This window comes from Phoenix dactylifera, chromosome 1 (genome assembly GCF_051530095.1).
Source record: "Phoenix dactylifera cultivar Ajwa chromosome 1, Ajwa_hap1_PhDact_Kaust_v1.1, whole genome shotgun sequence".
Lineage (NCBI taxonomy): Eukaryota > Viridiplantae > Streptophyta > Magnoliopsida > Arecales > Arecaceae > Phoenix > Phoenix dactylifera.
Window position 1 is genome coordinate 54,936,148 of NC_143190.1, and position 72,089 is coordinate 55,008,236.

The window sequence follows — 72,089 nt, forward strand, 5'->3', positions numbered from 1 at the left end:
AAAACAAAAGCAATATATGACCAAGAGTAAAACCAAATTTTCAAACTTGGGAAATGGTAAATGAAAAGCAATACAGGACAGATATTGAAAATGCAAAATCCAAAATGAACATGAGAGCAGATAGACTCATGAAATACATGTAGGCAACCAAAATTTTTAATTGTCCTGTGGGAGCCATCATTATTTCTTTGATGGATAAAATCAATTCAGTCTCATGTTCTAATTATCCTACGTGGTCTGTTATTATTTTTTTGTTGAAAACTCAATTATCCTGAGATGTTTGTTATGTGAAGCTGTATTTAGTGTTCTCGCTTCATATTAATCTTTGGAGTGGATATGTTCTCGACTTTGTTAATCGATCATTATTTTAAATTTGTCACTGCAATGAAAGTAAATTTATTTATCGCATGTATCCAGGTTCATGCTATATTGAAGGAGCTCGTCCACAAGGCTATCAAGGAGACTCTGGTAGGCATATCTCCATGCTCAGCTATCAGAATATTTTCTGCTATTGCTTTGTCAATTATTTGCTTTCATATGCTGCCACGTAGTCTTTGTCCCCAGAGTTCTTCTGTAAAGCATTCTACGTAGGTCTTATAGTGAAGGAGGAATGTTTCAATGGCATTAACAATTACCGGAAGGGCATTATCACTGAAAAGACACTTCTATGTCACTTTCAAAAGAGGCAATTCCCAAATAGTTTATCTGATCATATCAACATTACCATGATTACTCCATGAAGGCAGTCTCTCTAATATTAAATTATAAAATTCTTTTCTTATCCCTTTAGCTCAGTGGTGTGTAAATGTTTATTAGTTGAAGACAAATAGGCTGCATGAGCTTATAATTGTCTAGCCAAGAGGGTGGGTACCTACTTGCCAACTAGACCTACTTATCGGACGGCCTGGGTTGGGTTCGGACCGGGCTCAGCCCTATACATAACCAAAATTAGCCAGGCTCGGCCAAGCCTGGCCTAGGCTTCAGGCTTACTTCCCAGGCCCGAGCCCAGTAGCTTCGGGCGTTAGGCTGGTCCTCAGGCTTTTTGGATCGTGGCGGCAGCTAGAGAGGGAGGGGACGATGCGGCAATGGCTAGAGGTTGAGCAGACGAGGACAACACGGCAGCAGCAAAGTTGTGGATGTCCACTGCCTTGTCGAGGGGCGGGTTGAGGCAAGCACGGTAGTCAGTGAGGAAGATGAAGGTGGGGCCCCCATCGTCGTTGGTGAGGTGCTTGGCGCAGGTGAGGCAGAGTTGAGCATGTTCGGCGAGGGCCATGAAGGTGGAAGGCATCAGGATGGGAGCATGGTTTGTGCTTTGGTGGATGCCTCGTTGCTTCAGGGAGAGGGAGAGCGATGACAGCGAGAGGGGGAGCGAACGACGCAGTGAGGTGCGGTGTGGCGAGGAGGCGACGGGATTAGAAATTTTAAGGTTAGGTTAGGGATGTAATATCACACACACACACATATATATATATATATATAATAATAATAATATATATATTAATTTAAATAACCAGACTTGGGTTGGGTCAATGCAAATCCGACCCCAGCTTGTTTAAAGGACATGCTCAAATTTCTAGCCTGGTTTGGCCCGCTGGGCTGAAAAACCAGGCCCATGCCTGTCCAATACACGTCGGGCTCAAGTAGGCCGGGCGGGCTGCCCAGGTTTGAGCAAGTCTACTGCCAACTGGTCTTTCAGGTGTGGAAGATTCTTCAATCGGAATGAGTATCTACTTGAAAGTCTGTCAAAAAGCCTCGTGAAACTTTGATGGGTCAAAATTTGATCTTAGAGGTTTGTTGGCTGAAGTAGTGAGACAGACAGGTTACTTAGGAGGGATCGCAAATGGTACGGGAACCAGGTTATTACTCCTGTGTCTTATTTGGTGATCGGATCTTTCATTTGAGAAGATGATTTGCTAGTATTTTCTAATTTTAACAAAAAGAAAGTCTATGAATTGGTTATGATTGTAGTGCGAAGTAAGGATAGTGTGGGGTCTAGATTCCAAAAAGCTGTTGGACTTGCAGGATGCAAAAAGATGGATTCAGAGTCAGATGTTACTTGGGTGCTGCTTTATACACAAGGTCCTTGATGTTATCTGCAACATCCTTTTCTATGTTCACCCATCCCCTTCCTCTAGAAGAAAGGATATTAAGTGATATCTTCCTTATTACCTATGAGATATTTCTTCCAGCATTTGCCTTACTAATTTGTTTTTGGTATTTTTTAGAGACACAGAAAATCTTAGATTGTTTTGTTTTTCACATCTAATATGGAAATGAGTTATACGTTTTAAAAATATATATATCTTGACAATACTTTTCCATAAAGTACTCTAAGATAATGGAAAGATCGTTTGGGAATTATGACAGTCAAAATGATGCCACTGCTTGACGTATTGTTGAATGATGGATGTTTTGTTCCATTTTTTCTATTTTTTAAAAAATCTTATAAATTTTATTACTTGAATTGTCTTCTATTTTTGCTTGTTTGCCTTCATTTCTTGCCCTCCATAGTATTTTAGATTTAAATTCATAACCAGTAAGAGGATTTTGTTTTGCCTGTTGTTCTGCAGGAGCTGAAGCAGTATCCCACTCTTCGAGTTGAGGTTGGAAATGCGGCTTTTGATTCATTGGACCGAATGAGAGAAGAAAGCAAGAAAGCAACACTGAAGCTAGTTGACATGGAATGCAGTTATCTGACTGTAGATTTCTTCCGAAAACTTCCTCAAGATATTGAGAAAGGGGGAAATCCAACACATTCCATTTTTGATAGATACAATGATTCATACCTCAGACGAATAGGTAAATTACTTTAACTAATGATTTGTGTGAGCCCTTCTATGCTTTAATAACAAACATCCCCAATTGCATCTGGGGTGATTGTCTGTGTCTCATATTCTGTCAATATGATGTGGTTAAAACCTTCCTGGGTCTAATTTAGTCCCTTTTTTCGCTCCCTGATTCTTGTGGCTTAGAAAGTTGATTGTTTCATCTGACAAGTATACGGAAATGCTCAATAATTGGACAGTTGACTCATCCGTTAATGAACAGGAACTACTGTTTTAGCATATGTCAATATGGTTTGTGCAAGCTTGCGAAACTCCATCCCAAAGTCTATTGTTTATTGTCAAGTACGCGAGGCAAAACGCTCCTTGCTTGATCATTTCTTTACTGAGTTGGGAAAGAAAGAGGTGAGATTGTTCTTACTCAGCTTTTAGATTATTTAAGCTTGAGCTCTTACTAATAGCTGTCTGCTTGTGAATTTTAAAAATATATATTTTGAAAGTTAATTTCATTGGTGATCAAACTACAATTTTTTTATAGAATGACATTTCTTTTAAAACTAGATTGTAATTTGAGTTATGCTTACTGAACTGTTGATTGAATTAATTCTGCTCTTATTTTTCGTCGTCTACTTGTTAATTAAAAGTAACCTAACATTGTTTCAAAGTTAATTTCATTATGGATCAGACTAGATATTTTAAGTGTTTTGCATTGACTTTTTCAGATACAATTGTAATTTGAGATAGTGCTTCTATCTGACTCATTCAAATTAAGCTAGATCAGTTATCTTAGCATTCATGTTCATATTGCATGATGGATTTGCCTTCTATACCACAAATCATGCATAGATTCCTTAATCGTGGAACTACTTCTATCTTTTGCAAGGACACTTTCTCTATGGTTTTTTTTTTTTTTTTTGATTCAGCTGTACATCTAATCTAACCCTGCGGTAGACTTGATAATATGGAAGTACTTTTCCAATGTGGTCCATTGCTAGATGAGATTATGGTTTATTATTAGTGGAGAATTTAAGAGTGACGCATGCATGTACTGTCCGGTTGCTTGGTCCACTGGTAGAGAAACACCTCCTGTTTAGCGGGTTGGATCGAATCCCATGGGTGTGCATGCGTCTTTGAGCTGAGGATACTGTATGTCAGTTGTTTCTCTGTCCTATCAATGACGATCATATGGAGTACTGGATTCTATTAAAATATAAGTTTTCACTTTTAAGTGTTTTTCTTTCCTTTTGTCTTTTGTCAAAGTGGTTAGGTAATTTCACTTGAAGTGCTTGAGTTCACATGCAAATGTCCAACTATACTGGTTGTTTATGAATGTATAATGGAGATGATTAGGTGGGAAACACTACTAGAAAATTTTCATTTCATGCTATTACAATTGCATGCTCTTACAGTGGATGAGAACGTGGGACCTGCATAGAAATGCATTGAGGGGAGGGGGTGACACTATTCATAGGACCTCTTCCAGCCAAATCATCTTGCACCAGGATGTTTCTTCAAGGCACTAGTTTCATTGTTGTTTCCTAAAACTAATTTAGCTAGAGCTTAGAAAGCTAGTCTGCTGTTTAATTGAAATTGGGGGTGACACTATTCATAGGACCTCTTCCAGCCAAATCATTTTGCACCAGGATGTTTCTTCAAGACACTAGTGTCATTGTTGTTTCCTAAAACTAATTTAACTAGAGCTTAGAAAGCTAGTTGTCTGCTGTTTTATTGAAATTGAGTCTTCTATGAGCATGTTGTGATGCTCCATGCTATCAAATCGTGGTTTCTCTTATTATAAGTAAAATGGCTATCTGCTTTATGTGAAAGTGGATTGGTGCTGACGAGACTTGCAAACCATTATTCCAAGCAAATGCTAATTATTATTAAGTCATTTTGTCTTAATTCAAAAGCAAGATAGGAAGATCAAAGGAACTTATAGCAGTGATTGTTTTCAGCTGTGCTTATGCTTGTTGAAAAGCGGTCAAACAAAATTTTCTCTTCTTTTTTGGATAATGATCGGTTGGTTTAATGTTGTTGAAATTTATGAATAAATTGCATAATAATTTCCAGCTACCATCATTAAATAAGCGACCGTTGGGCTGTGCACGGTGTAATTTCTATTTACTAAATATATCTGGACGAGTGTCTGATGATGTTTTAAAACTTTAAAAATGTGCAGAACAAGCAGTTGTCGTCATTGTTGGATGAGGACCCAGCAATTATGGAACGAAGATCTGCCCTTGCAAAGAGGCTTGAGCTGTATAGAAATGCTCAAGGTGAGATTGATGCAGTAGCGTGGGCCAAGTAGAAAACAGCAGGGGCTTTGCATTCGTTCGTCTTAGAGTGTGTTTTCCTTTCCTCACTGCGTATATATAGGAGATGATGTCGTAATTCATTTATTGTTGACGACAGCCTTTAGAGTGAGCGTTGATTTATATTCATATGCCTTCTGTTTGGGGGGCCAAAGCTGAGCTGCTGCCTTCTGTTTTCTCATTGAACTGTTATAATATGTCACGGATTTATGTTTACTGAAACGTTATACCCCTTGACTAGCAGTACCCATCGCTGTGGAAAAATGATATCATTAGGGCTGCAAATGGATAAGGTCAGCTTGGGGTATGCTTGTCCCTGATCCCCTACCCCTTTTATCTTCGGGTCATTTATTTTGGATGTATCCAACTTAATGGCTGTTCAGTTTAAGTTAGGTTCATGGGAAATAACCTGCAACATTCCGATTTCATGCCAGATTGGGTTGAGCTGTGTTTGCAGTTTGAGCCAACTATTTAGTTATTATTTTTTTAGTAAAAATATAATAATCAATAATTAAGTATACATTTGTTGAAAATTGAATAAAATTTGAAAAGATATTTTGAGGGGGCAAAAAAAAGGAGATTTATAGGATCTGAATTTGAATTTTTGGATTGGGTCTTATCAGCGTTGGCTCTTTTTTTTTTTTTTTTTTTGTCCAAAAATACGGGCCATGCTGGGTCGAGTGGGTTTAGATCACTCTAATTTGTTAACCTAACCTAAACTTCAGGTTTTCAAATACGAATTTGGTTTGGTCTGCTTGGGAAGGGAGCAGGTTAGGTCAGGGCTTGCAGGCTGCAGCCCTAGTTAGCGCTGCATCTACCGTGTAAAGTTGGGCATAACATTAGCTTTGGTTCTGATGATTCACGTGGCCTCTAAAATGTTCCGGTCGTGCTGGGCCTCCATATGATGTCAAAAGCCGCACATGCAATTTAAGGTTCTCAAGTAGCTCATTTTCCGCTCTGTGGCCTAGATGGTTGCTCTAGCTATTTTTTGGTACAATAGAGGAATAGAGAAGGAAGACTTGGACTCAAAAACGAAGAAAAGAAGGCCTATATGATTTCTGGGCAGATGGGCTGGGGATTTGATCACCCTTTTCCTAGGATAAACTTTAATGGATGCTGAGGCTAGTTAGTCTGCTACTTGGTTACCCTCTCTATAAATGCGAGTAGCTTTAAAAACCCAAGCAGTTGCCTTCATAAGTAGGATGTCTCTCGATAGTGGATTAACATGCTATGTTGGATCACCTGCCAACCAAATCTGAGGAGCCTTCAACTTAAAAACAGCTACATATAAGCCCTCCCAGGCTGCAGCTAATTTTGCATAAGGCTCCGAACGCATTGGTAATGGTAATTTCTTACCACCAACATGAATCAAGTCTCTCCTGGTTATTCCTGAGGTCATAGCCAGCACCTGCAGCATTGTCTTTGATAGATCCATCAAATTTTACCTTCGACACTCCAATGGGAGGGGCTAGCTAAGTTGCAATCATTTCAGAAGATCCTGGTTGCTCCAGTGCCTTGAAAAGGAGTTGAAGGACATCAATGAATGGTCCTGTAAAAGGTCAGCAAACCATTAGTAGGCTCGCCTAATTACATCATCCGGTGGCCTGCATGAACCTTGGAAAATCCTTTCATTTCTTATTGTCACGCCCCGAATTCGGATCATGACACGAATATGTTATTGCAAACTTAAGCATACAATAACACACAACCACTTCAAAACTTCAGGATCAATTATGAACAATTTTACTTATGAATGTCATCAAATGTTTCATCAGTAAGGGTTGATACAAAGCTTCTAAAAATATCAGCATTTAATATTTCATTTTTCTCATAACCCTGAAGCATGTCACGCTTGTTGCTCTTAGCAATCCTATTTATCTGTAAGAACATAAATGAATTAGTGTGAGATATAAAAGCTCAGTAAATACCTATGCATAATCTTATTAGATCAAGCTTAATATTTTGCATACCGGTGTACTATTTTAAGAAACTAACAGCTGTAACAAACTACGCATTTCATACAACATATAATCAAACCAGTCATAAAACAATGCATGTCTAATCATGCAAGTTCACAAATATAATTTCGCATCATAAAATCTTTGCCATTATTTCATACTTTGAAAGCTTTACTCTCAGATGCTAGTGTAGCTATGGCCGCTCTTATTCCCAAGGCAAGGCCTTTACCACTACAGGATCATCTTCCAGTTACTATTACCTACTGGCGGGGGTCGTAAAGCCAAGTTACTTTTACCCACTAGTGGAGGTCGTATGCCGAGTTACTGTTACCCACTAGCGGGGATCGTACATAGCAATCTGAGAGTTCTTAAAACATATCATCTTTTTATAAATCTTATTTCATAGATACATTGGAAAGTGAATAATGGCATCATGATGAATAAAATTCATGATCATACTGAAAATTTTAATTTTCGTGCAACTTCTATATCATCATAAATTTATATACATAGCATGATAATCATGATGAATGCCATCTATTTAAAATCTTGCAACATTTGCTAACACATGCTTGATCCTAATTTTGTGAAAATATAAATAATTATATACAATTTCATAATCAACTAGTCACATATATTTGATAAAACATAAGATTATGTCAGGGTCACTTACCTTAATTTGCTCACCAAATGCCAATTCTCTAATATCTAGCAAGATTATTACATCACATGTTACTTGTACATTTAATTTACATTTATTTATAATCTTAAAGTCATTTATAGCCCATCCATAGGACTCAATTTCATCTTCGGGTCCATAGCCTAATTCAATTTCTGGTTCAGACCCATGGCCCAATTCAATTTATGGATCCGATCTAATCTACTTTTTGGTTTGGATTTGATTCAATTATGGGTTCAGGTTTGATCCAGCTTCTAGTTTAGACCTGATTCAACCTCTGATTCAAGTCCGATCTAGTTTCTGGTTCAGGTCCGAGCCAATTCCAACTTCTGGTTTAGACCCAATTGCCCTCTAGTTTAGGTCTGGGCCTATTTGCATGCAGGCTCGAAGTTTAATTAGATTCTGGATTAGGCCCTTGGCCGAGTTCAGTTACTGAGCCCATTTGTATTCAACCCAGAAACACAATTAGTTAATTTATAATTAAACCTTATGAATTCTAATTAATTTAAAGGGAACCTAGCCTCAAACAATATTCAATTTAGTTCTTCGTGCTCTTCAGCCCAGTTGATTTTGGGTTTAAAAACACTCAGCTCGGATCAGGGCCCACAACATTTTTTTTTCTTTTTCTCTTTCTTCTTTTCTTTTCCTTCTTTTCTCGTTTTTCTCTTCTTCCTTCTTCTTCCTTCCCAAACCTTCTTTTCTCTTCTTCCTTTTCCTCTTCTCTTCTCCTTCTTTCTTCTTCCCTTTCCGATCTCCTCATCCTCTTCTCCTCTTCTCCCATGAAGCAAGGAGACTCAATGGAGCACTCGGGAGGGAGCTGGGTCCGAGGTTGGCGGTGCCGGTGGCTGGCCAATGCCACCCGCGGCTCGGCCTATAGCGGCCGACCTCCCTTCCTCTTCATCTTCCCCCCCTTCTACCCCGATCCTTTTTCCTTATCCCTCTCTAGTGAAGGGGGGTTTCCCTTCCCCATGGAGAACGAGAAGCCGGCCGAAGCCGGTGGTGCACGCCGGTGTGCGGCCAAGCTAGCGACGCCTGCACGGCGCACGGCCGGCCTCGCGGTCGACCCGATGACGCTCGCGGTCGACCCGATGACGCTCGTAGTGCCCCAAACTAGCGGCGTCCATGGCCGGAAGATAGAGATCCTCTTCTCCTCCTTCTCCGATCACCTCCGGCTGAGATCAAGCCGGTTCCACCCATGGGAACCGGATTTCGCTCGAGATGAGGACCTTTCCATGAATTGGAAGGTAGGGTATAGCATGCAGTTTGGGTTTTAGATCCAAAGTTTTGATTGAAGAGGAAGCCATGATCGGGTGAAGGGAAAAGATCTTCGACATAGGCCGGCCATAATCTTCGATCGACCCAGCCAATGTTAGATCACGACCGATCACTAGTTAGACCTTTCCCCTTCCTCCTCTTCATCTCCTTCCTGCCTTCCTTCTTCTATTTTGATTATTATATTAGATCGACCGAATGTAATTCATGAACAAGGGTTATAAGAAATTTACCTAGCTCTGAAGAGCTGTAAAGATTTTCTGGCGACCTACTATGCCTGCTCCGGCAGCTTAGTTGCGGTGACGAGATGGGGGTGTCTCCTCCTTCGTTGCTCCCAATCCGGCTCCTTTGCAAAGAAGGAAGAGAGGGTAAGAGGCAGTGAGAGGGTGTCGATGGAGTCCCTCACTGAGGACTCCATAGGCTTTTATAGCCCTCGATCAAGCTCGGAGGGGAGGTGATCGTGGCTGTTAGGCGGTTATAACTGCCTCAACAGCTGCCAATCTCCATTGCCATTCCTCCCAAAGTTTTCAGATGAGCCGCCAACTATGGTCCAGGTCGGCCCATCTCGCCTGGTATTTACATTCTTCCTCCCTTAAAAAAAAATTCATCCTCAAAATTTACGTACCTTAATTTCTAAACAAATAAAGGTATTTAGTCTTTTATCTAACATTCCACCAGGTTTCCGCTGCATAACTTTGATCAAGCCTGATATATCTAAGGCTTAAAAACTCAATCTCAATTAGTATTAACTCTAACTTTCTCATTTAAGTGATAAATTTTTAAACATAACATCTATAAGAATAATAGCTTTCTTAAGACATATGACATCACATAATGGCGGGTTCAATTCTTATAGTGTGCATTAGATAGATAGAAACCCAGAAGATACAAAGGGATCGGAAGAGTTATAATCAATTGACACATGGCATTTATGGAGTTACCTAGAATGATACTTGTCACTATTTGGTCATTTGTAGGAGCATTCAACTGAATCAATGCAAAAGCCGAGCACCAGATTAAGTAGGTTCCGAGTCGTTCTTCTTTTTATTTGGACAATCCCCTGCTAAATGCCCATGTCATCCATAAGTGAATCAGACTCCCATCTTCTTAAAACAAGGCCCCCCATGAGTCTTGCCACAGTAGGTACATGCCTCAAATCTCTTCTTCTTATTTGTATTACCTCCAGCATTCTATGCTCTGTCACTCAGACTTCCTGTTATCTCGGGTCTCTTCTGATCACCCCTTTCTTATTCTGATCTCCTCAATTTGGCTTCCAACTTTGGATTTAGATGCCATAATTCTTTGCCCAATAAATTAATTGCTCATGATTAATTCCACACAAAAATCATAATTGCCTTAATGAAAATAGGTGAGAGCATTAGCATCAACTACTTTTCATAATCTATAATCCTTTTTCTTCTCTTAACTTTGCCCATGATTTAATGATCAACCTTTATCTTAGGAATATCTTCCATCGTAACCACGTAGGTCTCTAAAATTCAAATTCTTCATGCAAATTTAGGTTTCAACAATAACCTCAACAAAATTGACAAAAGACCTTAGATTAACTTATAATTCCAAACTTTGAATTGAAATTTCATATACATCATATAGTCCCCGATAAACATGAATAAGATCTATTATTTGGATCCAAAGGCGATAATTAAAATTTATTGATGATTTCATCAAGACCTTACAATCTCCAAAATCGAAGTCTCCACTCAATAACAAGGATCCCTTGTCAAATTATAAACCTAGACTTGAAGTTAAACTAACACATCCAATAGTATCCAATAATTATGAGAAAGATCTAATAGCCTAATCCAACATGGAAATTCAAACTAACTAGAATTTCCCCATCAATATGCATACTCTATGGCCTTAAGATTTTAATCTACAAATAGAAATACAATTATTTGCAATATCCAAGTATGCCAATACCAATTATAATCCACATACGGATTTAATCTCGAAGAACAATCCTTTATAATACCATAAAAAAAAAAAATCTTTCTTGGCTCATTCAAATACTATGACCAATTCATATACAAATCACACTATAATAATCACATCCAAATCCATATCAATTTTAAACTTTCGAGTCATTTAAACAACATCCAAACATGGTATAACAACTATGCCATGGCTAACCTTACAACACTTATCTTAGGTCAAACATCTCTCATCATGAACAAAAACATCTTATCCAGTCCTTCCGTACCCATCGAATACCAAATCCAGTACTTATATTTTATCACAATGCTTAGTGACCTTTCACCTAAGTACTGAATTTCATTTTACTACTTTTGTCATGTCCCAAGTGATCATAACCTTGAGCTATGATACATTTCTGTTGCAAACCCTAGTGATCTTAAACTATTTTTTGGTTCTAATTTTATCACAATCTCCTGTGATCTTAACCTAAGCTCTGATAGTTTTTTTTTCCAATCACAATTCACAATGATCTTAACCTAAGCTCTGATGGTTTTTGTGTCACATTCACGTCCCTAGAATGGCTTGTATTAGCCCTACCTTCTTTTTTTTTGTTGCTCATTGTCACCTAAGACAATATAAATCAGAATTATTATTTTATTTTTTATTATTATTTTATTTTTATTTATTTATTTATTTTTACCAATTATTACTATCACTTTTTTCTTGTCATTAGTTAAAGTCTAGGTAAATGTGACTTAACTACCCCTTCCCCTTATTAACAATTACAGTTTTTTTTATGGATGATTAAACTTATTGATCTGATACCATTAAATGTCACGCTCCAAATTCGGATCATGACACAGCCATGCTATTGCAAACTTAAGCATACAATAATACGCAGCCACTTCAAAACTTCAGGATCAATTATGAACAATTTTACTCATGAATGTCATCAAATGTTTCATCAGTAAGGATTGATATAGAACTTCTAAAAATATCAGCATTTAATATTCCATTTTTTCCATAACCCTGAAGCATATCACGCTCCTTGCTCCTAGCAATCTATTTGTGAGAACAAAAATAAATTGGTGTAAGGTATAAAAGCTTAGTAAGTAACCATGCATAATCTTATCAGATCAAGCATAATATTTTGTATGCCAGTGCACTATTTTAAGAAACTAACAGTTGTAACAAATTAAGCATTTCATACAACATATAATCAAACCAGTCATAAAATAATGCATGTCCAATCATGCAAGTTCACAAATATGATTTCACATCATAAAACCTTTGCCATTATTCCATACTTTGAAATCTATACTCTCAGATGGTATTGTAGCTATGGCCGCTCTTATTTCTATGGCAAGGCTTTTACCACTGCAGGTTCATCTTCTAGTTATTATTATCCACTGGCGGGGGTCATAAAGCCAAGTTACTTTTATTCACTGGCGGAGGTCGTATGCCGAGTTACTGTTACCCACTGGCGGGGGTCGTACATAGCAATTTGAAAGTTCTTAAAACATATCATGCTTTTCATAAATCTTATCTCATATATACATTGGAAAGTGAATAATGGCATCATGATAAATAAAATTCATGATCATGCTGAAAACTTTAATTTTCGTGCAACTTCTATATCATCATAAATTTATGTACATAGCATGATAATCATGATGAATGCCATCTATTTAAAAACTTGCAACATTTGCTAACACATGCTTGATCCTAATTTTGTGAAAACATAAATAATCATATACAATTTCATAATCAACTAGTCAGATGTATTTGATAAAATATAAGATTATATCAGGGTCACTTACCTTAAGTTGCTTACCAAATGCCAATTCTTCAATACCTAGCAAGATCATTAAATCACATATCACTTGCACATTTAATTTCTATTTATTTATAATCTTAAAGTCATTTACAACTCATCCATAGGACTCAATTTCATCTTTGGGTCCATAGCCTAATTCAATTTCTGGTTCAGGCCCATGGCCTAATTCAATTTCTGGATCCGGTCTAATCTACTTTTTGGTTCAGATTTGATTCAATTATGGGTTTAGGTCTGATCTAGCTTCTAGTTTAGACCCGATTCAACCTCTGATTCAAGTCTGATCCAATTTTGGTTCAGGTCTGAGCCAATTCCAACTTCTGGTTTAGACTCAATTGCCCTCTGGTTTAGGTCTAAGCCCATTTGCATGCAGGCCCAAAGTTTAATTAAATTCTAAATCAAGCCCTTGGCCGGGTTTAGTTTCTGGGTCCATTTGTATTTAGGCCCAGAAACATAATTAGTTAATTTATAATTAAATCTTATCAGTTCTAATTAATTTAAAGGGAAACTAGCCTCAAACAATATTTAATTTAATCCCTCTATTAAAATCCGTGCTTTTCAGGCCCAGTTGATTTTGGGTTTAAGAACATTGGGCTCGGACCAGGGCCCACAGCATTTTTTTTCTTCTTTTCCTTCTTTTCTTCTTTTTCTCTTCTTCCTTTTTCTTCACGAACCTTCTTCTCTCTTCTTCCTTTTCTTCTTCTCTTCTCCTTCTTTCTTCTTCCCTTCTCGATCTCCTCATCCTCTTCCCCTTTTCTCCCATGAAGCAAGGAGACTCGATGGAGCGTCCGGGAGGGAGCCGGGTCCAAGGTCGGCGGTGTCGGTGGCCGGCCAACGCCTCCCGTGGCTTGGTCTGCAGCGGCCGACCTCCCTTCCTCTTCATCTTCCCCCTTTCTACCCTAATCCTTTTTTCTTATCTCTCTCTAGTGAAGGGGGGGTTTCCCTTCCCCATGGACAAGTAGAAGCTGGCTGAAGCTGGTGGTGCACGCCGGTGCGCGGCTAAGATAGTGGCGCCCACGTGGCGCATGGATGGCTTTGTGGCCGACGCCCGCGGTCAACCCGACGATGCTCGCAGTGCCCCAAACCGACAACGTCCACGGCTGGAGGATAGAGATCCTCTTCTCCTCTTTCTTCGATCACCTCCGGCCGAGATCAAGCCGGTTCCACCCATGGGAATCAGATTTCGCTCGAGCTGAGGTCCCTTCCATGAATTGAAAGATAGGGTGTAGTATGCGGTTTGGCATTTTAGATCCAAAGTTTTGATTGAAGAGGAAGCAATGATCGGGTGAAGGAGAAAGATCTTCGGCATAGGCTGGCCATAATCTTCGATCGACCGAGCCAATGTCAGATCATGGCCGATCACTAGTTGGACCTTTTCCCTCCCTCCTTATCATCTTCTTCCTACCCTTATTCTTCATCTTCTATGTTGATTATTACACTAGATCGATCGAACGAAATTCGTGAATAAGGGTGATAGGAAATTTACCTACCTCCGAGGAGCTATGAAGCTTTTCCGGCTCCTTTGCAAAGAAGGAAAAGAGGGTAAGAGGCAGTGAGAGGGTATCGATGGAGTCCTTCATTGAGGACTCCATGGGCTTTTATAGCCCTCGATTAAGCTCGGATGGGTGGTGATCGTGGCTGTTAGGCGGTTATAACCACCTCAATAGCTGCCGGTCTCTACCGCCATTCCTCCCTAAGTTTTCAGATGGGCCACCGACTATGGTCTAGGTCGGCCCATTTGGCCTGGTATATACACTTATTTTCCATATGAGCTAGTCTATGCATGACATAATTGCTTTGATTCCTTTCTCTACCTGGGCGTGATTCAAGAATTGAATCGATGCCAGCATAAGATCAAGGAACGAAGCACCTGGGCATGATCATTTTTCTTGAGGTTATTTTTTTTTTTTGTTTCTTTTAAAGTTGTCTCACCCTAGCATCATGGCTTGGTAGAAATAGATCAGCAAAATGGATATCCGAAAGTTGAAAGCAGATTGCAATGTTATGAAAGAAGACATGTTGCTCTTTGATGAGATAGAGTGCCTTGAGAGCCTATTCTCATGCTCTGTGGTATTTCAATCTTGCAATTTTGATGATGTTGGAAATTATTAACCATTGTCGAGACCTTATATATAGCAGTTGTAGGTGGGGCTGAAATCAGATCGGGTATTGAACGGATACTAGTATATCCATATCCATATTTATTTTATTTAACGAATATATATATAGATACAAACATAAATATTAGTCAGATGCAAAAATTTATATCTATAGTTATTTTAAGCAAATATATATATAAATTGAATACTGGAACTATCAATATAGATATGGATATAAGTCGGATAATTAAATTTTATGATCATAAAATTAAATATATTACTAAGTGGATGATAAATCAAGTTAATAGTAGATTGTTGTGGTCATTTATTTTTTTTAAAAGTTCATGGGTACTAGACATAAAGATTTTTCTTAAATATATATAATTTTAATATATTTCTATCTATTTTTCTAGATATAAATTTTTTTATTTATATATAGATAGATTTAGATTAAAAAATAGAACTCGACCCTCACCCGTAATTGTAGTACCAAACACATTTGCAAGGTTCCTCCTGACGCAGAAGGACGTCAGCATTTTTTCCCGAATAGAATAAAATAGGGAGTACCATGTCTGCGTCCCTTTTTCCAAAAACAAAGAAAATGGGCGGTTGTCTTTTTTGAATGGAACAAAGCAGGCGTTTGCTCAATTTGACACCCTTCCTTAATTATCTACAAGAAGAATCTATCCTAGAGGAGGAGACACGTATAAAGTCCGTGGTTGGGGCCAATCTTATCCAATTAAGGCTTTGTTTGCCAGAGTGTTGGGCAGCAAATGAAGTAACCCAGTCAGAGGCGTTGTTTGCCTCTCGGTACACATGCACGGCCTGAAAGACATCTCCCTCACCAGCCATCGGATGTCGCCTAGTAGCTGGTGTTTTGCCCTCCTCTACCCCTCCTTTTGTATCTAACCAATCACCACACCTGAATTTTCCTCAAGAATGATACTCTCGGCCCCTAAGACCCGTCTTGCGTAGGAGATTTCCTCCCACACTATCTTGAGCTCCATCTCAAGAGCTGATGCCTCGAAAGTGTGTCGCCTCCCGCAGCAATCAACATGGAGTTATGGTCTCTGATCACAAAGGCAGCTCCATCTCTATCTCCACCAGCGAACAAACAACCATCAAAGTTCACCTTGAGATGGCTAGGGGATAGGAGCTCCCAAGAAACAAGAACAGATCTGGGCGCTATAACAGCGGAGAGGGGGTCCCAGATGTTCTCTAGCCATCTCAGACGAGGCAACCATGGTAGCCTCAGTGACCTCAACGGCCTAACGAAGTGCCCTTTCCACAACAGTCTTCAGGGGTGCTCTCTTATCCTCGAAGATCCTACTGTTCCTGTCCAGCCAAATGTGGTACGCCAGATAGGCACAAGCGATGCCCCACCCAGTAGTACTTGGTGATCGCATGACAACCCTTATGTAGCGAAGTAGATCCTCTAGTGACTTGGTGGTCCAAGATCTATCCAGCGAATAATCGATATGGGACAAAATACGCGCGCATACGAGTTCTCACATGATGCAACTTCTATTGGCATCTGGTTCGAAGCTGAAAGGCATTCCCGAACTGTTCCCTTCAATAAAAAAGAAAAGCATGGAACCAGCAAGATGAGAAATTTCCTACTGCCCTGGTGCTCGATCCATAGATAACTATATCCTATGCTATCTTCTCGGTCAGCTTTTCGTTCCATTGCTTTATTCCTATTCTGGATCCTTCGCCCTTATCTTCCTAAATTGTGTGTCACGTTTGAAGGCCCCCTGACCTTTATATAAACTCAAAGGACTTTTAAGAAAACCAACCACTGGACCAACTACATAGTAAACGGGAGGCACGTATGTTCTCTCTATATCTCTTCTCCACCGTGATCCTTCTCATTTGAAGCACCTATAACTTTTTTACGATATCTCATTGTTGGAAAGTGATAGGATGCAGCACCCAGTAACTAAATGCACATTTTTATGTTTTTTTTTTTTTCTGGTGAGCCTTGATGCCAGCAAGTTTTTCTATGTGACAAACTGTTTCAATGAGCAAAAAATATAATTTCCTTCAAGAAACAACCAAGAAATATGAATATATAATTGTGGAGTCAAACATATGGATATGTACATATATGTATGAATATATAATTGTGCTCTTTTTTTTTTGTTTGGCAGTAGTAAGTATTACAGAAATTAGAATTTTATGAACCTATCCCTGAGCATGATGCTTCTCTGGTGAAGGCCGAGTCGTGATGATGCACATCAGTGGATGTAGAAGTTTGGGCACCATTTCGTACTTATTATCTTTAAACACATTCCGATCTAATGGGAGCGGGAAAATTCTTTCTGACTATGCTTTCAAGTCTATTTAATGCGTATCTTACCTGATGTAAAAATACAGTCAATGCTTCATCTATGTTTCTTCAAATCAGAATAATTGAAAAATAACAAGCCTATTTTATAAACCTGGTTTTGAAGGAAGGAGGTTTAGCCCATGTAACTGCAAACAAGGAACAAGAAGAAAGGATGATGCTGTGGAATCCAAAGTAATATGGTGTGGTGGGTTTTGGATGGATCAAGAAAACATCGGGTATTAAACCATTGAAGGAGCATTGCTGAAATTTGAAAATGATACCAAAGAGGACGCTGAATCATGTAGCAGACTGCATTAATGGAGTGAGAGACAAGTTTTTAAGCCTACTGGAGGAATGTTGGAGTTCAAGAAGATGTCTTGCTTCATGAAAGATAAACACATTAACATAAACAAGGATTTCGAATCACTTACAGATTTTTCTCTTTAATTCGATTCACTGATCGAGGAGCGGATTTTACCAATGAAAATCTACTGTTTTCCACAACCTAAAATGCCCAAGTCTCTTGCAGAGAATCTCATTAACTACCCACACCTTTTAAATGAAGCCTTATGCATAACTGTCAATAGACAGTTTCAGGGTTGGAGAGATGTCTATGGAAAGACATCTCTTTTGGACATGAGATCATGTCTTTTGGTTACTGGTTTGGTTGAACCATCATGGGTGGACCAAACCATTTTTAACCAAACCATTTTTTCCAACACTTCAAGAAATGGCCTAAAAGATCTTAAGAGATCAGAAGAAGAATGTAATGACAAACTAGACCACCGCGTGTGAGAAAAATCTGAGTAAGATGAGGGGAAGGAAGACAAGAGGTACAGGTCAAATGGGTGCAACAAAAATAAGAATAATGTCATTTTGTTGGAACATAATGAGGTAGAGAAATCGCAGAAAAATAAAAAACACGAGAACTTTCTTGAAAGAGGAGATCCATTTGGAGGAATTTTTTAGCAATTGCAGTACCATCATTGATTTTTGGTGGCCTTTTTGTTACCTTGTGCATAACTAGATCAATAGGGTATTCTGGTTGATCATCGAGAGACCCGGAACAGAGATGATTTGATTAATGAAATGCTAGCTTGATTTTTTATTTATGAGGTGATCAACAATGGTAGATCACCATAATTCATCATGTTTAGGAATTAAATCATGGTCTTTATGCTTTAACTTTCACTTTCAATATAGAAAGTGAAACCAAAGATGATATTAACTCTTAAAACCATGGTTCATCTGCTTCTTTTACTACTCTTGAAATAAATTATATTGAACATTTATTTCATTTTCTTTTGTGCTTCAGCATTGCCTTTTTTTGGAATCGTTAGGGAAAAGGATAATAGGAATTCAAAGCAATGGCCTCCGAAAGGGATCTGTTTAAGGTTTCGGGACCAGTACATCTAACCTCTGTGAACTGGTAAGGTGATATTCATTAGTTTTTAAGTCTTTTCCTACTTCTAGCATTGTCCAAGCATCTTCCATTTTTTTTCAAAAAAATAAAGAAAGTTTCTGGACTTTAGTAAATAATAAAGAGGCTTGCTAACTGATAGAAATTTTGAATATCTACAGTAGTGGCTATAAAAAAATTAATGGATAACTTTTTTTTTACTCTATAAATAAGAGCTGCCCAACCATGTTGATTGAATATTTGAGTACTCAAAACCTCTGGTGAGTCTGGATACAAAGTATCTTCAGTCCTTTCCACAACTTCTAAATTGATTTCCCATCGGTAGCATGTGTAAGCTACTACATCATTGCATGTTTGATGGATGTACTGTTATGAACTAGCATAAGCCTGCAAAATTTCCTCTTTTTCTTCAAGAATTCTTCCAAAGATCTGCTAATGTCATCGCTGATGACCGCTATGCCTATGTATTTTCTAAGCCACATTCCTGTGCATGCTTTGTGCTTATTATCATATTAAGTAGGTGATGGATTCTGATTGGTTTTGGTTCGGTTGTCTTGTGTAGCATAGCAGCTTTGATGATTATTATCTTAACTAACATCTTTTCTCCAATCTATGTTCTGCCTTCTAGAGGTAGTTTGATCTATTGTAGTTTGAAAGTGTTCTAGAACCAGCTCTCAATGTACTGTAAACCCCCTGCGAATTATTGCTGCTGGATTTCTGTCCGAGGTATCTCTGGATACGAGAAGGAACTACTGATGTTAAGATGTAGTTGGTAGGGAGGAAGACATACATATACATATACATACATACATAGATATGTATATTGGATTCCTTAGTCATCATCTATAAATCAGCACATGGATTCCTCTCTTTCTATCTACATAAGTGGATGCTGACTGGTATTGCCCACACTTGAAAGGTAGTGTCGACCCTAAGCTACAGAAGCATTCGTCATTTCCAGCACTGTAGTTTGAAAAAGAGAAACAGTGTTGCCTGAAGCATGCAAGTCTATTTGAATTAGTCATTTTTCACCTTTAAATGAAGCCCAGCATATTCATCCAGCAAAATTGTGAGGATCCATAAGGATGCATCTTTAAATCCACATTGGCTATTTTCCAAAAAAATCTTAAGAATCCAAATAATACCTTTTAGTTAGTCTTTTTGAGCGGAGTCCTAGTTTCTTATAGATGGTATCCAAGTGGACCCAACCTATAACCTTGTGAACTAGAGGATACTTTATGCAAGGACCAAAAATTTCGCACCTTCCGACTAGCTTTTTTGAGTGCGATCCTGAACAATTAGAAAACCCCTGCCGTTGGCTTTATAAAAAGATGTTGATGTAGCACAACTGCAAGGGAAAAGGAGAAGGAGGAAGAACAAGAAAGGGAGAAGGAAAGAAGAGGTTATAGAGACGCATGAAGAAGAGAAGGGGAGAAGGAAGAAGAAAAAGAACAAGAAGGAGGCTAGGGTTTTTTCATTCAATCATCAATTGCCTCATATATTAGAGGGGTGGTCTTTATATAGACCTTACATATTGACCCAATTACATAACCCAATCGATCAGTCTAATAATAAAACAACGGACCAAATTAACTTGACTAAGACAAAAGTAAATAATGCAATAAAAAAAAATGACTCAAAAGTAAATAATGCAATAAAAGAAAATGACTCGGACTCAGATGGACCCAATCCAAGTCTGACTCAATTCGGGGGCTCATGATCATCTGGATGAAGGGCTCTGATGTCCCCATCAACTCCTTTCGGGTGAGAAAAAACTCGACCCCGTCGAGTACAGGTCTGGCCGGCTATCGTACTGCTCCAGAAGATCGGGGTCAAGGCGCTGCAACTGGACTCTGAAAATCCATGTCACGTCAGACTTTGGTCGACCTTTCCATCGAACAAGGTAACGTTGGTAACCACCGTTCCTGGTTGAAACAACCTGCTCATTCAATATATGTTCTATTTGTTCTCTGCGTGCATAAAATTTGGAAAGTGGTGGCTCAACAGAGGTAATAGGTCAGGGTGTCCAACATGGGCAGGTATATCAATAAAGAGGTCAGAAGGCATGAATATTGTCTTTTTGTATGAGAGTAAATCTTCAATATTAAATGTCGCATTAATCCCATAATCATTAGGAAGATCCACAACATATGCATTCGAATTGATTTTCTTTAAGATTTTGAACGGTTCCACACTACAAGTTTGCAATTTCGTAAACGTTTCCGAAGAAAGTCGTTCAAGCCTAATTCTTATCATAACATAATCTTGTTCACTTAACTCTTTATAACGTCTGTGTAAATCAGCAAGGGATTTATATTTTTAGTTATTAAAGTGACTACAATTGCTGATTTCTTGATGCAATGAATGTGGATGTGATGTAATTGATTGTGCAGACTCAAAGACTCTATACTGATGAGACATGAAAAACAGGTCTATGGGTTGCCTAGGTTTGTAATCATGCACCACTTCGAATGGACTCATACCTATGGACTTGTTAACCGAACTATTATATGCAAACTCAACTGTCGGTAACATTAAATTCTAGGTCCTAGCATATGTATTCGGTCTGAGCCTATGATGTGGAAGGTTGGGTAGAGATGCTCTGGAAACTAGATCAATTGCGCGTTGGATATCACGCATTGGAGAAAGTGCATTCGGAAGATCATCAAGGACTACATCATGAAACTCCTCTAGAAGGGAAACTACTATAGGGGAATGTTCAAGATTGGATGCCACATGGGTATCTTTAGCTACAAGTGCCAATTTAGGTGACTAGCTCTCAATATCTGTCACTACCTCTTACACAGTAGTGATGTAAAGTGGCTTGGTTGTACTTAGATCAATAGTCTTCCTTTGGAAATTATTTTGGATAAAGTCTAATTCTGTAGGTTCGTCTTCAAAGTCTTCTTCATAGTCTTTTATATTTGGTTCATAGACTTCTTCGACATATTTGACCTCTTGGCTCCTAACTTCTGGTTCAGTAATCAGGTAGGTCCTAATGGAACATTGGGATGCTATGTGGTCGAATTGTTGACACCTTGAGCATTGGGTTTGGTGCCCAAGAAAATGGAGAAGGATTACAGGTGGTGCAACCAAACCGATTTTAGGTTGGGCTACAATAGGAGTTGGCGGTGTAGGGGTCCTAGAATTTTGCATGAGCTCACGAATCTCTTGTTTAAATTTCTTGTATTCAGCCATCATGGCATCGATCTGTTCTATGAGAGGCCTCAAAATGTCGGAATTCATGGTTGCTACAGGGGTTTTAGGTTGATTGAGATAGTACTCCATATCACTACAAGTTGGCATGCAATGATAACACTAGGTGATGATGTGAAATGCAGTGTCACTAATGAAACCCTAATAGATTTGATGTAGGACTAAATTTGATGCAGAACAACCTATTAATGCAATCTATTATGATTTTAGAGATCAGCAAGTTTTCACAAGAATAACTTAAAGTTAAATGTTGCTGATTTTTACTTCGGTTATTCGGAATTAAGGATTAAGATTATTCAATTTAAGAAATTAGAATCAAGTAGTACAGTTGTTCTGATCCTAAAGTAATCTAATCGAAAAATGTTAAGAAATGTCCAGTTGCTAGGGTGTGCTAATTTAATATCTAGATTTTAAAAGGCGAATAGAATGGGTTTGAAAGTAGGGGTTCTTTATTCTGAATTTTGACAACAAAAATAAGTTTCAAGAATATGGTTATCATGCAAGAGAACTAGAACATAATTATAAACAAGTACAAGAAAGTGGAAACCTATCACCTGTCGTGAAGCAGACGACCAGAGTCGTTCGCTCGTGGGCTGGGGTGACGATCAGGAGCGCAGTTGCAGCTGATGGCCTCTTCAATTGGCTTTAACTTGTGTCGGATCACTGCAATTGGGCGAATCTGACTGTCTTGTAAACTGAGGGGACGGATGTAAACGGCCTGTATGGGATTAAGTCTGATGACGGCAGGGCCTGTTGGGCCTTAAATTGAAGAAGGGGTGGGGAGGTGGTGGATCGGTGGGTGTTGGGCTCGGGTGAGTTGCAGTGGCCGAAGAAAAAAGGGATGAGGGGAGGCGGAAGGTGATGAGGGTTCGGGATGGGGAAGGCCGGCGGCGGAGCAGAGGCAGGGTGATGGATCTTGGCGCCGAGAAGGAAGCACAGGGGTGGGCGGCTCTGTGGTTCGGTGGCGGCGTGCTCGAAGGAGAGCAGCGGCACGACCGGCGCGGCAGCTGGGAAGTGGCGGCAGTGGGGGAGACCGAGGTGGTGGTCCTCGGGTGGCAAAGTTCTAAAGGGGAGATCACGGAGGAGGTGCTCTGGTGGCGACGGCGGCGAGGCGTGCGCAGGCGGTTCAGCTCTGCGGGGAGCTCAGGGCGGGGCGGTACCGGTGGAGACCTAGGCGGAGACGGGAGGCGAGAGGCAGCTCGGGCTTGGGCAGCGCGGCGGGAACCGAGCGGCGGTGGCGCGACGGCGGTGGAGTGACGACGGCCACGGCTCGGGGAAGACGAAGAGATAACCTTGTTTTTTTGTTTACTCTCTTTTTTTTACTCTTTTTTTTCTCTTTTTTTTTTACTTTTTTTTTAGACACGTGAGGTCACGTGCATTCTTTACCTTGGATCCGGTCAGATTCGGGTTGTCGGGCGTGACTTGCTCCGATAACCCGTTAGTCCTTACGTGCAAGGCACGATTTTTTTTTCTTTTTTTTTGGACCCACCGGGTTGTGGGTTAACGGGTTGAGAACTTACCTGTTACTCTGATTTCTTCTTCAACCTTCCGACGGATTCGGGAGGGCGTCGATCTTCGCGGCGGCGACTGCGGGCCGGGGTAAGGATCACGACGGCGGCTCTGCGACCTGTGGCGGCGGCGAGATCACGGCCACGGTTTCGTGGCCTGCGGCGAAGGTTGGAGGCGGTCCCCTCTATGGACTCGATGCCGACGGTTGGTGGCAGATGTGAGACATCGGGGTGGCAGCGCTCTCGTGGGGGCGCGACGATCTCTGGTGCGAGTTGGTGGTGCTGCGAGGTGGGGCGGCAGTTGGCGTAGACACGGCGACGGGCAGAAGGGTAAATCTTCCGGTGGGGCCCTTCCTTTGTTCTCTATGACAACCGATAGGGAGGATGGGGACCTGACCTCACTTTGAGGTGGTGACTGCAGGTGGCCTACGGCAGCGAGCGGGAGTGATGGTGGTCGTGGGTGTGACGGGCGGTGGAGGATCTCGCCGCAGAGGTTTCTTTTTTTTTTTCCGTTCACTGGCGAAACCGAGAGGGAGGAACCCCTTTCTTTTGAGTGAGAATCAAGGGAGAGAAGAATCTGGATCGTGGCTTTGGCAGCAGGGGCAAAGCCGAAGCTCTGATACCAAGTTGATGTGGCACAACTGCAAGGGAAAAGGAAAAGGAGGAAGAACAAGAAAGGGAGAAGGAAGAAGAGGTTATAGAGACGCAGGAAGAAGAGAAGGGAAGAAGGAAGAAGAAGAAGAACAAGAAGGAGGCTAGGGTTTTTTCATTCAATCATCAATTGCCTCATACATTAGCGGGGTGGTCTTTATATAGACCTTATACATTGACCCAATTACATAACCCAATCGATCAATCTAATAATAAAACAACGGACCAAATTAACTTGACTAAGACAAAAGTAAATAATGCAATAAAAAAAATGACTCAAAAGTAAATAATGCAATAAAAGAAAATGACTCGGACTCAGATGGACCCAATCTAAGTTTGACTCAATTCGGAGGCTCAGGATCATCTGGATGAAGGGCTCTGATGTCCCCATCAGATGTTCTCTCAATGGTTTTCTCAGCCTGCGAATAAGATTTGTTGTTATGGTTTGATATCCTTCATTTCTTCTTTTATCTTTTTGATGGAAATCCTTCATTTCTTATTAACCACACCTGTTTCTACTCTAATGAGATGCTGCATGCCTTCATGCCTTCATGCCATCTGATTTTCACTATAGCTTTAAAGCACAATGGCTTGCATTTGCTTTAATGCCATCTGTTTCTTATTATGATTTTCAAACATAATCAAAAATACATGTGATTGATTAAACAAAGATATTAATTACAAAAAGCATATATGGGAGCAAGATATATCCAAAATTTAATATTTTAATAATTAATATGCATGAGGGCCTAATTCAAATTATTCAGTATTTAAACAATAATTAAATGGGTTACTAACTCTTAGCCCAGGCCCAAATTCCATTATGGTCCATTAAATAAAATTGGGCTGGTTTATAAAAGAGCCCAAGTTGCAACCATGGACCCATTCAGGTTGGGCTCAGTAGGCCCAAGCCCATTCAAAAGGGCAAAATCCTAATTTTTTTTTTTTTTTGATCTATCTTCTTTCTGGCGGCCGCTGTTCCCCTTTTTTTGTTTGTTTGTTTGTTTGTTTGGGAAGCAGCCCATGGCTGCCCCATGGTGGCAGCCCGCGGCTGCCACCCATGGCTGCCACCCACGCCGGGAGGCCCCCACGCCGAGAGGTCCCCACGGCTTGCGGCCGGCCGTGGGGTGGCCGGAAGAAAGCCCCCACGGCCTGCGGCCGGCCGCGGGGTGGCCGAAAGAAAGCCCCCACGACCTGCGGCCGGCCGTGGGGTGGCCGGGAGAAGGCCCCCACGCCGAGAGGCCTTGCCTCTCCTTTTTTTTTTTTGTTTCATGGAAGAAGAGCTCACGGTAAAGAAAAGGAAGAAGATGAACCGTGAAAACCCTTTATCCCTTTTTTTTTATTTTAATCTGAAAATCATATACAATCATATTTCATTCAAAACTAAAATAAAATCAAACTAGATATTTGATTATCAATGGAAGATCGATTTATGCAGAAGATCCATTCACCAATGCATAAAAACCATAAATCCAGATAAAATAATAATTATATATGAAGGATTCTAATCCTAGCATGGAGGCTCTGATACCAATTGTAAAATATAAAAATAATAACATGCTAAGATTTAGAATCACATAATTACCGTATTCAAGTTTGAGAGATATACCTGCGGAAGACATATTGAATACGATCTTCAATCACCTGGAATAATAGCGGCTGGATCTTCCCTTCCTTGCTCCCCACAAAAGATAGCCGTCAATGGGGCAAGCTATCAACCATACGGAGAGGAGAGGGGGACCTAGCCTATATATAGGAAACATAGAGGAGCCTTCCCATTAAAGGCTCCAAAACCCTAATTGGGTTTTCTGGCCTACATACCAAAAGTACCATAATAAATAGGACTCAATCCTATACATCCAAGGTGCACCAAAGCCCATAAAACAAAATGATCACATATCATATTGGGCTTAACTATAGTACCATTCTGAGCCATACGTCTAACCCGTTTTATAAAACAAAAATACGCAATCAGTGTAAGCCCATATTTTGAAATTATTCTAACATTCTTCCACTTGGGCGAACACGGATTGTCATATTAATTTAAAAACTTTGTTTTGAAAACGACTCTCGGGTTAGACTATAAAAGTGGCCACACATATAGCTCAAATGATAATCACCTTGGATACGTGATGCGGTCCAACAAGAACATCAACATTGAGCATGGAAGTCGTTACACCATTTAATCGATGTAAGACCATTCCACAGCTACAAATGCTAACATCCTTATCGACATGGATCCCCATTCTCCAACCAATGTGGTAGTATGTAGTATGAACTTAGCACCAAAATGTGATCAAAGGTGTGCTAATTCATATCGGTCCTCATAAATGCTTCAAAAGAAGCCACATGTCTCAAAAGAGACTCACATCATGTCTTTATGCATTATATCTCGAGATCAAAATGATATCATAATAAAAGACATATGTGAAATGCATGCTCAAACATAATTATAATTTCTCTGCACAAAATACAGAATTATAAATAGGGAGATAAATTTTTTTTTTATAATTGGAAGAGGCTGTACCCGAAACATATGGGTTGCTTACGTTCCCCGTAAAGGGGATCAAGCCAAAACGTAGTTCTTTTACATAAATCACTACCACTAACCAAAAATATCAAAGGTTTCCACAATGCCCATATTAGCAATATGTGTCTTAATAACTTTCGGTGCGAGTCCTTTAGTCAATGGGTCCGCAATCATTGCCTCTGTATTTATATGCTCTATTTTTGTCTGCCCTTCTTTAACTTTATCTCTGACTACCAAGTACTTGATGTCTATATGCTTAGAGCCACCAGAACTCTTGTTATTCTTTGAAAAGAACACCGCTGCACTATTATCACAGTAGATGGTAATTGGTCTCGAGATGGAATCAACAACTTTTAGTCCAGAAATAAAATTTCTTAACCAAATGGCTTGGACCGTAGCTCCATAACATGCCACAAATTCAGCCTGCATAGTAGAAGAAGCCACTAGAGTTTGCTTAACGCTTTTCCAAGAAATAGCACCACCAGCCATCATAAAAATATAACCTGAAGTTGACTTCAGATCATCTTGACATCCTGCAAAATCAGAATCTGAGTAGCCTACCACCTCAAGATGATCTGTACGCTAAAAGGTAAGCATATAACCTTCAGTCTTTTCAAATATCTCATAACTTTGTTAGCTCCTTTCCAATGCTCTTGTCCTGAATTCGATTGAAATCTACTAAGGACGCTTACTGCATAGGCTATGTCAGGTCTAGTGCAAACTTGAGCATACATCAAGCTCCCTACAACACTTGCATAGGGTATGTTCTTCAAAGATTCTCTTTCAAGTTCATTTCTCGGACACTAGGCTTTGCTAAACTTATCCCCTTTTACTATAGGTATATCACCGGGTGCACAATTTTGCATATTGAACCTCTCTAGGATGCGTCGTATGTATGTCTTCTGTGAAAGTCCCAACAAGCCACGGTCTTTATCACGCTGTATCTCAATTCCAAGTACAAAAGAAGCTTCTCCAAGATCTTTCATTTCAAAATTAGCAGATAACATTTTCTTTGTCTCATGAAGTAACCCTAGGTCACTGCTAGCAAGTAAAATATCATCCACATACAAAACAAGAAAAATGAATTTTCTCCCACTGATCTTGAGATAAATGCATTGATCCACTGTATTTTCAACAAAACCAAGAGAAGTCACAACTTCATCAAATTTCAAATACCATTGTCGGGATGCTTGCTTGAGCCCATATATAGATTTGTTCAACTTACACACCAAATTTTTCTTTTCCTCTACGACAAAACCTTCAGGTTGCCTCATGTAAACTTCTTCATAGAGATCTCCATTTAAAAATGCTGTTTTAACATCCATTTGATGAAGCTCCAAATTATAGTGTGCTACAAGTGCCATGATAATTCTAAAGAAATCCTTGGATGAAACCGGTGAAAAAGTCTCATTATAGTCAATGCCCTCTCGCTGAGTGAACCCTTTGGCAACCAGTCTAGCCTTTTGTCGTTCAACATCCCCTTTTGAGTCTAACTTGGATTTGTAAACCTATTTGCAACCTATGGCCTTAACATGTGGTGGAAGTTCAACAAGTTCCCAAACTCTATTTCTCTTCATAGAAAGCATTTCATCTTCCATGGCATTCAGCCATTTATCTGAGTCAGGTCTAGTTAATGCTTCATTAAAAGAAACATGATCAATATTATGCCCAATATTAAAATCACTCTCCAGTAAGTAGACAATATAGTTATTAGGCAAGGCAGACCTTCTTTTCCTTTGTGATCTCCTAACTTGTGGTTCAGAAAATGACTCTACTGGTGTTGGAGGAGGAACGTGAAGTTCTTCTTGATGCTCAGGTTCTTCATTAACTGTTGTAATTGGCTGAGAAATAACTTTTTCTTGTACAACGGGAATCAAAACCACAACTTGATCCGGTTCAGCAAAAATTTTATTTAATACAGAGCTCACTATTACCAACATCATTTTCCAAAAATTTCACCGTAATGGACTCAACAATTCTGGTGCCACGATTAGGACAATAGAACTTATAGCCTTTTGATCTATCTGGATACCCAATGAAAAAACCAGGTGTGGATTTGGGGTCTAATTTTTTTTCAGAAGGATTATAAATCCTAACCTCAGCTGGGCAGCCCCAAACTTTAAAATGGGCTAAACTGGGTTTACGACCTGTCCACAATTCAAAAGGAGTTTTCTCAACAGCTTTACTAGGAACCCTGTTCAGAATGTACATGGTAGATTTCAATGCTTCACCCCATAAGAATTCTGGCAAATTTGTTCTACTCATCATACTCCTGACCATATCCTTTAGAGTCCGATTACGCCTTTCAGAAACACCATTTTGCTCAGGTGTTCCTGGCATTGTGTATTGAGGGACTATTCCACTTTGCTGTAAAAATCTTGCAAAATTACCCATGTTTTGACCAGACTCGTCATACTTACCATATTTTCCAAAACAAGAGAAAAACCAGACTCCAAGGATAACTTCACTGCTCCTATAAAACCAACTTTAACTTGAACTCCATTTCGAACGCATAGGTTCACTTCATTTTCACTTGGCCTACGTCTCCTTATTAATCTCTGTAAGGAATTAGTGATATGAATACTTGCACCAGAGTCTATCCACCAAGAATTTAAAGGTACATCTACCAAATAAGACTCAAAACAAACCAAAGCCAAGGAGGTACCTGATGAAGTTTTCTTCTTCTCCAACCAAGCCTTAAACTTGAAGCAATCCTTCTGCCAATGACCCTTCTTTTTGCAGAATTTACATTTGTCATTCTTCTTCATAATTCCTTTAGGACCACCAGAAGTCTGTCCACCAGACCCTTTGTTCTGTTGATTGTAGTGAGGTTTGTTGCCCTTATGCAACTTGCCCTTACGATTATGAGAAGACCTCTTGTTCTGAGAAGGCTGATGGGTCAGTTGCACAATTTCAACAGTCTCACGACATATTCTATACTCCTCTTGGGCATATGCAGCAATCAAATCATTCAAATCCCATTTGTTACGCTGGGCATTATAAGCAACTTTAAGCTGATTAAACTGGTTAGGAAGGCTATTAAGAATATGATAGATAAGAAAAGGTTCTGCAATGGGAACTTTGAGGGCTTCCAATTTAGAACTTATGTGCAGCATTTTCATGATGTACTCCCTAACCCCACAAACACCATCATATTTCATACTCATAAATTTATCCATTAGGTCCCCAGTCTCAGCCTTATCGGACTCAACAAATCGCTGTCCTATAGCATCCAAAAAATTCTTAGCATTGTTGTTGTCCGGTATAGCACCCATAATGGAATCAGATATGGAACGCTTGATAATCTTCAAACATAGCCTGTTAGCTCTTTTCCTGACATACTCAGCCTTGTATTCGATAGTGCTCTTATCTGTTGGTTTTGAAGGCTGCTCCTCCAAAGCAAAATCTGAATCCAAGAGATCCAGTGCTATTTCTATGTCTCGTTTCCATCTCACATAATTATTTTCAGTCAAAATTTCAACGGCAGACAATTGGCTTGATAGGAAAGAGGCATTCAAAACTGCGGAAACAATATATTTTATTTAATATCATCCAAAAGTGATGCATGCAATCAATGGATGATAACATATCTATCTAATCAACTTGGGCTATTAATTAGATAGTCCGTAATCAACTTGAAAAACATATAAGTCTAATTACGGTAAGAGCCTCGGTGCATCATTGTAGAGTCGCCTTTGGGCTAACAACACAACACGCTATAATGTACTCTTAAGATATATCATGAAGCTAATTAACAAAATCACATCAGCTTTCAAAACACCATCACCTTTAGGCAGAAGAATGATTCTAGGCTAATGCAATTCCATTAATCACTTCATGTCATTTTTCCAAATCATCATACACAATAACATCTTCGGGCAAGATATTGCATTCAATGATTTGCCAAAATGCAATGCTACCTTTTTTTTTGTTGAGAAAATCAGATAAATATCAGTGAGTGTGCCACTTTGGTGACTACCACCCACTTCAATTTCAAAATATTCTCTTAATGAGAAAATAAGGATAGTCTTTATGCCCAACAAATTTCAATCACAAAAATAATGATTTATGTGACAAAAATATAATCATCAAACATGCTTCAAACATAATCAAAAATACATGTGATTGATTAAACAAAGATATTAATTACAAAAAGCATATATGGGAGCAAGATATATCCAAAATTTAATATTTTAATAATTAATATGCATGAGGGCCTAATTCAAATTATTCAGTATTTAAACAATAATTAAATGGGTTACTAACTCTTAGCCCAGGCCCAAAACCCATTATGGTCCATTTAATAAAATTGGGCTGGTTTATAAAAGAGCCCAAGCTGCAACCATGAACCCATTCAGGTTGGGCTCAGTAGGCCCAAGCCCATTCAAAATGGCAAAACCCTAATTATTTTTTTTTGATCTATCTTCTTTCTGGCATTCGCTGTTCCCCTTTTTTTTTTGTTTGTTTGTTTGGGAAGCAGCCCGTGGCTGCTACCCATGGCTGCCCCATGGTGGCAGCTGCGGGATGCCACCCATGGCCGCCACCCACGCCGGAAGGCCCCCACGCCGAGAGGTCCCCACGGCCTGCGGCCGGCCGTGGGGTGGCCGAAAGAAAGCCCCCACGGCCTGCGGCCGGCCGTGGGGTGGCTGGGAGAAGGCCCCCACGCCGAGAGGCCTTGCCTCTCCTTTTTTTTTTTGTTTCATGGAAGAAGAGCTCACGGTAAAGAAAAGGAAAAAGATGAACAGTGAAAACCCTTTTCCCCTTTTTTTTTTATTTTAATCTGAAAATCATATACAATCATATTTCATTCAAAACTAAAATAAAATCAAACCAGATATTTGATTATCAATGGAAGATCGATTTATGCAGAAGATCCATTCACCAATGCATAAAATCCATAAATCCAGATAAAATAATAATTGTATATGAAGGATTCTAATCCTAGCATGGAGGCTCTGATACCAATTGTAAAATATAAAAATAATAACATGCTAAGATTTAGAATCACATAATTACCGTATTCAAGTTTGAGAGATATACCTGCGGAAGACATATTGAATACGATCTTCAATCACCTGGAATAATAGCGGCTGGATCTTCCCTTCCTTGCTTCTCACAAAAGATAGCCGTCAATGGGGCAAGCTATCAACCATACGGAGAGGAGAGGGGGACCTAGCCTATATATAGGAAACATAGAGGAGCCTTCCCATTAAAGGCTTCAAAACCCTAATTGGGTTTCCTGGCCTACATACCAAAAGTACCACAATAAATAGGACTCAATCCTATACATCCAAGGTGCACCAAAGCCCATAAAACAAAATGATCACACATCATATTGGGCTTAACCATAGTACCATTCTGAGCCATACGTCTAACCCGTTTTATAAAACAAAAATACGCAATCAGTGTAAGCCCATATTTTGAAATTATTCTAACATTCAGATGATATTATCTGCTCAGGATATATTAGATATATTTCGAACATCGGGAAAAGATGAAGGAGATCGGTGCAGGACGCATTGGGAGGTTGGCAACGAGAAATTCTGTTAGAGCTCTAGCATTTGGTGTTGGAAGAATGATTCAAACTCAAGTTTCAGGTGTTCTAGATTTTTCGGATGTTTAAATCGTGTCAAAGAGAACATCGAAGTTGGTTTCATGTAATGGGTTATAGCGGTTAGGAATTAGTTTATATTTTTGGTTCAGTTTCTTTCTTATCAGTAAGTTTTTTTTTTAAACTGTGTGTGAATGAGCCATCTCTTATATAAGTTGTTGTAAAAGAGACGTCTCATATAGAACGTGTTATATATGTGGGTGTTGTGTTGTAAGTTTTTTAAGTATGAGAAGTTATTGAATCACTCTCTCTTCAAGCCGTTTTGTTTTTTCGGAATTTTTTGTGTGTTCCTTCCTCCTGCTGTTGGATTCATTTTGGTTTGGATCCCTTCAAATTGGTATCAGAGCAAGGTTTTGAAGCAAGGAGAAAGGAGTTCAGTGCTTGTTTATCATCAAAACTGGTGATTGTTTGAAGATGGCAGTGAACACGGGGTCAATCAGCATTTCTTCCCAAATGCTACCAGTTCTCCAAACTGAGAACTATGAATCTTGGAGTTTGAAAATGAAGACATTTTTCATGTCAAATGAACTTTGGACCTTGGTGGAGAGTGGATTCAGTGAAGATGAAGAAAGGTTGACTGCTGCTCAAAGGACAGAATTGAGGGAAAACAGAAAAAAGGATAGCAAGGCTTTGTTCTTCATTCAAACTGCTGTGGATGAAGAAATTTTTCCCAAAATCATGGGGGCAACGAGATCAAAGAATGCATGGGATATTTTGAAGGATGAGTTCAAGGGTTCAGACAAGATGATCACAGTGAGGCTTCAAACTTCCTTCGGGGAGTTTGAATCTCTTTTGATGAAGAACACTGAATCAGTCCAAGAATTTTCTACCCGGGTGAGTCTGATCATCAATCAGGCTAGATCTTTGGGTGAAAATATGTCAGATCAGATGGTTGTGGAGAAGGTGTTGAGAAGCTTACCTCCTAAATTCGATCATGTGGTGGCTGCAATTGAAGAGTCAAAGGATTTGTCACAGCTTTCCTTCAATTGTTTGATTGGTTCCCTTAAAACACACGAGCAGCAGCTGAACACAAGAGCGGAAGTAGTCACTGAACAAGTATTTCAAATGAATTTAAGTGAGAAAGAAGGCAGCAAAGGAGTGTCAGATGGAAGACCGTTCAAATCTGGAAGAGGTTCTGGCCGTGGCTATAACACCAGAGAAAGATTCAGAGGTGGAAGAGGCCATGGCAGATTTTCTGGGAGAGGATTCAGCAAGCAATCCGGTCAGAATTTTCAACAAAATTATGGTAACAACTATCAAAACCCCTTTAAGTGTCATAACTGTGGCAAGTATGGTCATTTAAAAGCCTTTTACTGGAATAAAATCAACAATCAGGCTAACTATTCTGAAAATAAATCTAAGAAGGGTGAAGGGACAAGCAGTGAATCTGTATTTATGACTTGTTCTTCATCCATTGATCAAAGTAATGAAATTTGGTTTCTGGATAGTGGTTGTAGCAATCACATGACTGGGAGATAATAGGCAAGTTAAAGTGTTTGGTAAGGGGACAGTTTCAGTGAATCTAAAAACAGAAACAAAACTGATTAGAGATGTGATGTTTGTACCAGGTTTGGCTCAAAATTTAATTAGTCTTGGTCAGTTAATTGATAAGGGTTATTATGTTGTATTTAATGATAATAGCTGCCTGATTTACAAGAAAAGAAATCAGCAACTAGTTGCTACTAGCAACCGGACTAAGAATAACTTGTTTCCCTTGTTCATGTCAGACTTGGGAACTAAAGCTTTAAGGGCTGAATGTTCCACTGATTCCTCCCTTTAGCAAAAGAGGTTTGGACACCTTAACATGAAAAGTTTAATGTCTTTGGGAAAAAACAAACTCGTTTCAGGTTTGCCAGAAGATTTATATGCAGATCATGAATTCTGTGAGGAGTGTATTTTTGAAAAACAAAGTAGACTTCCATTTGGAAAGAACAAGGCATGGAGAGCTGAGTCTCCATTGCAATTGGTCCATGCTGATCTTTGTGGACCAATGAGTATGCCTTCACTTGGAAAGAGTTTATATTTTTTGATATTTGTTGATGATGCAACCCAGATGACCTGGGTCTATTTTCTAAAAGAAAAATCAGATGTTTTTGGCATGTTTCTCCAATTTAAAGCCTTTGTAGAGAAGCAATTCGGCTTCTCATTGAAGATTTTAAGGACTGATAGAGGTGGGGAGTTCACCTCTAATCAGTTCAGTCAGTTTTGCAAGAATCATGGCATTCACAGGCAACTTACAGCAGCCTATACTCCACAACAAAATGGAGTTTCAGAAAGGAAAAATCGTAATATTGTTGAAAGAGCTAGATGCTTGTTGAAGGCAAGTGGCCTTCCTCAGTTTTTATGGGCAGAAGCAGTAGCCACTTCAGTGTATTTGTTAAATATGTCCCTCACAAAATCAGTCAATGGGAAGACTCCATTTCAGGCTTGGTATGGTTTCAGACCTAATGTTTCTCATTTTAAAAATTTTGGAAGCATAGCCTATGCACATGTACCTGCACAAAAGAGAAGAAAGCTTGATGACAAAGCAAAAAAAATTATTTTCATTGGATATTCCAATGAAACCAAGGGTTATAGGCTGCTTGATCCCATAACCAGAAAATTAGAAATCAGCAGGGATGTTGTGTTTAATGAAGAGACTTTTTGGAATTGGACTGAGAATCTGGTGTCTAAACCACTAAATGTGCATGAGAAGGAAGAGATCAATCTTCCTAGTATCAGTGGAGATAGAGTTTCAGAAGGGGGAAGAGTTTCAGACTCAAGTTTCAGTGGCGTGCCAAATGAAGTGTCATCCAAAAAATTTAGAAGCATTTCTGAAATTTATGAGACTTGTCAGTTAGTATGTTTTATGGCTGAGCCTATAAGCTTTGAAGAGGCTTCTAAGCATCAAGAATGGAGAAAAGCAATGGAGGATGAAATTGAAATGATTGTAAAAAATAAAATATGGGAACTAGTAGATCTGCCGGCTGATAAGAAGGAGATTGGTTTAAAATGGATCTACAAAAACAAGTATAATGCAGATGGAACCTTGCAAAAACATAAAGCAAGGTTAGTTATGAAGGGATATGCCCAAATGTCAGGTGTAGATTATTTTGAAACATTCTCACCTGTGGCAAGAATTGAAACCATCCGAACTATCCTAGCAGTGGCTGCTCAAAAACAGTGGAGTGTGTTTTAGTTGGATGTAAAATCTGCTTTCTTGAATGGGGAGTTAGAAGAAGAAGTTTATGTGAAGCAGCCTGTGGGATTTGAAGTTTGTGGACATGAAGGAAAGGTTTACAAATTGAAGAAGGCCTTATATGGATTGAAACAGGCTACAAGGGCCTGGTACAGCAGAATCTGCAAATATTTTAGTGGAAGAGCTTTTGAGGCTAGCAAGAGTGAACCTACACTCTTCAAAAAATGTCAAGGAGAATCAGATGTGATCTTAGTTTGCATTTATGTGGATGATTTAATTTTTACTGGTAATTCAGAGTCTTATTGAAGAACTTTAAGAAGGATATGATGGCTGAATTTGAGATGACAGATTTGGGGAAGATGAAGTATTTCTTGGAATGGAAGTATTACAAAACTCATCAGGAATTTTTCTAAGCTAGGAGAAGTATGCCAAAGACCTTTTGAAGAAGTTTCATATGGAGAAGTGTAACCTTGCTGTAACCCCAATGAATTTCAATGAAAAAATGCAGAAGGATGATGGTTCAGGGAAGGCAGATGAGAAGAAATTCAGAAGCTTAATAGGTGGCTTGATATATCTAACTCACACTCGGCCAGATATCATGTTCGCTGTGAGTTATGCCTCTAGATTTATGCATAATCCTACCAACCAACACTTTGGAGTTGCTAAAAGGATTTTAAGGTACATTGCAGGAACAACTAATTTGGGTATCAGATACAGCAGGGTAGATGATTTCAATTTAAAAAGGTTACTGTGATAGTAGTTGGGCCGACTCTGTGGATGATCGAAAGAGCACTACAGGGTATTGTATGACACTTGGATCAGTGATGATATCATGGAGTTCAAAAAAACAGGCCACTATTTCTTTGTCCAGCACCGAAGCAGAATATGTTGCTTCAACGGCTACAGGTTGTCAGGTTGTTTGGCTTAGAAGGGTGTTGGAAGATTTGGGAGAAACACAAACAACAGCTACAGTGGTGTATTATGACAGTAGATCAGCCATAGCCTTAGCTAACAATCCTGTGTTTCATGGAAGATCCAAGCACATTGAGATCAAACATCATTTCATTCGAGAACTGTTAGCAAGGGAAGAAATCAGTTTAGTGTATTGTAAAACAGATGAACAGTTGGCTGATATATTTACTAAAGCTTTGCCTGTTAAGTAGTTTAGTAAGCTCAGAACAATGTTGGGTTTACAGAGTTTGAATCAAGGGGGTGTGTTGGAAGAATGATTCAAACTCAAGTTTTAGGTGTTCTAGATTTTTCGGATGTTTAAATCGTGTCAAAGAGAACATCGAAGTTGGTTTCGTGTAATGGGTTATAGCGGTTAGGAATTAGTTTATGTTTTTGGTTCAGTTTCTTTCTTATTAGTAAGTTTTTTTTTTAAACTGTGTGTGAATGAGCCAACTCTTATATAAGTTGTTGTAAAAGAAACGTCTCATATAGAACGTGTTATATATGTGGGTGTTGTGTTGTAAGTTTTTAAGTATGAGAAGTTATTGAATCACTCTCTCTTCAAGCCGTTTTATTTTTTTGGAATTTTTTGTGTGTTCCTTCCTCCTGCTGTTGGATTCATTTTGGTTTGGATCCCTTCATTTGGAAGTCAGCCTGAGCCCTTGCACCTCCCTCCATCTGAAAATTTAGTAGTAAACTCACACGATCGAAATCTAACACTACATCCGACCATCTTGAATGCATGAGACAGGTACACGGTGTAATAACCAGCCCAAAATGGGCTAATCGGGCCGAAGCCGGCGGGCCCAACCGGTTTCATCCCATGGCTGAAGAAGAGACCGAGACAAGGGATCGCGACGCGATCCTCTGGTCTTCTTCCTCGGGGAAACGGTGGCGAGGCTTGAGCGGAAATGTCGTGGCCTCTTGAATGGCCTCCGATTCTGCCCGACCACCGCGAGCATCACGGAGGTGAACGAGCCACAACCATTTTCTTTCTTCCCCGGAGAGGGCTATAAAAGCCCCCGATAGCTCACCCGATCCGAGACCCCCCCTCCTCCCTATTTTCTCCTTGCTCTCGGACCAGGATGTTGCCAGATCTGGGCCCTCCGGTGGCCTGATGTTCGCCACCGTCCTCGCTCATGCTGGGTTCTACCTCCGGTATCCTCCACCGGCGCCTCTCCTCGTCGGACTTCACCACCCGCGCCCCTGCTCTCATTAGTGAGGTAAGATCCATCCATTCCTCCTTTTCTTTACTGCCTTTCCTCCTCTCGATCCACTCGGGAGGATAGATCAAATAGAAGAAGAAAGAAAGAAAGAAAGAAAGAAAGAAAGAAAGAAGAAAGGGAAGGGGGAGACTCACCGTGGGCGCCGGCCGCAGGCACGACCATGCTTCTGCAGGCGCCGGCCGCCGGCCGCACGCCATGGCCACGGGCTGCGAGCGCGGCCCCAGGAGCGGCTGTGGCCACGGGCGCCGCAGGCACTGCGGGTGCCGTTGGCCCGCCGGGGGTGCCGCCGGCCGCTGCCCGTTCCTCCCGAGCATTCCGACGAGCTCGCCCTCCTCCCTTCACGAGCGAAGAAAGAACAAGAAAGGGAGGAGGAGAAGAAGTTGGGAGAAGAGAAGAGGAGGAGAAGAAAAAAAAAGAAAGAAGAAAGAAGGAGAAGAAGTTTCGGGAAGGAAAAAAAAAAAGGAGAAAAGAAAAAAAAAAGAAGAAGAGAAGGAAAAGGAAAAGAAAAAGAGAAGAAGGAAAAAGAAAAGAAGGAAAAGAAAAGAAAAGAAAAAGAAAAGAAAAAAAAAGAAAATACGTAAATAAATAGTGAATAAGTAGGATTTTAGTCCAAATTATCCGGTTGGGACTTGAGATTTATTCAGGTCCATGTTAGAGTTTTAATTTAATAATGCATCTGGAACTGTTTGATAGGTACAGAGAATTTGACGGACGAGATTAGGATTGTGTGGGCGAATTGAGGTAAGTAACCCTGGCACTGATCTTATTAATTTAAAAAATTACTGTTTAATTGTAAGAATAAAATAATAAAAAAATATATTTGTTATGATGTATTTTCTTAAAATTAGGATCAAGCATATGATTGCATGTGATTCATAAGTTTGATTAAATTGCATCCTTCATAAATATTTCAGTATAAATTATGGTTATGATAAATTGCATGAAAATGAGATTTGTGGCATGATTATGAATTTTATACATTACGATGAATTATGGTTATGATAAATCGCATGAAAATGAGATTTGTGGCATGATCATGAATTTTATACATTACGATGCCATTTGTCATTTTCCAACCTATGTATGAAAGTATGACTAATGAAAAAGAATAATGATTTATGAACTCTCAGATAGCTATGCCCACCTCTAGAAATAGAGGTCAGTCGACCCCCCCTCTGGAGCTAGCATCCAACGAATATGGCCCTCTGCCAACGGGTTAAAGTTGGTAACGAATATGAACAAGTTATAAAACTCGTCGACTACGAATACGAGCCCTGTCACGGGATTATAGTGACCATAGCAGCACATCCGTCTGAGAGTAAGATTTATAAAGTATAGATGAATGGCAACATTTTTATATGACTTGCATTATCATGTTTATGAACTTGCATGGTTGGAGCATACATTGGTTTATGACCCGATTTGAATATATCATCTCTGAAATGCTTTATTTTGCTATAATTGTTATATTCTTCAAATGATGCATTGGCATGAGAAAGATTATGCTTGATCTAATAAGATAGTACATGGTTACTTACTGAGCCGCAAGCTCATACCCCTCCTGTTGTTTTTTTTTATTTCAGATAATTAAGGCGATTAAGAGCGGGAAAGAGTAAATGAAAATTGGAGTTGAAGCATAGTTACAGGGATTCTTAGAAGTATCTATGTTAATAAGTTTGGGTTGTAATAATGCAAACTCAAGTATTTGATTTAGATGCTCTGTACTTGCTTCTTTATGATTAGTAAATAAATTTGATCAGATTTGGTCTTATTTCATGAAATAAATTGTTATCATGGGCTTCGTGCTATTATGGGCAGCAACCTACAATAGCACGGCCGTGTCATAAACCGGATTTGGGGCGCATAGTATAAATTAAAAAAAAAAAATCATGTCCGGATCCGGGGCGTGACATTTAGTGGTATCAGAGTTTAGGTTTAAGATCATTGGGAATTATGGCAATTAAACTATCAGAAGCTAGATTTAAGATCACTTAGGATTTGTGATATGAATGATACAAGAGCTTAAGATTTAAAACTACTAAAGACTGTGGCACAAGTGGCTTCAAAGTTGGAGGTTTAAGATCATTGAGGATTGTAACCAAATTGGAATCAGAATAAAGGTTTAAGAACAATAGGGAATGTGACAGGAATGTATGAGAGCTTAAAGTTTAAGATCACTAGTGATTGTGATAGAAATGTAGAAAATTTTCAAGTTATAATTAAATTAGATTTTGACTAATATTAAGTGGAGTACTAGCCATGGAATATTAAAGTATATTGTGATTGTTTGTGTGTTAGTATATAAGTGATTTTGAAAGATCAACTTGATATCGGGTACTGTGGATAATACTTCTAGTTTGAAGTTAATTATTTTGATGACAAGATAGGGTTCATTCATAAGTTGTTTAAGACTTGGACAAGAAAAAAAAAATTATATTCTTCGAGGATGAAATATGTATAACAATTATGCATGAAACTGTTATATAGAAAGAAAATATATTTGAGGATGAGACTTAAGAGTTTTTCCTTTGTTTACCTGGAATATGAAATATTAGATCTTTTCAATTTACAATGCAAAATTGGTATTTTGATTGAAAGTCATTTAGTAAATTTTGAGAATAATTATCAATCTTGAAAAATATTTGAGGCTCAAATGTTCTACTATGGATAAAGTGCAATAGTTTATGATCCTGCAATAAATCAATCAAATAAATATTAGTTGATGTTTTGACAAAAAAAAAAAAAAAAGAAGAAGGTTTCTACTATGAACAAGGAAGAAATCAAAGAAGAGAAACAAGTTCATCAAAATGATATGCAAAAGGCAGAGAAATGAGGTATTAAATAGTTCTGTTCATAGACAAGTAGTATTTTGATCAAAAGTTATTAGTGAATCTAAAGGATTTTGATGTTTTGAATCAGAGTGCGCAGCAAAAACATAGTGGTCTGAATTATTTATCTAAGTTGGTCAGAAGTATTATCCCTTTGATTCGGAAAGTGTTAATAATAAAAGATTTGATGTAGTAGGACTTTCTGGATAAATGAAAGGAAAATGTTTTGATTTTTTGGATGTCGCTGTGCTATCTTGGGTTCTCCAATTTTATGTCGTGCTAAGAAATTCTTAGCATCTTTTGGCTAGAATTAATGGATCATCGATTTTGATCTTGGATCTGGAATATGTTGGTATAGACCTCCTTTCTCCTAAACCTGAAGCTTGAATTTTTTTTTTTTCAAATAATATCAACCCTCTATCTGATTGAAAGAAATTGACAATTGACTTTAATGAATATCTATCAAGGGTGGATTAGAGTTGTTTATGACCTAATCTTGTGATAGATTGGTTAATCGAGAGAAATTGATATTTTGACAAAGAAACTTGATGTTCTTATTCAAAATTAAGACGTTGATTTTCGATTACAAAAGAAAAGTTTGATTTAAATCACCTACCAAAAGAATCAAATCTGAAAGTATCGGACCTTATTCTTTTAATAAGATCTAATGATGAAGTTGCAATGGCAAGTAGAATTTTCGGAAAACTTAAATTAGTTTTCTAGTGGAGAAGAATGTTGTTGATTCTCAGGATAATCATGATATCCATTGTTGTCTAATGATCATCATTACATGTTCATTTTGTGAATCACATTACTAACCATTTAATGATTTGACTCTGATTAAGGCCGGTCGGTATCTTTTGTGAGGTTAGTACTCTACCATAATAAGTGCATGAAATCTATTTTATTCCAAGATCTATCTCAATACAATTAATTTTATCAATCTTGTTGTGAAATGATTCCAATCTGACCTAGTATAAACTTGCATCAAGATAATGATTGCAACCTTAGATTTTAGTTAGTCACTTATCTAGTGCTAATCTTACTCATATGTATAAAATTTTTGACACTTGATCAAGAGTCATATATCTCACTGATTTTGATCAAAGAGAATAAGATCTTATATTTATGTTACTCAATGGGCTGAACATCGCTAAATTTGAAAAGACTAGATTTTGTAAATTTCGAGGACGAAATGTTTATTAAGGAGGGGAGAATGTAATAACCAGCCCAAAATGGGCTAATCGGGCCGAAGCCGGCGGGCCCAACCGGTTTCATCCCATGGCTGAAGAAGAGACCGAGACAAGGGATCGCGACGCGATCCTCTGGTCTTCTTCCTCGGGGTAACGGTGGCGAGGCTTGAGCGGAAATGTCGTGGCCTCTTGAATGGCCTCCGATTCTGCCCGACCACCGCGAGCATCACGGAGGTGAACGAGCCACAACCATTTTCTTTCTTCCCCGGAGAGGGCTATAAAAGCCCCCGATAGCTCACCCGATCCGAGACCCCCCCTCCTCCCTATTTTCTCCTTGCTCTCGGACCAGGATGTTGCCAGATCTGGGCACTCCGGTGGCCTGATGTTCGCCACCGTCCTCGCTCATGCTGGGTTCTACCTCCGGTATCCTCCACCGGCGCCTCTCCTCGTCGGACTTCACCACCCGCGCCCCTGCTCTCATTAGTGAGGTAAGATCCATCCATTCCTCCTTTTCTTTACTGCCTTTCCTCCTCTCGATCCACTCGGGAGGATAGATCAAATAGAAGAAGAAAGAAAGAAAGAAAGAAAGAAAGAAAGAAAGAAGAAAGGGAAGGGGGAGACTCACCGTGGGCGCCGGCCGCAGGCACGACCATGCTTCTGCAGGCGCCGGCCGCCGGCCGCACGCCATGGCCACGGGCTGCGAGCGCGGCCCCAGGAGCGGCTGTGGCCACGGGCGCCGCAGGCACTGCGGGTGCCGTTGGCCCGCCGGGGGTGCCGCCGGCCGCTGCCCGTTCCTCCCGAGCATTCCGACGAGCTCGCCCTCCTCCCTTCACGAGCGAAGAAAGAACAAGAAAGGGAGGAGGAGAAGAAGTTGGGAGAAGAGAAGAGGAGGAGAAGAAAAAAAAAGAAAGAAGAAAGAAGGAGAAGAAGTTTCGGGAAGGAAAAAAAAAAGGAGAAAAGAAAAAAAAAAAGAAGAAGAGAAGGAAAAGGAAAAGAAAAAGAGAAGAAGGAAAAAGAAAAGAAGGAAAAGAAAAGAAAAGAAAAAGAAAAGAAAAAAAAAGAAAATACGTAAATAAATAGTGAATAAGTAGGATTTTAGTCCAAATTATCCGGTTGGGACTTGAGATTTATTCAGGTCCATGTTAGAGTTTTAATTTAATAATGCATCTGGAACTGTTTGATAGGTACAGAGAATTTGACGGACGAGATTAGGATTGTGTGGGCGAATTGAGGTAAGTAACCCTGGCACTGATCTTATTAATTTAAAAAATTACTGTTTAATTGTAAGAATAAAATAATAAAAAAATATATTTGTTATGATGTATTTTCTTAAAAGTAGGATCAAGCATATGATTGCATGTGATTCATAAGTTTGATTAAATTGCATCCTTCATAAATATTTCAGTATAAATTATGGTTATGATAAATTGCATGAAAATGAGATTTGTGGCATGATTATGAATTTTATACATTACGATGAATTATGGTTATGATAAATCGCATGAAAATGAGATTTGTGGCATGATCATGAATTTTATACATTACGATGCCATTTGTCATTTTCCAACCTATGTATGAAAGTATGACTAATGAAAAAGAATAATGATTTATGAACTCTCAGATAGCTATGCCCACCTCTAGAAATAGAGGTCAGTCGACCCCCCCTCTGGAGCTAGCATCCAACGAATATGGCCCTCTGCCAACGGGTTAAAGTTGGTAACGAATATGAACAAGTTATAAAACTCGTCGACTACGAATACGAGCCCTGTCACGGGATTATAGTGACCATAGCAGCACATCCGTCTGAGAGTAAGATTTATAAAGTATAGATGAATGGCAACATCTTTATATGACTTGCATTATCATGTTTATGAACTTGCATGGTTGGAGCATACATTGGTTTATGACCCGATTTGAATATATCATCTCTGAAATGCTTTATTTTGCTATAATTGTTATATTCTTCAAATGATGCATTGGCATGAGAAAGATTATGCTTGATCTAATAAGATAGTACATGGTTACTTACTGAGCCGCAAGCTCATACCCCTCCTGTTGTTTTTTTTTATTTCAGATAATTAAGGCGATTAAGAGCGGGAAAGAGTAAATGAAAATTGGAGTTGAAGCATAGTTACAGGGATTCTTAGAAGTATCTATGTTAATAAGTTTGGGTTGTAATAATGCAAACTCAAGTATTTGATTTAGATGCTCTGTACTTGCTTCTTTATGATTAGTAAATAAATTTGATCAGATTTGGTCTTATTTCATGAAATAAATTGTTATCATGGGCTTCGTGCTATTATGGGCAGCAACCTACAATAGCACGGCCGTGTCATAAACCGGATTTGGGGCGCATAGTATAAATTAAAAAAAAAAATCATGTCCGGATCCGGGGCGTGACATTTAGTGGTATCAGAGTTTAGGTTTAAGATCATTGGGAATTATGGCAATTAAACTATCAGAAGCTAGATTTAAGATCACTTAGGATTTGTGATATGAATGATACAAGAGCTTAAGATTTAAAACTACTAAAGACTGTGGCACAAGTGGCTTCAAAGTTGGAGGTTTAAGATCATTGAGGATTGTAACCAAATTGGAATCAGAATAAAGGTTTAAGAACAATAGGGAATGTGACAGGAATGTATGAGAGCTTAAAGTTTAAGATCACTAGTGATTGTGATAGAAATGTAGAAAATTTTCAAGTTATAATTAAATTAGATTTTGACTAATATTAAGTGGAGTACTAGCCATGGAATATTAAAGTATATTGTGATTGTTTGTGTGTTAGTATATAAGTGATTTTGAAAGATCAACTTGATATCGGGTACTGTGGATAATACTTCTAGTTTGAAGTTAATTATTTTGATGACAAGATAGGGTTCATTCATAAGTTGTTTAAGACTTGGACAAGAAAAAAAAAATTATATTCTTCGAGGATGAAATATGTATAACAATTATGCATGAAACTGTTATATAGAAAGAAAATATATTTGAGGATGAGACTTAAGAGTTTTTCCTTTGTTTACTTGGAATATGAAATATTAGATCTTTTCAATTTACAATGCAAAATTGGTATTTTGATTGAAAGTCATTTAGTAAATTTTGAGAATAATTATCAATCTTGAAAAATATTTGAGGCTCAAATGTTCTACTATGGATAAAGTGCAATAGTTTATGATCCTGCAATAAATCAATCAAATAAATATTAGTTGATGTTTTGACAAAAAAAAAAAAAAAAGAAGAAGGTTTCTACTATGAACAAGGAAGAAATCAAAGAAGAGAAACAAGTTCATCAAAATGATATGCAAAAGGCAGAGAAATGAGGTATTAAATAGTTCTGTTCATAGACAAGTAGTATTTTGATCAAAAGTTATTAGTGAATCTAAAGGATTTTGATGTTTTGAATCAGAGTGCGCAGCAAAAACATAGTGGTCTGAATTATTTATCTAAGTTGGTCAGAAGTATTATCCCTTTGATTCGGAAAGTGTTAATAATAAAAGATTTGATGTAGTAGGACTTTCTGGATAAATGAAAGGAAAATGTTTTGATTTTTTGGATGTCGCTGTGCTATCTTGGGTTCTCCAATTTTATGTCGTGCTAAGAAATTCTTAGCATCTTTTGGCTAGAATTAATGGATCATCGATTTTGATCTTGGATCTGGAATATGTTGGTATAGACCTCCTTTCTCCTAAACCTGAAGCTTGAATTTTTTTTTTTTCAAATAATATCAACCCTCTATCTGATTGAAAGAAATTGACAATTGACTTTAATGAATATCTATCAAGGGTGGATTAGAGTTGTTTATGACCTAATCTTGTGATAGATTGGTTAATCGAGAGAAATTGATATTTTGACAAAGAAACTTGATGTTCTTATTCAAAATTAAGACGTTGATTTTCGATTACAAAAGAAAAGTTTGATTTAAATCACCTACCAAAAGAATCAAATCTGAAAGTATCGGACCTTATTCTTTTAATAAGATCTAATGATGAAGTTGCAATGGCAAGTAGAATTTTCGGAAAACTTAAATTAGTTTTCTAGTGGAGAAGAATGTTGTTGATTCTCAGGATAATCATGATATCCATTGTTGTCTAATGATCATCATTACATGTTCATTTTGTGAATCACATTACTAACCATTTAATGATTTGACTCTGATTAAGGCCGGTCGGTATCTTTTGTGAGGTTAGTACTCTACCATAATAAGTGCATGAAATCTATTTTATTCCAAGATCTATCTCAATACAATTAATTTTATCAATCTTGTTGTGAAATGATTCCAATCTGACCTAGTATAAACTTGCATCAAGATAATGATTGCAACCTTAGATTTTAGTTAGTCACTTATCTAGTGCTAATCTTACTCATATGTATAAAATTTTTGACACTTGATCAAGAGTCATATATCTCACTGATTTTGATCAAAGAGAATAAGATCTTATATTTATGTTACTCAATGGGCTGAACATCGCTAAATTTGAAAAGACTAGATTTTGTAAATTTCGAGGACGAAATTTTTATTAAGGAGGGGAGAATGTAATAACCAGCCCAAAATGGGCTAATCGGGCCGAAGCCGGCGGGCCCAACCGGTTTCATCCCATGGCTGAAGAAGAGACCGAGACAAGGGATCGCGACGCGATCCTCTGGTCTTCTTCCTCGGGGTAACGGTGGCGAGGCTTGAGCGGAAATGTCGTGGCCTCTTGAATGGCCTCCGATTCTGCCCGACCACCGCGAGCATCACGGAGGTGAACGAGCCACAACCATTTTCTTTCTTCCCCGGAGAGGGCTATAAAAGCCCCCGATAGCTCACCCGATCCGAGACCCCCCCTCCTCCCTATTTTCTCCTTGCTCTCGGACCAGGATGTTGCCAGATCTGGGCACTCCGGTGGCCTGATGTTCGCCACCGTCCTCGCTCATGCTGGGTTCTACCTCCGGTATCCTCCACCGGCGCCTCTCCTCGTCGGACTTCACCACCCGCGCCCCTGCTCTCATTAGTGAGGTAAGATCCATCCATTCCTCCTTTTCTTTACTGCCTTTCCTCCTCTCGATCCACTCGGGAGGATAGATCAAATAGAAGAAGAAAGAAAGAAAGAAAGAAAGAAAGAAAGAAAGAAGAAAGGGAAGGGGGAGACTCACCGTGGGCGCCGGCCGCAGGCACGACCATGCTTCTGCAGGCGCCGGCCGCCGGCCGCACGCCATGGCCACGGGCTGCGAGCGCGGCCCCAGGAGCGGCTGTGGCCACGGGCGCCGCAGGCACTGCGGGTGCCGTTGGCCCGCCGGGGGTGCCGCCGGCCGCTGCCCGTTCCTCCCGAGCATTCCGACGAGCTCGCCCTCCTCCCTTCACGAGCGAAGAAAGAACAAGAAAGGGAGGAGGAGAAGAAGTTGGGAGAAGAGAAGAGGAGGAGAAGAAAAAAAAAGAAAGAAGAAAGAAGGAGAAGAAGTTTCGGGAAGGAAAAAAAAAAAGGAGAAAAGAAAAAAAAAAAGAAGAAGAGAAGGAAAAGGAAAAGAAAAAGAGAAGAAGGAAAAAGAAAAGAAGGAAAAGAAAAGAAAAGAAAAAGAAAAGAAAAAAAAAGAAAATACGTAAATAAATAGTGAATAAGTAGGATTTTAGTCCAAATTATCCGGTTGGGACTTGAGATTTATTCAGGTCCATGTTAGAGTTTTAATTTAATAATGCATCTGGAACTGTTTGATAGGTACAGAGAATTTGACGGACGAGATTAGGATTGTGTGGGCGAATTGAGGTAAGTAACCCTGGCACTGATCTTATTAATTTAAAAAATTACTGTTTAATTGTAAGAATAAAATAATAAAAAAATATATTTGTTATGATGTATTTTCTTAAAAGTAGGATCAAGCATATGATTGCATGTGATTCATAAGTTTGATTAAATTGCATCCTTCATAAATATTTCAGTATAAATTATGGTTATGATAAATTGCATGAAAATGAGATTTGTGGCATGATTATGAATTTTATACATTACGATGAATTATGGTTATGATAAATCGCATGAAAATGAGATTTGTGGCATGATCATGAATTTTATACATTACGATGCCATTTGTCATTTTCCAACCTATGTATGAAAGTATGACTAATGAAAAAGAATAATGATTTATGAACTCTCAGATAGCTATGCCCACCTCTAGAAATAGAGGTCAGTCGACCCCCCCTCTGGAGCTAGCATCCAACGAATATGGCCCTCTGCCAACGGGTTAAAGTTGGTAACGAATATGAACAAGTTATAAAACTCGTCGACTACGAATACGAGCCCTGTCACGGGATTATAGTGACCATAGCAGCACATCCGTCTGAGAGTAAGATTTATAAAGTATAGATGAATGGCAACATTTTTATATGACTTGCATTATCATGTTTATGAACTTGCATGGTTGGAGCATACATTGGTTTATGACCCGATTTGAATATATCATCTCTGAAATGCTTTATTTTGCTATAATTGTTATATTCTTCAAATGATGCATTGGCATGAGAAAGATTATGCTTGATCTAATAAGATAGTACATGGTTACTTACTGAGCCGCAAGCTCATACCCCTCCTGTTGTTTTTTTTTATTTCAGATAATTAAGGCGATTAAGAGCGGGAAAGAGTAAATGAAAATTGGAGTTGAAGCATAGTTACAGGGATTCTTAGAAGTATCTATGTTAATAAGTTTGGGTTGTAATAATGCAAACTCAAGTATTTGATTTAGATGCTCTGTACTTGCTTCTTTATGATTAGTAAATAAATTTGATCAGATTTGGTCTTATTTCATGAAATAAATTGTTATCATGGGCTTCGTGCTATTATGGGCAGCAACCTACAATAGCACGGCCGTGTCATAAACCGGATTTGGGGCGCATAGTATAAATTAAAAAAAAAAAATCATGTCCGGATCCGGGGCGTGACACACGGTATCCATCAATGGTGGAGCCAAGATCTGAGTTTGCAATCCAAGGAGCATCATTACAGTTCATACTACTCATATGAAGTGCACTAAATTTTTTATCCATCAACAGAAGAAAGAAGTGGACTTGTTATAGGGTGTTGTTCTGGAAGAGATCGAACTGGCTTCAGTCAGTCTGAAAATTTTTCATGAGATTCCTTTTCTTTTTTTATTCTTCTTAATATCCGTTTCTTGCATTTCTTTATGTAGTGCACCTGTACATTTCATGTTCTTATAGAATGAAGGACGTCCTCATCCATTTCTTAAAAAAATAAGAATGAAAAAAAAAGAGGTTGTAGACTATTTATGTGAAGTGTGTCCTCAGATTAGCTATATGCTTCGATTGCTCAAATCATGCATATTAGAGAATTTTGCTGATATTTGTTGTCTCCCTTGCAAAAGCTAACTGGCAAAGGAAAAGAATTTATGCAATCATAAATGAGGCCATTTAGTTTTAGTTATAAAGGTTATGTGTTTGTGATATTTTAATAACTTATCTAAGTCCATATTTGTCATTCTATTTTGAGCCGGAATAAGGTCAAAATCTCAAACTCGGCTCTTGAATATTCTATATTTTCTCCTGAACCTTTGCATTTTCCTTCTTTTTTCTATTTTGCTTCCATTATTTATTGTTGACTCAAATGCTTGCTTGTTTATCGTTTCTGAATGCAGAAAACAATGATAATGCTTCACTACCAAGAGAGTGGCTAGCAACCAGCTGAGCTAAGAATTGTTTACTCTTTCCATTTCTTTTTATATTTTTAGCCATCTTGAATTCAAAAAAAAAACAAAAAAAAACCCTTGCCTATCATACATTATAAATCATCCTTTCTCTTATTTTCAGAGAACTTTCATGAAGAAGCAGAAACTAAATCAAGTTCATTACATGATTGCTCTCATCAAAAAGAAATCCATTACATGCTCTCCAGATTTTGATGGAAACTTGAACAACAAAGGAACTTTCAAAACAAAACAATGTTATTAAGGCAAACCAGCCAAAGTGCTCAAAGAAGGCCAAGGAAACTTTCAAAACATGACAACATTATTAAGACAAAACTAGCTAAAGTGCTCGAAGGAGGCCCGGGAAACAGAACAAGATTGGATGGGATCAGTTCAGCTCCTGGTAGAGCTCTTCTTGTCTTCCATCCCCACAGCATTCTTAACAGCATCAGCAGCCCCCTGGGCCATGTTCCTCGCCTGCTCCCCAGCCTACACAGAAACGCTTCAAGTCATAAAGCACTCAAAAGAGACCTGATAGGTAGATATAAGACAGCTTATCTCACACAATGGCATGCAATCTTCCCCTACTGAAATAAACATATCCCCAGATGCCCCTCATCATGGGTAGGAGTCGGATGGTACCTGTTGGATGTAGCCCCCGGCCTGGTCCTTGGCCTGCGATGCCTTATCCACCATCTCATCCTTCTTCACCTATCCATTAATAAGTAACAACAAATCACATACGCATAAAGTTTTGTTAAGATACACACAAGCAAGTTAATCTCACTATTTAAACATTAAAATCATGACACTATCACGCTTTTTTCTTCTTTTCTTTTCTTTTTTGCCTCGCTATTTAAACATATATCAGGCTTAATATTCCCTCTCCTCATGAACCATGCACATGGAGAAATAACTGAATCAAGATGAATCAGGATTACAATTACAAACAACCATAGAAAAATAAATAAATAAGTAACCGGAGGAATTCGAACTTATGACCCCCAGAAAAATTGAGCTTTGGTGCCATGTTATCTAATCGATTGATCCCGAAAATTGTGTTAAGCTTTTGGGATCATCATTTAACATGAGTTTCACACATATTTGATAAATTAAACATGCGAAAGTGGCGACTTCTGCCGAAGCCCAGAATTCGTGCCTGCTACCATCACGTATAGGATGTGCATGCACTCACCTGTGCATGGCCAGCAGCCTGGCCAGCTTGGTGCCTGATATCCGACTGCTTGGAGGCCATTCCTTCGCTTTCTTCTCTCAAGAGAACGCAACTCCTCGACAAGACTTAACAGCAGGAGATAACCTGAGAACGTATGCTATCGAAGAGCAGAGGAATGGTATTTATAGAGTGGAGCGGCCCGGTTTCCATGCAGGCAGGTGCGTGTTCAGGTGAGAGAGATCGGTACACGCGCCATGCAACAATGGCTCCGTTTGACCAGGGATCATCGGCTGATCCGTTCAAATGGTTTCCTGGCTTAAGACCGAGCTCGAGCATTTTGGAGACTAACGTGTGCTGGAAAAGAGTTCTCATATGCTGAGCATGTAAACCCCGTTTTGAGATTAGTTGGTCTCCCAATTGAATCACTTATATACATATTTTTGTCAAAACAAAAGAAAGCAACAAACCTATTCTTGCACCACATACAAATGTACAATACAGCTAGAAGAATTTATCATTTGACCATATTCAATGGTTCAGACACATTCGATCGAGTGAACTTGTGGTTTCCGAGCAACAAATTCTCTATGTGCATGCCTCCGTTTAATAAGAGTTAAGGGAATGCTTTTATTCATGTCTTGGAGGAATTTTGAATTGTTTAATGAGTGAACTTTGTGGTTATTTTAGCAGTGCTGATGTTCATAGCTCATTGATTATGAATCTTAATTGCTGTGATTTGCTACATCATGTTGCCAGGTGAAGGCCGCATCAAGAGTTCACAGAGGTTTTCTTAAAAGATTGGAATGGATGGACAATCTATTGTTCTAGGACTACAAATTGGTAGTCAGAGCAATGCGCAAGTTGCCTCTGATGCAAAATCTAGAAGAGTAGATGGCTGCGTATCATATTGTCTGTACTGATACGTCTTCTTTTTTACTTCAGGGGTCTTTCTCATGCACAGGCATTCATTTCTATAGTTCAGTCTAGTGATTTTTCCTTTTCCTTTCTTTTTGAGAGAATTATGTGGTGAACATTTCAGTGATTCGAGGTAAGATAAAATTTTCAAGAAGAAAAGATTTGGCTTGCAGAACATTTATGCATAAATAGATTTGTACACAGGTGTCTCAAAAGTATCGTGAGCAGAAATTGGATACATGCAAGATATATAATGCTTTTCTTTCTTTTTTTCCCATTGGTGGTACAGCCAAGAGGTATGGATACAAAAATTTTGGGAGAGTCGTGTTACTGATGAGTAAAGGTGAACAGAAACCCCTCTAATCAACAATTTCTAGAAAAGATTGAAATTTCTAGAGCTCAACCATTAGTGTACAAGCAAGCAAAAGTGCACGTGCACTGCTAAATCTGAATCATTATATGTGACATGCAGTTTAGTTTTTCACTGCAGCATAAAGCGAGTCTCAGAATTGGAAACAAATACTATGAATACAATGAGCAAACCTTTCCAGTCAGGCATAGATTGTCCTTGTTTGCAACCATTCCAAAGGTTCTGCAGAAAGAGGGGTTTTCAGCTTTGAAAACCATAAGCATATCCGATGGGGGGAAAAGTGGGCCCACCAACGCACGTGACTGGGGAACCCAAATCCGACGACGCACGTGATCTCAATAGACATAGTCTCGGCAGCCATGGGCTTAGAGAGCACAAGCTCGACAAGCGCGCCCTGATCGAGCAGAGCCCGCTCGACCTCGAGGCTAGAAAGGACCCAGTCAAAACCCACAGCCAACTCCACCGAAAATCAAGCTGATCTCCGAATCGAAACGGCTACCACGTTCTCCATATTTGGGATCGACCCCTGCAATTTACGCCATGACAGCTGTTGAATTCAAATCCTTCCGTTCTCCACCAAGGGCCAGCTAATTCAAATCCCCAGGCCAATTGCGGTAATGTATTTTCAGTCCGAAATCCCCGCCGTAAACGCATGATAGCGTGTAACTGTCACACCACCTCCTATAAAGAGGAAAAACTCCAGAAAGACGAGGACTCTTCCTCCTCCACGCCTAGGCTTCTCCACTAAAAAATTGCCTCCAAATCCCCCTCTGACTTAAGCATCGGAGGGCCTTCGCCGGAACCCCTGGCCCATTCTTTTTGCAGGTTCCCCGAAGGTAGCCGTCAGCCGCCACCATCTCCCGGAGACAACTTTCTACAATTGCCCGTAGCGGAAGCTCCCCTCTTTGGTCCGCGATCACCCTCAGGTCCCATTTCCAGCAATAACATTTGGCTCTAGAAGAAGGGCCTGAGTTGTGATCATGAGGCTGAGGAGCTTCTAATACCTTCAGACAACGTGCACCAACTCCCGGCCACTCAGTCCAGAATTCGCCGCCGATGCCCCCGACGGGCCAAGCTCCGCAGATCCAGCCGCAACAGTTTGTTGCGCTGGTACAACAAGTCCAGGCGTTGGCTGCGGCAGTCCAAGGCCTACAACAGGTGCGGGTCCCTCCGGCGCCACCCCTGCAAACTCACGCTCGATCAACACTCCCCCCAAACGGGCAGGTGTTGCGAAGTCGAAATCCCCGCCGTGGCTCCTCAAGGATCAACGACGGAAAACAGCGCTCCCACCAGGATTCCCCCCAAACATCTCCTCAGGAGGAGTCATCTGGGAGTCGCCAAGATAGGAGGCCATAGCCCCGGGCCCAGCCGCAATCCTCCGAGGCCGGGTCAGCCCCAGCCCCAGGGCAATTTCCGTTGGGATGAGCAATATTGGCGATGTCCCAAGGTGGAGAACTCGATAAGAAGGTCGAGGACTCAAGCGGCGGATTGAGGCTCTTCAGGACCAGGGGGTGAAGCATGAAGGCGACCCTTACTTCACCACCAAGTCACCATTCTCTTGCCAGATCGAGAATTAGCTGATCCCACCGCAGTTCAAAATGTCACAGATAGAACCGTATAGCGAGGCCACCAACCTATTGGATCATCTGGAGAGTTACAGAGCTCTCATGACACTGCAATGATCTTCGGATGCCCTACTGTGCAAAGCCTTCCTAGCTACTCTTCGAGGGACGACCCAACTTTGGTTCTCGGGGCTGAAGCCGGACACCATGTCCTCCTTCAAACAGCTTGGTAGGCAGTCCGCTATTCACTTCGCTGCTAGTCGGCGCCAGTAGCGAATGTCGGATTCTCTCCTTGACATAAAGCAAAAGAAGGAAGAATCATTGAAGGACTACATCGACCATTTCACCGCCACTACTGGGGAGGTTCGCGACCTGGACCAGTCAATTGCCATGTCGGCACTGAAGATTAGAGCTCAGTCTTACAAGTTTCTTTTCTCCATCGAAAAGAACTTCTCCGCCAACTTTGCAGAGATGCTGGCCCGAGCTTGAAAAAATATGAAGGCAGAAGAAGCCATGGCCACTTGGCAAGACGCTGCCGAACGACCTTCGAAGATGCAGAAGAAGCGTCGCGAGGAGCGTGACCGCCTGAGAAGCAGGTCGCCCCGCCGAGAGAAGAACATGCCTCGGCTCAAGAGCCCACCTCGCTCGAGATCGCAACACCGATCGAGATCGCCACCCCGCCCGAGGTCGCCACCGAGGAGGCTCAAAGACTATACTCTCCTTAACTCTACTCGAATCGAGATCTTAATGGAGATAGAGGGTCAGGGCTACCTCCGACCCCCACCGCAAATGCGACAGACGAAAGCTCGAAAATGCTCTAGAAAATACTGCCGTTTCCATCGAGACAATGATCATGACACAGAGGATTGCTTCCAGTTCCGAGAAAAGATCGAAGCACTTATCCGTCGAGGAACGCTCGGTCGATTTGTACGAGACCAACACGAGGGAAGAGAACCAGTGGAAAACGCCACATCACTTGAGGGGCAAAACGACAATAGGCCCATTGCTGGCACCATCAACGTGATAGAGGGTGTCCTTGCTGAAGGAAGCTCGGCCAGAGAATTCGCTGAGAAGGAAGCCCCTCCGAAGCATCAACGTACCGCAGAAGTCATCTCGTTCTCGAATGAAGATCTAAAAGGAATTGAAACTCCTCATGATGACGCCGTGGTCATTTCTATGGCCATAAATAAATTTGATGTAGAATGTATTTTAGTTGATAATGGAAGTTCGGCAAACGTTCTATATTATGATGCTTTCCAAAAAATAAGAATAACGGAGGGCCAGCTCCGAAGAATAAACGCTCCGCTGGTCGAGTTCACCGGAGATTTAGTCCTGATTGAAGGTGTGATTAACTTAGCTATCACGGCCGGGCTTGCTTCTCGAGAAAACACTGTGAGGACGGACTTTCTTGTGGTCCGACTGCCTTCAGTCTACAACGTTATCCTTGGCCGACCAGGACTCAATGTCCTCTGAGTCATAGTTTCGACTTATCATCTGCTCGTGCATTTTACCACCGAGCGAGGAGGTTTATGTGGACGATATGCTGGTGAAGAGCCAAACAGCAGAGCACCACATCGCCGACCTCGATAAAGCATTCTCCACTCTTAGAAAGTACCGGATGAAGCTCAACCCCCCTAAATGCGCCTTTGGGGTTACCTCGGACAAGTTCCTCAGTTTCGTGGTGACCCAACGCGGGATCGAAGCAAACCTCGAGAAGATTCGAGAACTGCAGAAAATGGTACCACCAAGGATAGTCAAGGAGGTACAACGACTCACCGGACGAGTAGCGGCCCTAGGGAGGTTTATCTCAAAATCGGCGGAACGTTGTCTTCCCTTCTTCAAAGCCTTAAACGGCCGAAGGACTTCGTGTGGACCGAAAAATGCCAACAAGCCTTTGAAAAGCTCAAATGCCATCTCGCCTCCCCTCCATTGCTCACAAAACCTTAGCCGGATGAGCTCCTTTATCTGTACTTGGCTATCTTCCCGGTAGCGGTCAACTTGGTCCTGATTCGAGAAGAAGACAAATCTCAAAGGCCGATATACTACACCAGCCGAGTTCTACGGGATGTAGAGACCCGATACTCCAAGCTAGAGAAGACGGTCTACGCACTGCTTATTTTAGCCCGAAGGCTCCGACCGTACTTTGACCCGGCCGTATTAACCGACCAACCCATAAAGCAAGTTCTGCAACAGTCAGATCGCGCAGGAAGAATCGCAAAGTGGGCGGTCGAGCTTGGAGAATTCGACCTCGAGTACTGACTAAGGCCGACAATCAAGGCATAAGTGCTCGCTGACTTTATAGTAGAGTGCACCTTACCAGACGACCCGAGACTGAGCTCACACCAAAAGAGGATACCCCAGAGCAACCATGGAATCTACATGTAGACGGCTCCTCAACCTCGGGGGGTAGCGGTGCAGGCCTCATTCTTACCAGCCCAGATGGGGTGGTCATGAAATAAGCTCTACGCTTCAAGTTCCATGCCTCTAACAATGAAGCAGAATACGAGACGCTCATTGCCGGGCTCAAGTTAGCAAAAGAGCTCGAGGTCAAAAGCCTGAAGGTCTTCAGCGACTCTCAACTGGTCGTGAGCTAGGTCCTGTGAGATTTTGAAGCAAGAAAGTCGTCAATGCAGAAATACCTCCAAAAGGTGTGAGACATTATCTCCACATTAAACGCCTTCGACATCCAGCACATCCCCAGAGTAGAAAATGCAAGGGCGGACCAGCTGTCAAAGCTGGCAACTTTCCGCATGAGCGAACTCCCAAAGACCACAACGCTTGAGTACCTCCAAGCCCCAAGCACCGAGGAGCCCGAACCAATCCTCTGTGTTGAAACCGAGCTGAGCTGGATGGACCCACTTGTTAACTTCCTGCAAAATGAAACCCTCCCTGATAACGAAGTTGAGGCCCGTCGAATCAAACACCAAGCTTTTCGATACCTCCTATATGAAGGCAAGCTCTACCGTAAGTCCTTTAAATCTTCGCTCCTCAGATGCCTCCGACCCTCAGAGGCAGATTATGCCATGCGAGAAGTTCATGAAGAAATCTGCGGAAACCACCTCGGAAGCCGAGCCTTGGCCTACAAGATTCTGCGCCAAGGATACTACTGGCCCACACTTCAGAAAGATGCTACAGACTTTGTCCAGAAGTGCGACCGATGCCAACGGAACGCCAACATTCAGAGTCGACCATCGATTCCCCTAACTCCGATTAGCGCTCCCTGGCCGTTTGCCCAATGAAGGATCGACATACTGGGACCATTTCCACAAGCCACCGGACAAAAAAAATTTCTTATTGTCTCATCGATTACTTCACCAAATGGGTCGAAGCTGAGCCGATAGCCCAAATCACTGAACCAAAGATACGAGATTTCGTCTGAAAATCCATAATTTGCAGGTTCGGTCTCCCCCGTGTCATCATATCCAACAACGGACGTCAGTTCGACAACGCCCATTTCAGAAAATTTTGTTTGAAGCTTGGCATCGACCACCGCTTTACCTCGGTCGCCCATCCCCAAACCAATGGAGGGACCGAAGTAACAAATCGAACTATTCTCCAGGGACTTAAAGCCAGACTCGATCGATCCAAAGGACTATGGGTCGAAGACCTCTATAATATTCTATGGGCCTACAGGACCACCTTTCGGGTCCCGACCGGCGAAACTCCTTTCAATCTAGCTTACGGGACAGAAGTAGTCATCCTCTTGAAGATCGGACTTCCGTCACTGAGGGTGGAGAACTACGATGCAGCTTCCAACTCATCGCAGCTTAGGAGCAATTTGGATCTTCTAGAAGAAACAAGAGAGGCCGCTCGAGTTCGCATGGCAAGGTACCAATAGTGAGCGGCCCGGTATTACAACTCCAGAGTCAAAGTCAAGCTCTTCAGAGAAGGCGACCTCGTCTTGAGAAAAGCTGAAGCTTCTCGACCCATGGAGCAAGGGAAGCTTGCCCCAAATTGGGAAGGGCCATATCGGATTACCCAAGTTCAATGATCCGGAGCTTATAAGCTAGGGTTCCTAGAAGGGACTCTCATTCCTCGAAGCTGCAACTCTGAGAACCTCAGGATGTATTATTAGTGAAACCCCCCTCCTTTTTCAGGGGTCTTCTCTTCAGATGCTTAACGATTCAACTAATAAAACTCCCCCCGAGGACCTTCTTTGACCACCAAAGTTTTCTCTACTACCCATCTCCTTGTGAATTGTAGGCCCGTGTCACAATAAGAAGTGTTCTCACGACATTATGAAATGCTCCGCCCATTCGGTGATCCCCCAACCAAGCTCGGGATGCCCCGCTGAGTCGACTGCGAGCCAAGTCTCCCTCGGCCTCGGGAAGCATCGCAGAGTTGATCGCGAGCTCAGGCTCCCTCGACTTCGCGCATGATCCCTCGACCAAGCTCGGGATGCCCGCTGAGTCGATCGCGAACCAAGTCTCCCTCGACCTCGGAAAGCATCGCAGAGTCGACCGGGAGCTTAGGCTCCCTCGACCTCGCGCATGATCCCCCGACCAAGCTCGGGATGCCCCGCTGAGTCGACTGCGAGCCAAGTCTTCCTCGGCCTCGGAAAGCATCGCAGAGTCGACCACGAGCTCAGGCTCTCTCGACCTCGTGCATGATCCCTCGACCTCGCACATGATCCCTCAACCTAGGGAAGCCCCGCCTGGTCAACCGCAAGTTCAGACTCCCTGGATCCCGAGCACTACCCAAAACACTTGAAGACGGGGATCACAGCTTGAAGCAGAACGCAAGTCTGCGACAAACCACAACTTTGAAAGCCAAGTTCCGAGTCTAAAGACTTTGGAAAATTATACGAGAAGCTTCGAGACCAAGGACTTAGAAAAATTCTACAAAAAGCGTCAATATCGGGTTCATGATGTGATGATGCGCAAAGTCCTGCCCAGATGATCGATAACAGAGTTCATAACGTCGAACAGCCAAACAAAGGCAAGTTCAGAAGCATCACAAAATTCATAATAGATGAGAAAAAGATGTTTTTCATTGACATAAAGCCCTAAGGCCAGGTACAAAGGCATCGACTCTGAGGCCAATATTGACTCTGAGGCTAACATACTCGACCTCTTTTACCAAAAAAAAGGAGGGGGTGAAGGCAACAGCACCCTAGGTTGCCTCCAAAGTAATGGCGGCATCAGCGTCGACCTCGGGACCGCCTGCTGGAATGGCATCGGGAGCCTCGCCAGGATTCCCCCAAATCCGCCTCAGGAGGGGTCTCATGAACAGTTTCAGCAGCCGTCTCGACCATGGCCTCAACTTCGACCTCGGTCTCGGCTTCAGCTTCAACGACCGTCTCGACTACGGCCTCGACTTCGACCTCGGTCTTGGCTTCAGCTTCGGCTTCGTCCTCAACCTCGACGACTGCAGGGGAGGAACTCTCGGGCGCGCTATGTTCGGCGACCATGAGAAAACGGGGCCAGAGATCGTTAAAATCGAGCTTGGGACATAGTCTTCTCACTTGAGCTCGAAAATCTTCGAAGCTGCGAATATGTCCATCGACGACCTCCTCCTCCATCTCCTCTCGATACTCGGCTGACTCGCGGAAGATCTGCACCGCATTTCGAGCTTGCTGCATCACCTTCTTCTCCCGGGCCTCCAACTGCTCGACCTTCAGTCGGAGGGTTCCCACCTCATATTTTTGCCCAGCGAGCTCAGACTGGGCCTCGGCTAGGCAGGCCTCGGAGGCGCGAAGCGTCGACCTAGTGAGGGTGTGGGAGGCCTCCTCCTCCTCCAGGAGCTTAGTCTTAGATATGAGCTTGGACTCAACAGTTTCCGCCCTTGCAGCGAACTCCTTGCACTTGGCCTCGGCCTCAGCAAGCTCCTGGGCCCTTTGGCTCATCGCGGCCTGGTTCTGGAAGGTGGCCGAGGCGGCGACCAACATGTCAATTTCATGAAGGTGCTGTAAGGAGGGAAAGCAAAAGGTTAGGTGAGACTGAGCAGAGATCAAAGATCGAGAAGGTTATGGAAGCGCAGAAAAACCTACCCGAATGGCTGAGCAATAAGTCTGGTCAATAAAGTCACTGATGTTACCGGCTACGAGCTCGACTCGATCAGCGGGAAGCAACGCGCACCGGACTACCTCCCGTGCGACTTTGTTGCTGTGGAGGGCTGGGTTGCCCTCGAAAATCGTCCACTCGGGGAGGTACCACCTCCTTTTTGGACGCTCAGCGACCTCCGAAGAGCTCGGGAGGTCGGGTCTTGACGAGCTTGGCGGAGGAGCAAAAGAAGGACTCGGGACCTCAAGACCATTGCTTGGCTCGGGGCCCGAACGCCGGAGGCAGACGACCGTGCGAGCCCTCTGGGGGCCCGAGGACGAGCCAGCCTGAGCCCCCGGATCTTCCACGGCCTTGGTGGCAGTAGCGCGCTTGGATGGGGGCCACCTCCGACCTGGGCTTCCCAGCCCTCTTCTTGCCGATCTTGTGGACGAGGCCGGAGGTCTCGGCCTCGAGGCCCCCGACCTCCGTGGAAGTCGAAATCGAGATCGGCCTGGGGCCCCTCCTCGGGACTGGACGAGCTCTGCCAGCTTCTACCACTCTCTTGTTGTACCAGGCAAGGAGAGCGTTGTTGCTGGACACCATCCTCGAGACTTCTGAAAAAAAGAAAAGAGTTAAATCCAAGCAAAGTCCCAAACTGACTGAGGAAATAAAGAGGAAAAGAAATTTTAAGGCGACGGAATAGAGGAGAAACAGTACGACTATCCTTACCCATAGGGAACATTGAGCTCAGGCCAACGTTTACCAGAGCCTCCTCGCTCAGGAGGTCGTTTAGAAGAATGTCCCCCTTGAGGCTGCGAAGAGCGTCGAGAATCTTCTGCTCGCTCACTGAAAGCTTGAGGGGCTTGTTGATGGCCTTGAGCTGGGGCAGCCCCCATGATGGGTCAAACTCCCACGTGCGCTCGGAGGAGAGGAAGAAAAATTTCTTCTTCCACCCACGAATGGAGGAAGGAGCACCTCGGAAAAATGGCCTACCACCCTGAAGGTTAAGGTACAGCCATTCTCCATCTGCGGGATTGGATTTCAACATTAAAAACACCAATGGAAGACGCTTACCGAGGTCGGTATCTTGTGTGTGAGGTAAAGTGATAAGAAGCTAATGATGGTCCTCCACGAGTTTGGAGAAAGCTGCGCTGGGATGAGCTAGTACGCCGTCAGGAGCTCGTTCACGAACCCATGCAGAGGGAATCGCAGGCCGGCCCAGAGTGTTTCCATGTACACTCCGATCCGACCTGGAGGAGGTCTCGTAACCCGGTCTTCCGACCTCGCCGGCTCAAGGCAGAACCCGTGCTGAGGGAAAAACCGAGCTCAGATCAAGTCCAATTCCTCCTCGGCCAAGTTTGACCCGATTCCGTCTGGGTCATGGCCCATCTCCGGTACGACCTCCTTCCTATGGGAAAGGTTCCTACCGGAAGATGAAACACCACTCGACATTGCTGTGCTCACCAAGTAGTAAAAGATAAAGAAGAAGGAAGGAGAAGAAGAAAAAGAAAAGCAACAGTTCTCCGAGCAAACGTGGGTAAGAGACCTACTATGGTTTTCACCGAAAACGTCGACGGCCGAAAGTGAGAGATTAAAGCGATCACCGGAAAACGCCCTGAAGTGCCTTCAGGAGAGACTCAACCTATCAAGGGGAAGAGCAAGAAAAAATGAACGAAGGGAAGCTACGGCGGCCAAATGAGGTTTCCCAAAGCCAGTCAGGGGTTTATATAGACAGGACCAAATCGACGGAAACCAGCCTTACCCCTCGTCCGGATCACGCCACGTGCCTGCCTTGGAAACCAGCCCGGCATATCAATCCGAATCGACACCATAAAAGCAGAAGATTGACAACCACCTCTTCGGACACTGGAGCCCAATTATGAGGCTGCCACACAAAATCACCTCGAGAAGAGGGACATTACCGCCAATGCCTTTTTCAGAAAATAGCCAGGAAAATGCTTTTTCCCCTCCTCCTAACTACTTCCTTTGCCCAAGCTTGAATACAGCTTGAACTCGGAAGTCGGGGGGTAGATGATGGAGGGAAAAGTGGGCCCACCAATGCACGTGACTGAGGAACCCAAATCCGACGACGCACGTGATCTCAATAGACATGGTCTCGGCAGCCATAGGCTTGGCGAGCACGAGCTCGACAAGCGCGCCCTGACCGAGCAGAGCCTGCTTAACCTCAAGGCTAGAAAGGATCCAGTCAAAACCCACAGCCGACTCCACCGAAAATTAAGCTGATCTCCGAATCGAAACGGCTACCACGTTCTCTATATCCGGGATCGACCCCTGCAATCTACGCCACGACAGCTATCGAATTCAAATCTTTTCGTTCTCCACTAAGGGCCAGCTAATTTAAATCCCCAGGCCAATTGAGGTAACGTATTTTCAGTCCGAAATCCCCACAATAACGCATGATAGCGTATAACTGCCACACCACCTCCTATAAAGAGGAAAAACTTCAAGAAGACGGAGACTTTTCCTCCTCCACGTCTGGGCTTCTCCGCTAAAAAACTACCTCCAAATCTCCCTCTGACTTAAGCATCGGAGGGCCTTCGCCGAAACTCCCGGCTCAGGCTTTTTGTAGGTTCCCCGGAAGTAGCCATCAGCCGCCACCATCTCCCGGAGACAGCCTTCTACAACCGCCCGTGGCGGAAGCTCTTTCTTCTGGTCTGCGATCACCCCCAAGTCCTATTTCCAGCAATAACAATATCCATCAGATGGAGCTAGGTAGAGATCAGATTGCACAGTCAAAACAATCCCATAGACAAGACAAACAAATACTTTCCATGTCACTCGATAATGTGATTCGCATCTCAGACATCCAAGTGATCTGTTAGCTATCCAATCAAACTCAAGCAATGGATTCTCTTGGTGGCCTAGGCCCTCCATTACATTTAAACAAAAGGAATCACCCACTTTTTGAGAAAGGATGATCACACGAGGAATGGCAATGGCACATGCAGGCAGGTTAAAAGAGAGAACTCGTGATAAAGGGGAAAAAAAAGAATGGCGATTTAAATGCCAGCAGCAACAACATGATAGCCATCATCTACACAAGAAATTGCAGATTTATTCATGACATATACCATCCAAGCATTCAATCAGCACAATCAGTTTTGATATGATCTTGAGTTTCTGTTCATCCACTCATAATATTGCAGGAGACCTGAACCAGCAGAGAGAGATGGTAAGAGCTGCCGTCCAAAGTCTCAACCTAACGCCTCTTGTGCTATGGTCAGGGCATGACCATATCAATAAAAAAGAGTGGGGATAGCAGTTCTAGCAGTCACCCACATCTCCTTTCCGACTGACAATAAACCATCCACATACATACATCTGCATATACATACATATATATATATATAAGCACAACTGCTGACTTATGACGTGAATTCATCAAGATAATGATCCATGATTTCAGACACAGACTTCAGGAATGCAGTTTCACTGGTGCCTGGAAGAACAGCATCCTTGGCTTCACGGACGATTTCTTCAATCATGGATTCCTTCTTCACTGTTTCTCTGCACAACATATTCCCAATATCATATGGAGTAAGCCCCCTCTCTGCACCCTTCTTCAAAAGCATAGTGGAGATGCGAAATGTGCGGGCACAGTCAACTGAGAGTTCCCAGCCGTAGAATTTGAGAAGAGCAATATCCTGCTCAGCATCCAGCGATTTTATGTAGTCAATGGTTTCTGAATTAAAAGGCTGGCGAGACTGAGGCCAGTAGAGCCACTCAAATGTGCAATCTTCAAACTGCACCAAGCACATAAATTTAGAAGCAAGATATGACATTTAAATACACTGGACACATCCAAAAATCAGTGGGCATCAGGAGAGCTTAGGCATCAAGAGATTATCAGATAAAAAAATACACTAATGATAGGTAAAACTTTGCAAGATGAAATTCAACCTAGATAAGAGATTATAACTTAATTACAAGTAAATGCATACCAGCCTCGCAGACTCATGGGGAAGAATTGGGAAATATGATGACGCTAGTGCTCTTTAAATTGTACACAAAATAGGACCAAGTTGGGTAGAGAAGCTCATATGCAGGTTATTGTTGTTAGGGATCTTATGTCAGATGTACTCTCTCCTCAGAATTTCCTTCTAACACCTTCCATATCACTGCAGCAAATTACTGTACTCATCTACAAAAGAAGTTGCCATGCGTCTGTCTCTAGAATATACTTTATGTATTCCAGGATTAGATTCTAGTATATACTAAAGATCCTGTCTATTTAAAGGCAGCATATACTGCTTAGAAACATATATTTTTACTTCTTTATACTATTTATAATATAATCAGAAAGGCTTCGGTCCAGCCTCACACGGTTCGCTCAAATCCTGAAGCGTCCCTCAAAAAACATTCCGAGCTAAGTATAGAGAGGCAGAAGGAACAAAAAAACTTCCGCAACTCCACCATTTGAGACATCACATATTTCCCCTTCCCTCCCTTCTCATCTTTTCCAGTGGTCCCTGCCATCTACATCGTCCAGGATATGAACTCTTTCGAATCTCCCACCAAGTGTCATCCCTAATCACCTCATATTTGGTCTCTTCCCCTCTATTGCGATAGGGGGGCTATCAAGTGGAGAACCTCCCCCACCCCCCACAACAACAAAAAAAAAAAAAAAAAATCCCCACCTTTGAGTCATACTAAAATAAATCAAAGGAGAGAATTCCACAACTTTAAATAAGAATTTATATATCGAAACTACTTCAAAATCTAATCTATACTTATTCTGGTCTATATATTTATATTTGATGGAAGAGCTTTCCTATAGCTGGATTTTTCATTTATAGCATGCAATATCAAATGATCCATTTCTAATCAATCCCACCAATCAAATGCCATTCTCTTCGTAATCTAATTATGACCATCCATCCATCAAACATTGTCCTTATCTTTTTTCTAAATTTATTTTATCAATTCATTTTTTAAAATCAGAACTGTCCATTGAATACTACTCTTCTAATCATAGCTATACAGTAAATGTTTTTTTTTGTGTACCCACATGCATCAGACATGTCAAGTTCTGGTAGGGATAGTTTCATATTTTTACTTTCAAGAAAGCACCATCAGTAAGGAAGGTAAAAACTGATAGAGAAGCCAAAAGAAAATACCACAATAGATGTTGAACAATAGCATTAATTGCAGGACATAGCAGAGTTCGAATAACAAAATCAAGGTGCAGAAAAGATATTCTAAACACACAGAAGTACAGGGAGACACAAAAGTATGAAAAATTAACAAGTGGTTACACAGAGGCATGTAGAAAGGTCTAATTTCATATATCAAAATTGTCTTTTTCCTAAAATGATTCAACTCTTCCATATATTATTGCCCAAATTTCCTTTTTAGAAAGATATTATTGCCCAAAATTGATTTGTATAAATGAAACTTCACAAACAGCTAGATAAGATAGGAATAGCATGTTGCAATGTTCCAAGATCTCAAAACATAAAAGTATAAGCATCAAACCACACCACTTGCATGCAGTCTGGCTATCATGAACAGTTGCCCTTCTAGAAATGAAAGGGTTTCATCATGTGTACATGATCTACATAACCCATCTAGAAAGCATAATAAATGGTGGAAAATACACAAGTAAAGCAATAATTGAAAATGTAAACACCAAGATGTCTTAGTATTGCAAAGTGTCAAATAAAAAATAAATGCAGACAACAAATTTACTTCAATAACTGCAAATATTGTATAGCGTAATAAAAGCACAATCAATACAGAAATTTTTAGAAGGTAATATTCAGGTTATGCTAGGGAGCAAATCACTGAATTTGCATACTCACATTCTCAGGCAAGCAATATCCATGATCGATTGGAACCAGCACCAGACGGCCTTCTTCTTCCTCGCAGAGTAATATATTTCCAGCATGCCGATCAGCATTTGCCAACCTTACATCCAACACGCATATCTTGTGGACCTCCTGCACTGGAAATGCCCGAGGACCCATGTCCTCACAACTCCCATTGTTTTTCACAAACATCTGCAAGGATCCAATCTTGAAATTCCTCAGTGCATGCTCATAACCTTCAGGGTGATTAAAACCTTCATGCAAGCACCGCACCATGAATGTTGGAGGAACACCAGAAAACCCAACATCAATGCCCGAGAATGACCGGCGTCCACTTACAGGGTGATCGAGAATGTATGCTGCAACTTCCCTAAGCGCACCCTCTCCAACCCGAGTCCCTCTCTTCAACCCTTCGCCATTTGTTGACAAGGGAAGCCCTCGAGGATTATTCTTAGCCATCGGCTCCTCATCAATTGGCTTAAAAACGGCAACAAATCCCTGACCCAATGCATCCTGCATAAAATAAGCTCCCCCTGTACCTTCTGAAGACATGACAGGTGGTTTTCCCTTCTCCAATCCAGCAATAGTAGCGCGAACAAGATCATCAATCACCGCAGGCAATTCAACTTTTGGATTAACAATGACTGGCTCAACCCAAGCATCTCTATCCCGTGGTTTCTTGCTAATTATCTGAAGATCATCTGAACCTATCTTCCTTTCTGTATCAGGTGCTACGACAGATAGCTCGAAATCCTGCTCGACAGGCCTAGTCCTGACTTTTGCAGATCTCTGCACCAGCAAGTGCATCACGGCATCATTGTACTTACAAATGTCATGAATCAGCCGCCGGTCATCAAGCTCCTCGCCATCATAAAAGAGTTTTCCATTGTCAAGATCAACAAAACCTCTCGCCCTCTTTGCAATCTCATTCTTAACATAGGCAACGTCCCTGCCGCGCTCAACATGGAACTTGAATTTCTTCCCACAGGCGGTCTTGACGGTGATGACACGGAGATCAGAGACCCGGATGACGAGATGGAGGACATTCCCATCAGACACGCCATAGTCCCGGATGAAGCAGTCATTCCGGGCGAGCTCCCGGCCACCGAATACCAGCTTCTGCTTCTTTACAACAAATCCTTTGCAACTCTGGATCCTAAGCTTAACGGAGGAGATAGAGTCAGACTCCAGGACCCTCATTGGGATCACCGAAGCCCCCGGGACGGCAAGGTAGATCATGATCGACTCCGGGGAACAATGCGGGGATCTGATACCCTCGGATAGGAATGAGGAGAGGGCAAGATCACCCCCGACCGGGCTGAGAGTGGCTCCAGCGGACGACATTTTCCTTCCCAAAAACGGGAATTTGACCCTCACTCGTCTCTAGCGGAACGAACCACCAAGAACAGCGGCACGAACCACAAAAGAAGGCAAGGGCGTCTCAAACCCTAGAGCCCATCAGCAATCCCGACCAATTCTCCCCCCAAAAGATCAAATATTTAACCCCTAAAAGGCCAATCCCGCCTTAATCCTACTGCAACCTCTAAAAATCTAAACTTGAACAACAAACGAACACTTTGACCCGGATCCTCGCGAATCCTCGCAAGAACCCTAAATTCCAGGCACCTCTCTACTTTCTCCCAATTAGAAATGAACAAACCCCAAATTGGAAAGGAATGCTCCTTTCCAAAAATTAGGGTTTCATCCAGGAATAATGGGGGTCGGGAGACAGATTAAGAACCAAAATGGGGCGAAAAGGGGATCAAAAAAAGGGACAATTGACGGATTTTCAGAAGCGGAAATGATGGGAAACGGGGGACCGGAGGGACGATTGGGGGAGAAGGAGGGGGATGGATTCTTACCAGAAAGAAGAATCGAGGGCGAAGAGACAACGGAGGCGAGCTTAAATCGAGCGCCAAATTTAGGAAAATAGCAATGGATTGGGGACGGAATGCATCAATTTAGCGTTTCCGTTCGGCTCGAATTCGCTCCTCGTTGGCTCGTTCCAAAGGCCCCGCACTTCACTGCGAGAATTCCGTGTTACTTCGCAGCGATTCAAACGGTCGATTTTTTTTTTCATAAAAAAAAACGAAGTTCGGAAAAGGAAGAAAAAATGTCGGGAAGGCGGTGGTTGGACGGGGACCGTTGGCCATGCATTCGCTTTGGACCCGGGTCTGACGGAAAAGTCGTTCACGGCGTTAGGAGCAGGATATGACCAGAAAGATCTGGAATTTAGTGTTAATTAATTAATGAAAATATCTGCGTTGGGTTGTGATAAAAAAAAGATTGGTTTACTTATTTAAATGGGGTTTGACTGAAGATTAGTTACTAAGAATCAGAAAATTGATGTAAGCCCCATCTAAACAAGGAAGATTGATCAGTTTTTGTATTTGATGCTCACAATCTTTCTAGTCTTTAATACTATTTTTTTTTTTTGATTTACACAACTCAATAGGATCTCTCACCATACATTTCTGTAATCCAACGGTTTGCTGGCCAAGTACAAAAGGACTCTCTTGGAAATCATGTATTTTTTATGTATATCCAGGAGTTCGTATGTTAATCAATTCAGCAAACGATTATAGTCTAAAAAAGAATATAAACATGAAGATTTGATTTCTTTTTTTCTTTTTTTCTTGAGGCGATAGTGGGGCTTGCAAGAACTTTAAAATCTCTTACAAATGAACAACCTAGCGATACTCAATGGTGTAAACTCCGACTACATGTCTATGCTTGAGGCATGCCTACTACATTCTACCATCGTCCTTTGTTATTTAATCATAGGATCAAAAATATGAATCCTTCTTCTAGTATTTAATAATTTATTTGTAAAATTTTTATTAAAAATAAAATAAAAATTTTAAAAATTAAATATTTTTAGTATTTATTTATAAAAATATCAAAATTATATTTTAATTATAAAAAATAAAATAATATGTGCATTGCCCATACTGCGTTCCAGCCTTTATTCATATATAAAGAATTTAGAAGCTCACTCTATAGGTTAGAAGCTCAAAAGATGGTATCATATATAATGACAGGGTTGTCGACAACTAATTTACCATTTTGTAGGCTTCCATGTGCACGTCGAAAGTCCTTGTTAAGGTGAGATCTTGTGCCATGCTTCAAACAATAAGCAAGCATAAAATATGTTGCTTTTGTTATCAATTTCATTTGTATTTAAAAGTTGAGAGAGACAGAAGGGCTTATGCAAAATTTATAAAATTTTTGGGACACTGATAGCATTGGCATGGAATAGTTTTAATAGATCGTATTAATCATCAAGTGTCCTCAAACAACACCGAGAAAAAAACATCCGGAGCCCATTGGCCCATAATAGATTTAATAGATTGAATTAATCATCAAAATATTCTTAAACAACATTGGCAAAAGATTAGGTAGCATCCATCGCGTTACTATTGAACTGCAAAATATACAAAAAAAAAAAAAAAAAGATTCCTAAGGATTTCTAGACTCAATATGGACGATACTAACTACTGCGAGTAGAACTAGGCATGCTCTAGAAGCAAAATGTTATCGAAAGTTGAATCGTACATCAACCCTAACTTACCCATATGATATCTGATTTAAGTGTTCTTTTATATATATATATATATATATAGAATAATTTTTTAAGCCCTACGGCGTCATCCAACTCTTGAAAGGTTTGACATATCTAGCAATCAAGACTAAATTCTATTGTCTAAGCATATCTCTCAGCTCAGAAAGAGTTAGATAAAGTATTTGGAGAAAAAGTTAATATAGATGTTGAGATATACCGCCTATATAATTTAATTTTTTTATGATTATTGATACTAGATGTGTCTATTTTAAGAAGCCCCATTTTTTTTTTTAACTAGAATAGAAATTTAAACTGAATCGTGCAAGAGTGGACATCATTAATGTAAACATAGACTTGTAACTCTGTTTTATGGAAAATAATGAGTGAAAATGTACCAAGATTCTACTATTGCCCATTTTCCTGTATCCTAAATTTTCTTCAAAAAATTCAAATAAGCGAGTTGAAACAATTTCTTTCTTCTCCTTAATTTTTTTTTTGGTAAAGCGAACGATTCATATATAGCGGGTACGAATATACCCTATAGAGTCAGAATACAAAAGGTCCCGAAGTGCTCCGGGCATCTCTCTCTCCCCGGCCCATAAGGTACCTCCCGAGTGGCACGCTACATACGCTGCCACCCAGTCGGCCGCCCCATTGGCCTCCTGATATACATGCATAGCCTGTAATGTAACACCCTCCCTCGCCATCATCCAAATGTCACGAAGTAAGGGATGGGCACCACCATGACTGCTTGGGCCCCTACGGATCCAGCTGATCACCATAGCTGAGTCACCCTCTAAAAAAATCGAACTCGCGTGGAGCACCCACCGCGCGTAGGACAGATCCCTCCAGGCCGCTCGCAGCTCTGCCCCTAGAACCGAAGTATCAAAAATCTGACAGTCTCCTGCTGCCACCGCATCAGAGCTGGGGCCCCTAACAATAAATCCAGTCCCTCCCCTCCTGCCACCGTCCAAGACAGAGCTATCAAAATTGATCTTGAGGAAAGTCGGGTGTGGGAGCTCCTAGGTAAAGAATACCCTATGCGGATTCCTTCTCCTTAATCATAAAAATAAAACTCAAAGCATGTATCAATTATTAAAGAAAATTATGATATTTAAAATCTAGCAAATATTGATTGATCGGTTGTATATGCTGTATGATTCCAATATCCAAAGGCATCTAAAAATAATAAAACCAAACAACATATAAAGCATCTAAGAGTACATTGTACTTTTTTACAAAATTAAGAAATGAGCAAGTAACTTACTCTATAAAGTCACATTTCATAATTTAAATTTTGAGTACATTGGTCTGAAGATTAAATATTTTCTAAAAATTCTTAATTTTAATAAATTTTTTTAAGGTGCTGGTTAGTCAGGCTAGGATTTATTGTACAAATAGTTCTAGATCAAGAAAACTTATTTACCAAGATTTGAAGGATTATAATATTTTTAAAGAAGGATTATTGCGTGTGGCCCGTTACATGTGAGTCACTTCTACCAAAACAAATATATATACATATATATATTTGAGAACCACTTCATTTTCCGCCTCCGTACATGATTCTTCCTTACCAAACCAAAACAAGCCGGCGAGTGAGACATCAGCAAAAGACATGAAAGATGTTAAATTTAACGGAAAGGCGGCAGGTACGTGTCAGCCTCCATCAAGGCAAATCACGTGCAAAAGCTACCGTCTTGCTGAACTTGTAGTTGAGGCAGGCTTTCTAGCCGTTGGGCATGGGTCCACCTTTAAACATTTAAAAATTTCTTTCAATATATATCCCCACAAATATATAAAATTATATAAATATTCTGATAAAATTACATCTTTCAATATATATATCTTCATAAATATTTATTCTATATGTATATATTTTTTTTTGACATATACATATATTCCATCTAAAGTAATAAACCATTTAAACTTGGATATGCAATAAAAAAATAATTATAAAAAAACATAAAAAGCAATTTTATTAAGATATTCATGTAATTTTTTTTATATTTATAAATATATACATAACAAGGACGTGGAACCGACCCACTCCTAGCGCCTTTTTGTCTCTGTAGTCTGTTCTCATCTCATTGGCCTCCACCACTTATTGCGAGAAAGCGTCCACTCCCCATCCCTCAACCTGATAATTATTCATCTAATCAGCCTCCATTGCCCCTAAGCTTAAGACGACGTTGAACCCAAGTTTCTCATCACCTGCCACAGGCCATAATTTCTCCCCTTTCCTTTTAATTTAGGGGTTTTCAAGATTCAAGCTTGAGGTCAGCGATTCGGAGCTTTTGGAATGCAAATCTTCGTGAAGTGATAAAATTTGTGACTGGACTCATTCTCTGTGTTCAAAAACAGCTATGGAAGTACTTTATCAGGCTCTCGTGTTAGGCTCTCATGTCGCACAATAGATCTTGCAAATCAGTGCAGCAGGAGGGGTTGAGATTGGTTGTCGTCATTATCTTTGGGAGAAGCAGCATCACACCATGGTAGAGATGCATCATTCAACCTGTTGATGGAGCCAGGGAGCATCATCAATTTTGGAGGGAACAAATATGGCAGCAGTGCACATCTTTACTGGATTGTCATGTCTTCATTCCTGACTTCAGAATTCATAACAAAGCTGGGGAACGCCAAGGTTATGTCCCTGCAAACCAACATTATAGGAATCAATGAAGATGAGATGGAATGGACCTCAATTTTAGAGATAACAGGCAAACCAAAATGCACTTATAATCATAACAAACTAGCATAACTGGACAATGGTAGATCAATCCGAAGAACTACTCATTTATCTCTCTTTTCTTGAATTGACAAATTCATTCTCTATCTTGAACATGAGTGAATTGAGCAAATATGTGGACCAGAAAATGAAACTACCACATAGGAGGACAACAGGTGGAGATTCTGAAAATTAACTCTATGGTTAACCCAATATCTACGATATGCACAAAAAGGGTCATATATATGATTGTTGATAAGACTTTCAGATATAGGTTGGAGTATGTCAATGAATACAGAAATTCTGGGAAAAATGTTAAAGAAAGGTGTAGACAAAAAAATTATGAAAGCAATCAAAAAAATGTTGGAACAAGGAAAACTGAAGGTTTAAGTCCAGAAAAAGTGGCAATATAGAGTCGTAAAAGAACATTCACTGATGCAGATGGGCAGCATGACCTTGCAAGACAAGGGCAGGTGAACCAGAAAATGCAAATTTGAGAAAAGAAATCATGGAATCACAACTTTTCACATCTCAAACAATGCCTGGGACATCATATCTCGATTCTGCTGGTCAAAGCCAATATATTACCCACAAGATTTATGCTGCAAAGAAAAATAAGGCAAACTATGGAGTGCTTGTCCATCAACCTTGGAAAAAAAGCTCAGGAGGGATAATGGAAGTTTTGATGACATACAGGAATGAAAACAAAGCTACAATGCAAATCTAAATGGAAATCAATCAACTAGTAGGAAACTAATTATGATGTCCAATAGTCCCACATCGGAAAG

The 72,089-nt window shown here is 40.8% G+C and overlaps 4 protein-coding genes and 2 long non-coding RNA genes across 6 annotated transcripts in view; 4 read left to right on the forward strand and 2 right to left on the reverse strand.

Moving 5' to 3' along the window:
• The window catches only part of LOC103714198 (dynamin-related protein 5A), a 17,554-nt gene extending 12,237 nt beyond the window's left edge, over positions 1–5,317 (forward strand). The window contains exons 13-16 of the mRNA XM_008801376.6: positions 418–468; positions 2,571–2,799; positions 3,049–3,188; positions 4,963–5,317. Of these exons, the coding sequence (XP_008799598.1) occupies positions 418–468; positions 2,571–2,799; positions 3,049–3,188; positions 4,963–5,091 (549 nt within the window). The 3' untranslated portion in view covers positions 5,092–5,317. The remainder of the gene's footprint in view (positions 1–417; positions 469–2,570; positions 2,800–3,048; positions 3,189–4,962) is intronic.
• A 27,234-nt stretch (positions 5,318–32,551) lies between these two features.
• LOC148715403 (uncharacterized) lies at positions 32,552–35,728 on the forward strand. Its single transcript, XM_088711474.2, has 6 exons — positions 32,552–33,560; positions 33,706–33,894; positions 33,985–34,131; positions 34,264–34,567; positions 34,715–35,185; positions 35,611–35,728. The coding sequence occupies exons 1-6, from the start codon at positions 32,552–32,554 to the stop codon at positions 35,726–35,728; spliced, it is 2,238 nt and encodes a 745-aa protein (XP_088567600.2).
• Positions 35,729–37,372: 1,644 nt separating this feature from the next.
• LOC149768761 (uncharacterized) lies at positions 37,373–39,263 on the forward strand. Its single transcript, XR_016396648.1, has 3 exons — positions 37,373–37,489; positions 38,186–38,233; positions 39,076–39,263. It is a non-coding gene; the product is annotated as an uncharacterized LOC149768761 (long non-coding RNA).
• A 2,601-nt stretch (positions 39,264–41,864) lies between these two features.
• LOC148715370 (uncharacterized) lies at positions 41,865–48,287 on the forward strand. The gene is made up of 5 exons (XR_016396649.1): positions 41,865–42,001; positions 42,698–42,745; positions 43,588–46,512; positions 47,210–47,257; positions 48,100–48,287. It is a non-coding gene; the product is annotated as an uncharacterized LOC148715370 (long non-coding RNA).
• A 13,955-nt stretch (positions 48,288–62,242) lies between these two features.
• On the reverse strand, positions 62,243–67,193 carry LOC103714200 (phosphatidylinositol 4-kinase gamma 4-like). The gene is made up of 2 exons (XM_008801378.5): positions 65,009–67,193; positions 62,243–62,950 (listed from the first exon to the last, which is right to left on the reverse strand). Exons 1-2 carry the CDS (start codon positions 66,356–66,358, stop codon positions 62,573–62,575), a joined length of 1,728 nt encoding a protein of 575 aa, XP_008799600.4. The 5' UTR covers positions 66,359–67,193; the 3' UTR covers positions 62,243–62,572.
• Positions 67,194–70,549: 3,356 nt separating this feature from the next.
• Positions 70,550–72,089, reverse strand: part of LOC103714203 (calcineurin B-like protein 7) — a 9,252-nt gene continuing 7,712 nt past the window's right edge. The window contains exon 9 of the mRNA XM_008801381.6: positions 70,550–71,226. Within this exon, the coding sequence (XP_008799603.3) occupies positions 71,154–71,226 (73 nt within the window). The 3' untranslated portion in view covers positions 70,550–71,153. The remainder of the gene's footprint in view (positions 71,227–72,089) is intronic.

What these genes read in the sequence shown, in the direction of transcription:
- LOC148715403 (XM_088711474.2), top strand. Translation starts at nt 32,552, where the DNA reads ATGGCAGTGAACACGGGGTCAATCAGCATTTCTTCCCAAATGCTACCA. An exon ending in TTCTTCATCCATTGATCAAA is followed by an intron (nt 33,561 to 33,705) that starts GTAATGAAATTT and finishes TGTTTGTACCAG; the next exon opens with GTTTGGCTCAAAATTTAATT. An exon ending in TAAAGCTTTAAGGGCTGAAT is followed by an intron (nt 33,895 to 33,984) that starts GTTCCACTGATT and finishes AACTCGTTTCAG; the next exon opens with GTTTGCCAGAAGATTTATAT.
- LOC103714200 (XM_008801378.5), bottom strand. Translation starts at nt 66,358, where the DNA reads ATGTCGTCCGCTGGAGCCACTCTCAGCCCGGTCGGGGGTGATCTTGCC. An exon ending in GATATTGCTTGCCTGAGAAT is followed by an intron (nt 62,951 to 65,008) that starts GTGAGTATGCAA and finishes TGCTTGGTGCAG; the next exon opens with TTTGAAGATTGCACATTTGA.